This window comes from Aptenodytes patagonicus, chromosome 14 (genome assembly GCF_965638725.1).
Source record: "Aptenodytes patagonicus chromosome 14, bAptPat1.pri.cur, whole genome shotgun sequence".
Taxonomy (NCBI): Eukaryota; Metazoa; Chordata; class Aves; order Sphenisciformes; family Spheniscidae; genus Aptenodytes; species Aptenodytes patagonicus.
In genome coordinates this window covers 12,161,284-12,231,085 of record NC_134962.1, presented here as the reverse complement: position 1 = coordinate 12,231,085, position 69,802 = coordinate 12,161,284, and the positions used below count along the sequence as shown (strand labels likewise).

At 51.5% G+C, this 69,802-nt stretch overlaps 2 protein-coding genes across 2 annotated transcripts; one reads left to right on the top strand and one right to left on the bottom strand.

Moving 5' to 3' along the window:
• The first annotated feature begins 41,482 nt into the window (after positions 1 to 41,482).
• RPN2 (ribophorin II) lies at positions 41,483 to 61,769 on the top strand. The gene is given in 19 exon segments (XM_076351675.1): positions 41,483 to 41,542; positions 41,544 to 41,565; positions 41,661 to 41,866; positions 43,706 to 43,801; positions 44,509 to 44,684; positions 45,571 to 45,646; positions 46,037 to 46,171; positions 48,247 to 48,423; positions 48,820 to 48,938; positions 49,363 to 49,468; positions 51,879 to 51,970; positions 52,872 to 52,986; positions 53,668 to 53,862; positions 54,392 to 54,478; positions 55,045 to 55,140; positions 56,318 to 56,393; positions 57,304 to 57,433; positions 59,225 to 59,310; positions 61,401 to 61,769. Coding segments are annotated over 18 exon segments (2,016 nt in total). The 3' UTR covers positions 59,277 to 59,310; positions 61,401 to 61,769.
• Positions 61,770 to 65,989: 4,220 nt separating this feature from the next.
• On the bottom strand, positions 65,990 to 69,177 carry GHRH (growth hormone releasing hormone). Its single transcript, XM_076351867.1, has 5 exons — positions 69,098 to 69,177; positions 68,119 to 68,250; positions 67,133 to 67,237; positions 66,393 to 66,530; positions 65,990 to 66,053 (listed from the first exon to the last, which is right to left on the bottom strand). Exons 1-5 carry the CDS (start codon positions 69,175 to 69,177, stop codon positions 65,990 to 65,992), a joined length of 519 nt encoding a protein of 172 aa, XP_076207982.1.
• Between the last annotated feature and the right edge of the window lie 625 nt (positions 69,178 to 69,802).

Genomic DNA, 69,802 nt, shown 5'->3' with positions numbered 1-69,802 from the left:
CTGCCAGCTTTGGTGACCAGAATAAATGAACCTATGTTTCAATTTCCTCAGATTTTGGTTAACCCAAAACTTCTTGTCCAGGTAATTTTGAAAATGCTTCAGCAAGATCCATCTCTGTGCCCCGAGCTTTGTTAACCTGCTCTGCAATGGGCCCAGAGGGATGCTGGTGCTCTCGTTTTCACTGAATTGTATTTCACTCACCAACCAAAAAACCCCATCCTCTCTCAGCTAAGGCCTTAGACTAGAAGTACTTCACGGCCACACATTTCCCCAGCACACCACACCCCATCTCCTCTCTCCCTCGTCTTGACTGAGAGCCCCAACTGGTTTTCGTCGTCACTTGTAATCTTTGCGTCATCCCTAGATGTCCCTGTAAGTCCCCTCCTTACACCACTCACTCTACGCCTTAGTAGTCTAAGTGCTGAGCTCCTGCAACCTCCACCTCTCTGTTTTGCTGACGTTCTCTTGAGTCTCTGCTGTGCCAGCCCTTGCAAGCACAGGCGCTACTGCCCATCGTCCTGGCCGAGCAGTCAGTCTCCAGGCCATGTCTTTCTCTCCCTCAGGTTCCATTAGCTCCTTATTGCAAATCAGACTCACTGCCCTTGTGGGCATGGTGCAATCTGTCCATGGACCTTCCCCAGGTCTCATCTCTGCTCCTGATGCTCATCAGCTACCAACTCCCCTCTCCTTCCCCAAGTCATGACAATGATGGGATCGAGGCTTTCCTGCCAGCTGTTGTTTTCCACCCCTTTGCAGATTGCATCTCCAAACACATCTCCTTCCTCTCCATCTGGTGGCTACAACAGGATGGTCTTTATCCATGGACCCTCTGGACATCTTGCCTTATTTCTCCTGAAGGATCCACCCTGGCCACGAGCTCACCAGTGCCGAGCGGACCAGGCCATGGCAAGCCTAGTAAGTGCTCATCCGGGAGAAGCAGAGGAAATCTTGAGCTGGCGGTGACTCAGTTGGTAGGTGCCATGCTCCTGGAGCCGGCTCAGCAGCAACACTCTGGAAAGGACCTGAAAGGTCATTTGGGCACATGCATTTGGTGCTAAACATTGAAGTGTGGTTGCTAATGAGACCTTGGTGCTCCCGGCCAGGGCGAGGGGCTAACTCGGGTGCTGCGGCCAAGCATCTACCTGTTGCTTGCATCTACCAGTTGTTCCTTCCATAGGTTTTTAATGGTGCAATTTTCTCTAGCGTCACGGCTGCGATCCCAGCTCCCCCGAAGCTCCTCAGCCAGTCCAGGCCATATGCTGACCACCTGCAGATCCCAGCCCAGAGCTGGCCCTGCAGCCGAGGAGGTTTTGCCTGATGCTAACAGACCCCAGGCAGCAGCAGCAGCAGCAGCAGCAGCAGCAGCAGCAAAGGAGGGGTTTGGCTACCCAGACACAAATAATCAGTTTCCTCTGCAGGTCAGAGTTGGACCAGCACACAAATAATGGAAACTCCCTTCCTTGCTGTTGATCTATCTGCAAGAAAGTGAGCGACTTTTTTAAATGAAGGGTAGAGCTGGATCAGGATGGATCCCAGCTGCTGGAGTCGGGACACCCACATAAGACAGGGTATTTCGTTGCTGCATCGAGATGCCAGTCCTGAGGACCCCCAGTGAACGTGCTGGGGGTGTGCTCTGTGCTCCTCTCTCGACAGCATGGCTGGCCAAGCCCTGGCACAAGGAGAAATGAGACATCTGACCCACCAGCCGAACGCTCCCACCCTCCTGAGCCCCTTCCCTGGGGCCTGGCAAGGTTGCGCTTTTTGCATTATGCAGCCCCTGCCCCATCCTCTGTGGGGGGCACCCATGGAGGGACGGGGTGCCTGGTGCCCATGCAGCACTGCCCATCCTCGTGCCCTGGGCACACTGGGGTGCACACCAGCGCAGAGACCATCAGCTGCTTTCCACGCTCCAAGACATCAGGAGAGAGAGCAGCGCCGCGGGAAAACCCCCGGTGTGAACCCGCTGCAGCCTGAGACCCCATCACAGCAAGGTCCGGCTCCTCACAGCCAGCGAGGCCATGTCACTGGTCCCACCAGCAGCTGTGCTGGGGCTTGCTGGGCAGGCAGGAGGCAGAGCCAGGCCAGCCCCGGCCCCAGCCACTCTTGGCCGGTGGGTGATCCTTGGCCTTCATTCCCTGCTCAGCCAGCCTCATCCCAAACTCCGTGCCTGTTGCTGCCTTTTGATGCTGAGACAATCTCCATCTCCAGCGTGGCCACAGCTCCCCAGCTAGCATCTGGCTCCAGCCACATCTGCTGCCTGGCAGATCCTCACCCGCTGGAAGAAAAGCTTTGGGGTTTCCACGCCAGCCCCAAGCACATCGAGAAAAACCTCCTCCTTCCCCCACACGGAGAGCAGCCGAGCGGGGAGCCCTGGACCGGGGCCGGGTCCTTACATCTCCCCCGGCCCCGCACTGACAGCGAGGCAGCCAGGCATGGGAGCAGGGTTTTAGACGACACCTGGACACGTCTGAAACACAAATCCACGTGAGGCCACGTGATAAAAGCTCTTCTGGCAAGTAATAAAAGAGCAGAGTGACTGACTATCGCAAACACTTTCTTTAAAGCTTTTGGCAGGAGAGGACACTGCTGCCCTTGGGACAGCCCGGGTACGTGGCGCTGGGTCCCGGCTGCTCCCCGTGATGTCAGCTGGGCTCGTTCCTGGCGTGTAATTCCCCAGAGGGGGAGAGCAAGGAGAAAGAAAGCAGATCCCCTTTCTGGACTAGAAGGGTAAATTTCTGTGTGGATTTTAGCAATTGTGTTGCCACATCGCAGTGGAAGCTCTGCTTTCTGTACAGGAGTTGGGGCTCAGCGTTAACCCCTTCAGTGCCTCAGAGCAAGGCTGCACCATTTCCTTTCACATCGGGCTACAAAAGACATGAATTTAAAACCAGCCTCTCCTTTTTTCTGCCATATGTACCAGCCAGACCGCAGTTTTGCAGAGGTTATAACCAGGGTAGCTTTTCATCTCATCACCAGCAGGCACATCTTTGGGCGAAGCGCATGTCCCTGCCAGAGCGGAAGGCTGCTAGAGCTCTGGTGCAGAAAATGCTTTCCTTTTTCCTTAACGCCGTCCTTGCAAATGATGGTGCTATTTTGGCTAATCTGCAGCCAGCCTAGAGAAGTTCAGGCCAAGTGGTTAGAGTTTGACAAAGTTAAAGTAAATGAAATCAGAGCCCTGTAACTGGAAATAGCAGACTACTTTCATTACAGGTGGGGTTACCAGTTGCACCTATGATAAAAACTGCTGGAAATTTGTAAGAATGCTTTTTGGTTTTTTCTTTCTTTTTTGTGGAGACTCTCTCCCACTCTGCACTCTCTGGCTAAAATCAAAGCAGCCCTAATACCATCTGCAATTAAGTCCCTCCTGTATCCTGTAAGCATCCCAACTGGGCAATACACAGCCAGCTTCTGACAAGCTGAGGGCAAGAGGAGGAAGGGACAGCGAGAGACGAGACAAGGACACCGGCTCCAGAGCACTGCTCCAGGCTGACATGAAGCTGGTGCCTGTGTTTGGTTTCATCTTTGCAGCCATCATCTTGGGAGATGTTGTCCAGCTGCTTCAAGCCTTGAGAAAAAAAGGTCTTTATTTTCCATCTCTTTCTTTTTTTAATGTGCAGATTCAAACACTGGATATTAATGGGAAAGTCCTGCATGGAAGGAGCAGCAAATGGAGGCTGCTGAGAGACAGGCTCTCGAACTGAGTGCAGTTACTTTGTTCATGCCTCTTAGATGGCCCCTCTGCATCGCACTCTTTGCTGGAGCTGCCTTCTCTCTCTGGCGCTCTTTCTGTCCCTCCCTTTGCATTTGGAAGGCAGTGTATGTTGCCTCTGATTTTCTACCAATTTTATCAAAGAAAGACTGTGAATAAATACAGCAATCTGGAGGAAAAACAGAGGCTTGGATTAGCTTCAGTTTACATTTGCCTTGCTCTTTCCCACTGGTGCTGTCCTCGGCCACAGCCTGTGGATGTCATTCCTCTAGTTGGAGAAGTAGCAAAGTTGCTGGATCTGGTGCTTTTCTGTGCTTCTGGCAGACAGTTCCTCCCCGGTCACCCGTGTCTCTGGGGAGCAGCTCCTGGGACCGGGGCGAGGGAAAAAGAGCTATTTCTGCAAGTGCCGGGCGCTCCTGTGGGTGATGGGGTCAGGGGCAGAGGCTGATCCCCAGACGTGCTCCAGGGGGAATCAGGGATCATTAATTGCTCATCACACCCGGGAGTGTCCCCAGCTCCCCCGGGTACCTTCCACCCTCCTGTCTCAGGTCTGTCCCCCACGAGGCACGGAGGTGGGGGGGGAGGACAGGAGGAGCCCCCACGTCCCCCAGCCCCAGGGATGGCATTGTGTTCTCCGAAGGCGCAACCGCTGGCTGCCACACTCCTCCTGCTCTGCTTGGCCCCACAGGGAAACGCTCCTGGACCGATCGCAGCGGGACCCCCTCGCACCCAGCTCCCTCTTGGATGTTCCTGCATCCTCTGCTGCAACTCCCGGGCTGCAGATCAGCCTGGGCTTTCCATCTCAGAGAGCTGCAGGAGGTGCCTTGGACAGGGCTGCCTGACCCATGGTACATGGCCAGATGCCCCCCAGGAGGTCGCACCCCACACACCTCTCCCGAAACCGCCTGGTGCCCCTCTGCCATGTCATAGGCACGTACTGCTTGGTCCCATTGCAAGGAAGGTGCTGGCGGGCTGCCTCAGCCCTGTCCAGAAACACAGGTGTTTGGCCTCAAAGTGCTGGAGCATGAGGAATCTACCAAGAAGAGTAAAAAGTTAAGACACTGATTTTCAGATACTGTTATGAACCAAAGCCCAGAGCTCTGCTCATTGTAATATCTGACATAATCGAGGTCATTATTTATACATTATCTGCATGAATATTTGACACTGGGAAAATACTTGCAGTTCCTGAAAGACTGGCAAACTCTAGCACGAGTGTTTATTCATGCCAGAATCTAATCCAGAAACTCATTTTTCTTTCTCATTGGATATTTTATCTTATGAGAGCACGGGCTGTGGTGAGCAGGCAGAGCCCAGTCTTCACCGGGCTGAGCTGCTCTCGGACAGCCTACCCGCTGGAGGCGCCTGCATGGGTGATGGAAAAGGCAACACATTCAGAAACTCATTTGGGAATGAATTCCTAATGAGCCCATGGCCAGCTCCGGACCTACCCTCGAGACACCTCCTGGTTTGTCCCTGCATCTCCCAGCTGATGCCCCTCAGCAGCAATGGGCCGCTCAGGAGATGCTCCCTGATGTGCGCTGGGCAGCCTCACTGAGATGGAGGTCACAGTGCCTCTGGGGACTTCCACCAAGGTCATTTTCCTGAAGCCCACCCTGTTTTACTGAGGCACGTTGGATGGTTTTGCACTCTGGGGCTGCACCACCTGGACCAGGCACCACTTTCAGGACTGGGCTGGGGGGTGAGTCACAGCTGCGCCCCAGGAACCTGGAGAAATACGGGTTTCTCAGGGTCTTCTCTACAGCAAACTGCTCTTGCAGGGCAGATCTGACCTGAAATCAACCCTTTGAGAGCCCCGTTGTAGGCACTGTAGGAGAGCCTGTTTGCATGGAGCATCTTTGCCTCCTCTCCTCCCCAGTCCCAGCGGTGCGGGGAGTGTTCCCCTCTTGGGTTATGTCCGTCCCCGCACACTCTGCTGCCTGTGCACCTCTGCCCATTGCCTTTGCGGTTGTGAATAGAAGAATTCAAAAAGGAGGGCAGAAAATCAGAGAAAACACGAAAACCAGAATCACCGTTAAGGTGAAGCTGGAGCTGGGAAGGAGACTCCATCCATCAGCTCCCGTGTGGGGTGCACACCCGGGGCACGGGGGTACATCCTGACAGAGGGTGACAGTGCCGAGGAGCCGGGAAGGAGAGTGGGCTGGGGGGGCACTGGCGCTGCAGGGGGGGTGGGAGAAGGCATGAACCCCCCTCTCCCCCAGCACTCTCTCACGCAAGGGATCAGGGATGCCATTTCCAGCCGCAGACCCAGCAGCCAGACCCTGGGTTACATCTCATCCCTTGCTGAAGCCGTCAGGAAACACAGTCCTGGCAGCTGCCGCTGAGGGAGCAGCGATGGGAAAAGCCCTGCTTGTTTTGGCGCTGCAAAGGGCTGGAAGTAATATTTTATTAATTGGAAAGCAAGCCCCGGGTCAAAATGGCTTCCTCGGGGAGCATGAAGGAGCCCTGAGATGACACCGGGCAAGGAGGGGCTGCCCCACCCGGTGCAATCGTACTTTCATGGCAGGCAGTGGATTAAATGCCCGGGAAGTGAAAGGTAGAGGAAAGAGGATGGCTTTCCAGGTTTTGTCCAAATTGCCTCAAAGCGCCCTGTTCCAGGGAAATAGCATCCAGAGATCCCAGTGCTTTTCCTTCTTTGGAGGATTAATCCAGCCCCTGTAAGGAGAAGGAGAGGTGCTCCTGCCGATCACAGCCAAAATCCCAGCGGGCAGCTGAATCCCGTCACCCCCGGAGCAGCCTGGCCAGCAGTGATTTACTGCAGGGAAGATCCTCAAGGAAATAAATAAAGAGCAGGAGATGGCCTGAGGGCGAGGAGGGCTGCGCAGGGGGACCTGGCTGCCGCATGCCGACATCCCCGCCGGAACCCTGAGCTTTAGATAAATATTTGAAGTCCCTGTAAATAAAGATCTCACTTGGGAACGGGGAGAAGCACTTTCGCTTCTCTCCCAGCTGTCTGGGAAAGGCGAACGCGCTGGCCATCAGCCAGGCAGGGAAGTGCCCCGTGGGATGTGCACGGGCAGGGGATGGAGGTGGCAGCGGGTAGGGCTCACCAGCAAACCCCACTCAGACCCTCCTGTGGGTCACCCGTGGGGCCTGGGGTGGCTTTGGGGTAATGGGACCCTCCCAGGTCTCCTCTTCCAGCATGGGAGATGGCACTCGCTCCAGATGCATCATCACCTTCAGCCTCAGACAGGATGGACTGAAGGAAAACCATGCCCAATGTGGAGCAGAGCGCTGGGTTTTTAGCTCCTTGCCCCTATGAGCCTCCACACCCCAGTGAGAAGAGCCCCGTTTTCCTTCCCCTCCCGCACCCCTGTGCCTTTGGCCCCTTCCCACTGCAAGGGAGTTTCCATTGCTCCTCTCAAACCGCAGCCCCATGCTCGGGAACCTGAAACCTGTATTTGCTGGAGAGAAGAAAATCAAATTGTAGGAAATGCAGCACATGAAAAAAAAGAGGGGGAGCGGAGAGGGGGGAAAAAAAAAAAGAAGCCGTTCTTTATTGCTCCCAGAATCTCTCACCGCGGTTCAAAATGTGCTCCTCGTGCCAGCACACAGCAGGACAGCACGCCTCCCAGAGCAGCCTCTTCCCTACGGCGTCGCAGGGGCTTCGGGGCGGTGTGTAGGGGCGCTGGGTCTGGAAGAGGGTGGCAGGGTGGGGGGTGGGTTTTGCTCTGGGATCTTCCCCCCACCTCCACTCCCTCATTTATTTATTTATTTACATCCCGGCATGTTACCTAATCCCTCCCATTTTCCATGGCTGTCACATCCTCACTTCCACTGCCAAGACACGACGGAAAATATGTTTGATTTTTTTTTTTTCCTGGCAGGTACCCGATTTCTGGTTTTTTAACAAAAAAAGCCACCATCCCTTCCCCCCAGAAATGCAGCAGCGGTCCCGGTCCTCCCCGTGTTCATCCCGGGATGCCTCCCTGCCTCAGTGGCAGCGGCGTTGGCACCGCATGGCTCCTTCGAGGAGCCAAAGGCTGGGCGAGAGCTGGGGTCTGTAGGAAGGAAGGCGAGCGCTTCTTGTTTCTTGAGGGATGCAGCAGGACCTGGTGGGTCAAGAGGGGGCTCCCAGCCAGAACCACTGCCTTTCCCCCCCTCCCCTCTTTAAAGAGATCATCCCAGATAATTAATTTTATCTCGTTCTGTCTATTTGACGGGAGCAACCACGGTGTCAGCGTCATGACACCCAGTCCCAGCCCAGCTTGGGAGCAGGGCAGAGCTCTCAGGAGGATAAAACTCCTGCATGCCTTCGGCGGGGTAAAAAACAGAGAGATCAAAACCTGTGCTCCCACTGATGAAAAACCTTGCAACCCCATGGGGGGACACTGAGACCCCCCGAAGGTGAGAGCCATGGGGAACCAGCCCCACGGCTCCCCCCGCCCCTGGACCTACGTGTCCACCTGCGGCACCAGTGCCGCCGCCTCTGCTTTGCGTTCTCATTTTCCTGCTGCCAAATGATTCGATACCCTAATTACAGCACTTCAGCGGGCTGTATAATTACCAGGCATCCCCACAGCACTTGATTGCAGAGGCTGGGGGAAGAGGGGCCCAATCCTGTCTCTGCCGAGATGCCCTGCTCACAAGGGACAGTCTTTGCTCAGCCCCCTGCCTCGGCTGCAAGGAGGGGAAGGGTCTTCATGCCAAAAAGGCGGGTGGGCAACATGGACACCCCAAGAGCCCTATGCATGCCAGAGCAGGACTCTGGGCAAGGTGGGTGCACTGGGGGCTCCCTCTATCCCCCAAGGACCCAAGGGATCAAACTGGATGACCATGACCCTGCTCAGACCCAGCCAAAGGGCACTGAATTGTCAGCGCCGCACTTGCTGCAGGGTGTGAAGCTCCGCCGAGCAGTGTGGCTCTCCCTGGGAAGGACCGAGAGCATCCCAGCCGGGGCCACTACCAGGTAGCCGCACACAGATGGGTCCAAGGCACGGCCATGAGCATGGGCTGGATCTGCACCCAGCGAGGAGACAGACTCGTCCCACCAAAGGCCCAAATTAGAAGAGACAAGCGGCGGAAAATAGCCTTTGAGGAGCCCGGAGCAGAGACAGCAATATCAGATATCAGTCGAGCAGGAGGGGCCGGGACAGGGGAGGCAGCGGGACCCGAGGTCCGAGGTTGGACCAGCCCCGCCAGCATCTGCCTTCTGGTAAGGAGCTTGATAAAAGCAGAGAGGACACAGGCGCATCCTGCGATGGGCAGAATCGACACCCAGGGAGGAGTAAGTCTGGGAAAGGGTAAAAAAATGGGAATTGTTGAGTTGGAAAGGATGAGGTTAGAGAGCTGAAGCTGGGAGCTGTGTCCTGGGCAGAACAGTAAAGGCAAACAGCTCTGGCACCACCACTACAGGTCTTTGCAGAATGCAGAGCACCTGCCGATGTCACAGCTCCTCAGTGACCCCAACGAGGCCGCTTCTCTGGGGCCCTCCTTTCCAAGCAACCCAGGAGGAGATGGCAGGGCAGGGCTCATCCACCGAGACCTTCCCAGGAAGACGTGAAGGTGCCCTGACCTGCAGAGACACAAGGAGGGATTTGGAGATTGTCCCAAACTCAAAAACTTCAGCTGCAACTTTTTAAGAAAAACTTAATATTCTTCATGGAAAGCAGCTGGATTTCTGTTAATTTAAGCCAATCCCCCCTCATGTGTGGGGATAGCTGGTGTGGCCAGTCCTACTGATGCTCAGAGACAAACAGAAGAAGGAAGAAGATGAAGGTAAAAGCAAAGTAACAGATTTTAAGTTTGGGGTTATCTTCTTGTTTTACTTTATTCCCTTTGATTTCCATTTCATAAACTTCTGAGAGCTGCTGAAGCTGGAACCTGCCCCCATCCCTGGATATAAGCACAGACATGATGATGTTTCGGCCTCTGGGTTTAGTAAGGGGGAATGACAGAGCTGCTCATCTCTTTTGCTGCTTGGTTGCATTTTGGAGGAGCACGTGTAAGCGGGGAGTGTCTGCAGGCAGAGCAGAGCATTGCCAGACAAGCAAGCAAACAGCTCATCTGCTGCGCAGCTGCAGGGAAGGGCTGTGTTTGCACACCTAAAGCTTGGAAACACTGGAGCGGGAAAACCTGGGGGGGCTGGAGGGCATTTTCAGGCTGCAGCCCACACTGGCCACGCTCTGCAGCAGGGAACCCTACACAGGCACAAGGACACCCGTGTCTGCTCGTGCTTGAAGTGTCTCTGCTGAGCTCTGTGTCAGCAGTGCCTGTGTGTGCAAAACACACTGGTTCTTGCTCTCAGTGGGATGAAAACCCCGTTGCTTGTGCAGCCCTTGCTGCAGCTGCCCTTCTCCCTCCTGCCCCTCCGCACTAGCCCCTCTCCATCCTGCCCCAGCCTTCAAAGCTGCCGGCTGCCTGTTATCCTCCCCATCCTCTCTGGAAATGGCAGCGATGCTTATGCAAACTAGGAAGCTAAAAGCTTTACTGTGCTTTTCCATCGTGCGCAAATGGCTGGGGGTTATGCGGAGCCGATGCAAGGCTTGCGCCAAGATCCAGCTTTGCAGCCCCGCTCCCAATCGGCCGGCCGACCAGATGAGCCGGTTTAGAGTTTCAACCGCAAGCCACGCAAAGGAAGAAACAAAACCAAGGGGCAGTGAGACCGTGACCTGAGTTCAACTTTGGGGGGGCTGGTGTCTCTCCATTCCTGCATTCCCTTCTTTGCTTTTTGAGAGGTCATTCCTCTCCATTCCTGCTGAACAACCCACGGGGGATGTTCAGCCAAGCCCAAGCGGTCGTACAGGAGGGTCTGTGGGCCTCCACGTTTTTGGTGTCTCTGTAAAAACCCTCCCCATCCCGCTCCCGCAGGCACGCTGGGCTGATGGCCCAGGAAATGCTTTCATTTTAAATACAGAGCTTGGCCCCCTCTGAGGCAGCTTCCTTCCCAGCTCCCACACTGCAGAAAGGTTTCGATCGATCTAATCTTCGAATAAAACCTCCTGCAATTCTTGCAGGCTTTCTTTCTGTTTCCTTTCCCGTTTGAGCTGACAGCATCAGATCTGTATCTCACCAGTAAGACACAGTCTCGCTTCCACCCCTGCCGCTTTGCTTGGGATTTGGAGGTTGCCCCAGAGCTCCCCAGCAGCAAAGGGATGCGGGGAAGCAGCGCTGGTCCCTTCCTCTGCCCTTGCCCATTACCTGGGGCTGCTCTAGCGCTGGGGAGCAGAAGGAAATACCTGACATTCCTGCTCCATGCTCTCATTTCTCAGGCAGGCCCCGCACTGCCGAGCTCACTGAGCTCCTGTTTGATTATTCAGGGAGACTTTCTCTTTCCAGTAATGCCACAGTCTCTGCTGGTTCCCCTCGCTGAGCCAGGCAGGTGGCTCTGCCCAGGGGGGACCTCGCAGGCACAGCCCAGCCTTGGGAGATAGGGGGAAGGACCGAGGAGGATGGAGGGGGCATGGGAATGTCCTGCTGCTGCGCTGGGGTCAGGCAGCGCCACGGAGAGCTGGGAGAGAGGGATGGTGCTGGCAAGGGGAGCCTGGACTTGGGCACCGCTTTTCCTTTCTGTCCTGAGTTGGAAAGGAAAAGGAAAATGAAAGGGAAAGGAAAGGGTGTCAATTCTTTATTTCTTTATTTCCCCCTCTGCTGCTGCTGGCCGGCAGCTGTGCACAGCTCCTCCAACATCTGGAGTCTCCTGGCCACCGGCTGGGGCTCTTGGAGGATGTGTGCGCTCGTGCACACACTCGCTGAACTGCGGCACATCGGGTTAAGGGAGGAATGTGACTCCGGGCAGAGGAGCGGGGAGGCTGTGCCGCCCGTGCACAGCCAGCCGCCGGCTCAGCAGGAGTTCCAGCTCCATCGCTCCCTTTCCTGCCCGCGCCCAGCGGGATGGCAGACCCTGCCCAGGTATGGGTGGCCTGAGTTGCCTCCGACAAGGGGAGGGGGGCCAAGGTCTGCTGGGGGTTTTGTGCAGCCCCCGAGTCGGGTGCAGGGCTGAGATAGGTGAGCCAGTGGAGCCAAGCCCAAATTTCCATGCTGGGCCCCATTGCTCCACTCATGGTTCCCAGATGTGGGAGGCAGTGGCTGGCGTGAGGAGCGTTCTTGCAGCAAGGCTTGAGAGAAGCCCGAAGCTTGGGGAGATGCACAGCAGGGAGAGGGGCTGCTGCTAGCATTGCCCTGGTGCTGCGGGGCTGGCACGGTCCCTCTGCCATCCCCAGTCACCTCAGCACCCTCCCAATCCCAGCAGCCGCCGCTCTCAGGGCTGTCAGGAGGCAGAAGGCGTCCAATTGCATGTACCGAGCCCAGCATGGAGACTCCTGGGAAAATGGGAAAAATCCTCTAGGCCTGTGTAACAGCCAATACAAGGGCTGGGAGGCAGCTGGGCGCTGAAATTTGGGGCGTGCATGCTTGTGGGACCCTTTCTGCCATCCCGGCTACGGCACCAACCATGCCCACCTTCGGGGTGAGATGTTTTGTGGCCCGTGGGTTGCTCAGCTGTAAGCAGCAAAATAAAATTTCACCTTGAGTTTTGGAGGGATTTCACACCACCTGAGCCACGCTGCCATTCACTGCACCACAGGGCTCTTGGCTGCTATGCCTGTGGGAGGGGGACATGGTCCATCCGTCCGTGGGCACTGGAGCAGGGCAGGAGCAGCTGGGAAACTGCTGCTCCCCTCCCGTGCTGGCGCTGACCAAGCAAACCCTGGCTGTGCTCGCCTTGGCTGGGGCCGCAGCCTATTTTTGGAAGCTCTCGAGACTTCCAGGGAGGGACCCGCCTTTTCTTTCCCTTCATTCACAGACAGGGTCATTTTGATTTGTTACGTGTTTGTGCGGGGATTTTTTTATTATTATTTATTTATGTCCTGCCTTTTATTTGTGGCATGAGAGAAACAGAGCTGAAACACAGCAGAGGTGGAGGGGAAGCTTTGGGCTCGCCTGTTTGGGGGAGCGAAAGCAGCCAGGCTGCAAACATGGTGGGGATGTGAGTGTCTCTCTGCCACGAAATGTCTGTTCTTTGTATCTCGCCGGTGGCACTTGCCAGATTTGGGAATGCAGAGGGAAGGAGAGGAGCCAGCAGGCTTCCACCTGGGCCACAGCCTGGTTCCCCACTGCCTGGCAGGGACGCTGCGAAAACTGTGGTTTTTCAAGAAACTGAGCTCCCAAAAAAGGACCAGCCTGCCTCTTATTGGGACCACTGGACTACTTATTCCCTCTGTCGCCTGCTCCACGGTTTCCCAGCCCAGCCTCTTCCTTGCTGGGGGGCTGCCTTCTCCCTGCTCCAGGTGTCCTATGTGACACCCAGGTCACGTTTCTGGGAAGACCCTAATTCTTCAGGAATCCCCCCAAAATGCAAGTGCAGCTGTTCTGCCTGGGATGCAGCAAAGGACCCAGAAAGAGACGGGTCACAACAGACCTCTTAGGAGAATTTGATCCTCTGCTATGGTGTGGGTTAGACCTTGACCTCTCTGGTGACAGTGGGAGAGTGCCTGATTTGTGATCCGCTGCAGGTGGTGACACTAATTTGGATGTCCCAGGAGAGCCAAACCCCCAGCTTGCTCCGGAGGACAGCTAATCGCACTGGGGATCAGTGGGATGCTCCCGTGGGCGCAATGCCCTGCGCAGCCTTGGTCACAGCTCCCATGTCTCTGCTGGGGTCTGCAGCCTTCCCCAGGGACCCTTGCCTCCCCCAAGCACAAGTGGGGAAGGCAGGAGGGTCAGGACCTTCCCCATGGGATCAGGGCTGGATCTGGGCTGTGCTGATGTAAATCATCGTGGCAGAGGGGCTGGGGAGGCCAATGCAAGCCCCAGCCCCCTCCTGGGCTCTCCCCGTGGAAGGGGTTAATGCAGGTGGTGGCATCACCCTGGCTGGTGAGCACCTCCTGACCCACGTCAGGAGAGGGGACACCAGGAGAGCACATCAGATTTTCCTCTTCCTGGGCTGGCTTGCCCTTCCTCTGTACTGCCCGCGTCCTGTGATGCTCAGAGGGGCTCGCAGTTCCCCCGGGGGGTCGGATCCCCCCCAGTGCAGTCAGCTCGGCGGGGGTCCCGGCCGGTGCAGTGCCTCAGTGCTGGGCTGTCCCGGGGCTGCCTGGGAGCAGAGGCAGGAAACATAAAAGCAGGCTGGGCTGTGCTTGCCAGTGCTGGAGCTGCAGCACGCGCAGGGACTGCCACGTCTGTGAGCAGAAACAACGGGGCCTAAATATGCTCCCTCCCCCTTAGCCCCCTCTCCTCCTTCCCTATATGGCCCCCGGGCTTGCAGGAAAGGGGAGGGGGGGGTCTTGGGAAAAGGTCTGGGTGAATCCCAGGGGCACGAAGCCTTGAGCTTGGCCAAGGAGCCGGGTGGACGGTTGGGGTCCCACAGTGAGAGGAGTGGGGAGTCCCGGGGGTGTCCCTGCAAGGGTCCTCTCCTCCTGCTGTGCTTGGGCTCCTCGTGTCCCCCCCCCACTGCTCCAGCCGGGCATCAGGCTCACCTGTGCTCCCAGCCATGCATGGCAGGGATGGTCCTGCACCATGTCCCACAGCCACCAGGTTTTGTCCCTCCAGGGAAACAGTGTCTTTGGGGGGAAAAGTGCCACCAGAGTCCCTGGGAGGAGAGCACTGAGGTCCTGCTCAGCTAAGGGGGTTGGAGGTGGCACTCGAGTGGCACTCGAGCGAGTCGGGCTGGTGCAGAGGCCAGTGGGGGCAGCCACTCCACAAGGATGTGGAAAGCAAAAGCAAAGCTCCTAAGCTCCATCCACGGGACTTTGCAACATGTGAAAGTGTTTATTTCATTGGATGGAGATGGAAAAACAAAGCCCCAGCAGAGGCGGTGGAACAAAACCCCCCGCAACAACCCCTGGCTGGGAGCTGCCAGCTCCCATTCCTGCAGCGCTCTTCTGCTTGGGACCCGGCACGCATGAGGTCCGCAGCTCCCAGCCTCTCCGAGGAAACAACAAAGACCGGGAAGGGCAGTAATGAGTTTGCGAACAATTAACACACACGGGGCCAGGCTCTGCTCTGTTAACCTTGGCGTAAAGCTGCAACTGGCGGTGTTTCTCCAGCTCGACACCAGGGAGGCTGTGAGCAGGCTTTGGTCCTGAGAAGCAAATGCAATAAAATAATTGAAATCTCTCTAAAATAGTGGGATGGAGTGGACCACCGGGCAGAGGGGAGCAGCAGGTAAATCCCACAAAGTGGTGTAAACGTGAATGTGCCTGCTGAAGTCTTGATGGCTGATGCAAGACTACACGGAGCATCTCTGCACCTTTCCCTTCTGGACATGGCTGACAGAGGACCACTGGCGTAGGACACCTATATTCCCATCATGGGACGTCAGACCATGGGGCATTTGCAAGGCCTTTTCCATCGGAAGAGCTCAAGGCGCTTGGCATGTGCTCAGAGGTGAAGCCTTGGAGAAGGGTGGCCAACTGGGACCCGCGGGGATGGGACTCACGCCGCCCCAGCAGTCAGCTGCTCTGGCTAGGAATAGTTACGTGACTTTCCCAAGCTTCCCAAGTGACCCATAGACAAGGCTGAACCAGATGTCAGAGTCCTGACTCTGGGACTGACTGGTCTTGGGACCTCCCAACTCTTTGAAAGAGCAGATGTGATGAGAACCGGACTTGGCCTAAGTGTCCAGGCTTTGGAGCAAAGCGAGGAGGGAGGTAAAACAGAGATAATGTCAACTGCTTTGAGGTGGTGAAAGGGCCCGTCCAAAGTTCAGAGGTTAGGTGCGTTTCTGTTTTGCCTTTTGCACATGAAAGCAGTCAGACGGAGAAGCTCTGACGCCGGGGGAGATGTGCAGTGATGCTCGTTCCAGCCCTCCTCACATGATCCCACCACTCCAGCCCAGTGAAAAACTCCTGGAGAGGTGGGGGAGCAGTCTGAGAAGACATCAAGCACCTTCACTGCCTATTGAATTCCTGGCTTCTCCTCTGATACGCGCTAAGAACGGGTCCAGTGAATGCCAGCAAGGGGGAGTGCGGGTAATGTGCAGAAAGGGAACAAGGCTGAGAACAGCCTTCATTTCCCACGGGCTGCAAAACACTCCACCAGGCACTTTACAGAGGGAGCTCTGCACTGTAACACCGTGTGGGGTGAGATGGTGGCTCCCAGGCTGAAAAACACCTTTCGGCCCTCACTGGGCTCCCAGTCACTCCCACCAAGGACCTGCCCATGCCAAAGCAGGCAGCTGATCTCCCAGGCCCAGCTCCTGCACAGGCAGGTGAAGCTCAGATCTGCCCTCCCTGCCCGCTGTGCAGCAGGGACCCTGCAATGTCGCTCCGATGATGCGCCCAGCAGAACTACGGCTGGGATAGTCAAGTCTGGCCTCAGTGGTTACTGGGCTGGCAGTCCCTTAGGTGGGGAGGCTACAGAAACCAGGACAGAAGGTGGAGAGAGGACAGAGGGTGATTAACGGAGCTGATAAAATGAGTATACAGCATTGGTTTTGCTTTCCGATGCCTGCTTGGAGCAAATCCATCAAGACTGCCAGATCTATTGGCGTGCAGTGTCTCAGCTGCAGCCCACGAGGCTTGGCACTGGCACAGAAGTAGTTCATCCTTCTCTGTATTGCACCCACGGAGCAGAACACGCTTTGACTCTTTTTATTTCATGAGTTAACACAGTCCCCCTCCCGCACCTGGAGCGCATGGTCTGCTCAGCTTGAGATGTTTCCGACGGATGGGAAAGGTTGGTAGCTCGGTTTCCCTCTTGACGTTTTGGCTGTGAATCCTCTCGGCTCCCCCGAGGCCGCAGGGCTGGGCAGGGGAAGGTGGAGTCCTGGAAACATCCTGGGGATGGACAGAAAGCCAAGAAAGTTTCCAAGGTGGAAGCCATCCAGCAAAAATACAAGGGTTGGGCATGTGTGTGGTCTCCATAAATTAAAGCTATTAATTGGCTTTAAAGTGTCGTTAAAAAGAATATGGTAAGGCCTCATAACCAAAGCTAGCACACGTGAGCTAGGTCCAAGGGAAGCCGGTTCCTTGGTGCCCACCGCTCACTGTAGGGTGAGCAGCCGAGAAAAATCCTTCCTGACACGTTCTCCGGAGATTTCCCTCCTGCTCCTTCCTCAACACCCTCCAGTGATATCTGCCCCTGTCAACACACACACGCTTGTTTGAAAGCTCACTAGCAAAAGAGAAAAATCTCCGAAAGTAGCAGGTGTCCTTAAGTCCTGTCAAAATACATCAGCGCTGTCTTTGGAGCGTGGCTGGCCCTCGGAGCCTGGCCTGACCCCGGGATCCAGCCGCGCCAGGCTGGTCCCTGCAGCACCGCCGTAATTAGGGCTTGGGAATGAGCGGCGCTGGCAGAGAGGAATTTGCAAGGCCGCTTGGTCGTGCTGCCTGCCCTGCCCTCGCCAGCTCGTACCAGCTCCTGCACCCGGCGGTGGGTCACCGCTGCAGGCAGGGGAGGACAGCAGCAGGGCACCCACCTCCTAAAAGAGCATCCCAGGGATACGCCGGCTGCTGGCACGGCTCGTGGGGACCAGTGAGTATCTGAGCGCCGGGTGTTTGGCGGACAGGCATCCCTGGTGCCGCGGCAGGGCCCTGAGGTGTCGGCGGGGCTGCGGAGGCGGTGGGGACTGACGGCAAGGAAGGGGCCACGCATCCCACGGGGAGGGGAATGGGACGGTCAGACGGGTGTCTGCAGGGCGGCTGTTAGTTTTCTCACCCATAATTAAAGGAGCAGGACATGTTAAGGAAGATCCCTCATTCAAACAGAGTCCGCTATAAATCTTCAAGGGCTGGACTGCCAAAGAGATTGAAAAGGGGTTAAGCACTCATTTCTCCAAGGCTGATGGAGTTCAGTGCATGTAGCCTGGAGGTTCTCCAAGGGGCCTGGTGTTTTATGTCTTTGGGATGTTTTTGTCTTCCTTCAGTTGTATTCAGTACTGGTATTGTGTTTATATCAGCAAAATTCTGGATTATTGCCTTTTTTTTTTTTTTTTTAAACAAACATCTGCTGCTTCTGCTTGTAGATTGTCGCACCACCGCGTCCTGCCAGTGCGGAGAAGCTCCAAGCAGGACATGGGTGGCAAACGTGATGCTACATGGTAGGCGGTGGAGCTTGGCAGAGAGCTCAGCCTGCCACTGTTCTGGGTGACACACAGCAAAGTGGCTCCGTCTCAGCTGCTCCGTAAGAAAAGGCACCGCTGGCTTCATTTAGGGAACTAGGTGAAGCTCCCTCCTGTGATGGATAGCAAAGCCGCAGGTTAGAGAGCCTGAGTGGAAATAGCCCATGAAGTGTATTCTGGCGGGGTCCCAGAGCACCCCACAGCTGGAAACTTGGTGGGACCACAGCCCAGAGGAGAGGGGCTGGGTGCAGCTGGGCTGGTGGGCGGCCGTGTGCCATGTTGTCCCTCCTGGATGCTCATCTGCTTGGAACCAGGCACGTGTGGGGCGGAGGACCCATCGCATTAGTGTGCCCACAGGATTTCAGCGAGAGCAGTGCTTCCTCGTGCTCCCCGTGGACCTGGTGCCTTGCCAGGAGATGGCACAGCCTCATCTGCTGGTGCTCCCATCCCTGCCCAGCTTCCAGTGTCAGCCCCAGCCCTCCCAGCTCACCCGCCTGGTCCTCCGCACTACAAAACCCTGCCCCTGCACTCTATTCCCCATCACCTGTGCAGCATCTCCTCCCCCTCCCAGACCAGCTACCAGGGCATGAAGCCACCAGAAGCCAAGGGAGCCCGTCGCTCCTCCCGGCCACACACACCGCCCCACCGCCGTCCCCTGCTTTGCACCAGCATCCCAAAACTGGCACACGAAGAGGAATGTGAGCAAACACGGACCCCACCTGGCCCCCTCCCGCCCCAAATTCCACCAAGCGCCGAAGAGGGGCTGCTGGCAAGCAGAAGCAGTTTCAGTCAACTCTGTATTTACTTATGAATTCCAGCCAAAGAGGCGACAAAGGTGCCGGAAACCTCCCACCCCCTGGGCTTTTCACCCCTCGCACCTCAGCATCTCCCCCCACTGCCCGGGGGGGAGAAGCTCCCTGTGTCCCAGGCACACTTGCTTCTGCTCAGTCATTTTTCCTTCCCTCCTCACCGCCAGTGCCTCTATTTGCCTGCCTGCCTATCTCTCTCTATTCCTTTCTCTCTGCATTTACTGGAAAAAAATGTTTCTACAGAAGAAAATGCAATCAAATCAAAAGAGAAATGGAAAGAAGCACCTCAAAACTTGCTAGACAGGCGTTTTCTGTGCAATATCAAGGGCCAAATTCTGCTTTCATCGCACTGAAGAAAAATTTGGACTATCTCCCCTTGAACTAATGGCATTCCTTTGTAAGGGGAACAGAATTTCATTCATTCGCGCCTTGTACAGCAGCAGAGGGGCCATTAATCCTTACGGCTTCCAGTCACGTCTCCCCCGGTTCGCAGCTCCAGCAAGTCCTGCATGGGAAGTCCCAGATCATTTTCTTGCATCCTTCCTTGACTTGTCAGCTCATGATAAACAGTATCTCATCCTGATCCCAAACGTACAAGCACACTGAGTGATTACATCACCTCCAGACCCACTCCAGTAAGATAAAATGTAGCTCGCATCCAATTTGAATAACTCTGTATTCCCCAGTGGGCTCTCTCCCCTTGTGCGTAGCGCTCAGGGGCCAAATCCTGGTGTCTGCTGCAAGGCATTCAACCCACAGTCCCTCCCTTGAATTCAGGGATCGCTGGTCCAGGTTCCTGCCAGAATCGCTGCTGGGGGAACCCTGGCCTGCTGCGGCGGATGCTCGGCGTTGCTGCCGGGGAGCGAGGCTGGCCTTGCTCCCTGCCGACAGCCGAGCTGTGAAACCACCTTCCCCACACCAGTTCACAGCCCTGAGAAGAAGCTGGGCGAATGCTGGAAACTCTGATTTTCTTCTGTGCTATCGACAGGGAGGGGGAGAGGGACCTTCAAATACCTGGCACCTCTAGACATCTGGGCTAGCCTCCCCTCAGTACCGCAGTATTGCACCCGTGTCTGCCAGCTGCCCTGAAGCACCTTCAGGTGCACCTTAATGCACATCAATTGCCCCGACCAGCCTCACCTGAGACCCCACCCACACCCCTGCCCGTGGACCCTGGGCTCTATTTAAGCTCAGCCCCAGGGGACTCCTCTCCTGCCTGGGCTGGAGGTGTGCCTCTTGCTCTGGCTTCTGGGTGGACCTTGGCCACGTGCTAAAGGTCATCTCCAGTCCTCTTTCTGGCTGCTTTTGCTCCTGACTGAGCTCCCTGGTATGGGCCTTGAACGTGGCTCATCACTCCCTGGGTCTCTCAGTGTGCCCTGTTACCAGCACCCAGCTCTACCTGCTGTGTTCGGTGCCTGCAGGGTTACACCCCATCAGTGCAGGTACTCCCTGTGCTGCCGTCACCCTTGGCTCCTCGCTCATCCTCTGCCCCAGTCCTTCTCTTGTTACTCCCTGGCAACAGTGCGGCTTCTTCCCTGATCACTCGTCTTGCTCCTGGACTTCCATTCCTGGTAGGACAAGAGCTAATATTTTTTCTACTGTTGTGTCTTTTTGCTGAAAACTGTAATGTAAGTACAAATGAGTAACAGTATTAAAGATAAATAAGGTGGTACCCTTTAACATTAAGGTTCCTGTCTACTTAAAGACTGGTTCAGATGTAGGACCAAGCTCCTTTAAAGCTCAAGTTGGCATCTGAGGTTTGGAATCTTATCTTTGTTAGTGCAGCAGGTCTTCTCCTGCTTCCCAAAGGGAAGCTCCAAAATGGACAGCAGACAAGTACCACACTGGTTGGGATTATGTGTTGGAGTGTGTCCTGGTTTTGGCTGGGATAGAGTTAATTTTCTTCGTCGTAGCTAGTGTGGGGCTGTGTTTTGGATTTGTGCTGGAAACAGTGTTGATAACACAGGGATGTTTTTGTTATTGCTGAGCAGTGCTGACACAGAGTCAAGGCCTTTTCTGCTCCTCACCCCACCAGCGAGCAGGCTGGGGGGGCACAAGAAGCTGGGAGGGGATATAGCCAAAGGGATATTCCCCACCATATGGTGTCATGCTCAGCATAGAAAGCTGGGGGAAGAAGGAAGGGGGGGACGTGTGGAGTGATGGTGTTTGTCTTCCCAAGTCACCGTTAGGCATGATGGAGCCCTGCTTTCCTGGAGATGGCTGAACACCTGCCTGCCGATGGGGAGGAGTGAATGAATTCCTTGGTTTGCTTTGCTTGTGTGCGTGGCTTTTGCTTTACCTGTTAAACTGTCTTGATCTCAACCCACAAGTTTTCTCACTTTTTTTACCCTTCGGACTCGGGGGGAGTGAGCGAGCAGCTGTGTGGTGCTTAGTCACCAGCTGGGGTTAAACCATGATGGAGTGATACCACTGACATGAGAAGTAAGCTATGCCTGTGCATTAAGGCATATGCTGGACTTGCTGGGCAGGTGCTGCAAGGCCACAGGAGACTTGGTCTTGTGCTCTCAGGAGGTGTCTGACTCCTTGTGTTGTGCCTTCAGCACGTGGCCAAGATGGCTGGGAACACCAGACCCTCAGCAATGTTGATCCCTTCACCCCAGCAGCATCCCCAGGAATATAAAGGCCATATCTTGGGAAACACGGCCATGGGACAACCCGGTGTTTGTGGGAATGAGCCCCGCACCCAGCACAGAGGGTCACTGCAGGAAGCCCTTCCAAAACCCTGCTCCAAGCCTGCCCAGGGCATGTGGGAGGGAGCCAGCCTGGCACAACCAGCACCCAAAGTCCCGCTTGATTACCCACCAAACCCCTCTGAGATGGGCACTGTTACTTATTCAGATTAAGGGGCAGCAAATCAATGATGGATTTTCTTATGTGGACAAACACTTAAATCTCAGTGCTTCTGCACTGAAGGGTCAGCAAGATGCTGCCAGGGAGAGAGGAATTCCCTCTTAACACCTCTGAAGCGCCTAGCAGGGAAGGCAGAGGGCCAAGAGAGCTTCCCAGCAGTACTGTAGGATGATGATGACTGCCAAAGTGATGGCCTGGCTGCCTTCTAGGACCTCCCTTCCCAAGGCGTGGAAGGGAGCATGCATCAAAGTACCTTAGCCCTTGGGAGCGGGTGTGGGATTAAAACAAGGGCAGGAGGATCTGGCAGGCTGAGATTAGTCTAGGAAAGCCAGTGGCTTTCTGGGTACTAAAATGAGCTGTGAAAGGAGAGCTGCCTGCCAGCCTTTGGGAAGGACTGGGGTGCAGATGGGGAACAGGCAAGCAGGAGTGCTTCCTTGCATTACACCTCTGGGGCTGCTGCGAGCCCCTGGGTAAACAAACAGCTCCAGCTTCCTGCCAGGTCTTAAACCTTTGCAATAAGAAACTTTTTAAAATAAGCAAATACAGGGAATTCCTGCTGTTTGCTGTCTTACTGCGGGAAACGCTTGGCATAGGAAGGAGCAGGAACTGGTGCCAGGCCAAACGCTGCTGCAGCACGCATCCGGAGCGGCTCTGTTGAAAGGGCTGATGTTACTGCGGGGCAATGAAGCTCACCACCTGGCTGCTATGCTCTGCTCTGTTTGTGCACAAGGTTTTAGACCCCAGGATTTCTCTGTTTTGCAAGCAGGAGGCCAGGGAGCAGAGGAGCAGAAGTACCTTATGCCAGCAGCCATCCAGCTGAACCTGCAGAGGTGGGTTCCTGTGCTGGGACAGGAAGGAGCTTAAATGGGCTTTGGCCCAGCACCTCGCATCAGTTCTCCCATTTGGAGCAATTTGATGTTGACCCACCACTGAAGATATGCTATAAAATTAGAGCGAGGGTGGAGGACAGCATCCCCTGAGCCCCACACCATTTTTCTTCCAGAGCACAAACTCAGTTTGCCTTATTAGATCTGGGGCTCTGTGAAAAATCAGTGGGAATAAGCCTGACCGACCTGCTGAGAGCCCGGCACCACACTTGGGGAGCAGGAGCCAGCTCTCGGGGCTGCGGGAACCTCTGTCCTGAGGTTAGTCTGATGGGGCACGGTGATTTTTCTGCCCTTCAGAAACAGTCACCGCTTAGGGCAACAGCCCGTTAAATGTCTCTTCTCACAGAAGCCCCTCAGGGCACTGGCAGATTTGGATGGGGAAGGGGGGTCCTTAGGTTCTTGCTGGTTTTCATTGAGCTTGATCAACTCACACATGAGACAAGCAGCCTTGCGCAGCTGGAGTAACCCCTGTTGATTTACACGAATTCCACCAGACACACACTGGGGTTTATGCTCTACTAGCATTTGCATTTCTACAGTCTGGACTCGGGCTGGGAACTTTTATTGGGTGAATTCTAGCAAAACAGAAGGCAAGGAATAAAAATAACTTTTTCTGGGCTGGGTTGATTGCTCTTACACCGGCATAAATCCAGGCCAGCTCTATTGATTTTTAAGGAGTAACTGGGTTTATGCTGGTGTAACTATGTCCCCAGAGCTGCATGAAATGTTCACAACAAAACCTGAAATTATGTGAAACTAGCAGAGCTTCACTGTTTTGGGGTTTCATTACAAATTTGAATCTCGGACAGAGCTTGTCAAAAGATTCCTTAAGGTTCATGAACCTTTCAGTCAAGCCTTGGCCTAGAGTCAAGCCAAGCCTGAGCTGATTTATAGCTTTGCATGGAAATAATGTGAAATCAGTGGGTTTTGTTTGGTCTTGAAGCTGAAGCTCGATGCTCACAGCCGAGCTTGGCTTTCGAGAGGTCAATTCTCTTTGAAAGTCGAGCTCAACCCCGAATCTGCAGTGGGAGCTGTAGGAGATGCCGTCTAGATTAAAAACACAGGATGGATTTGCAAGGGTAATAAGGGTGGTGATTTCTTGCACAGCCCTCTGAGTATGAGAGCAGCAAGGTCTGAGCTGTGCTGCTGCTCCATGCTCGAGGAGCTGGGCAAAAAATCAGATGCGATTCATTAGGACATAAGGGCATGTAAGGATCATTTGAGTCAGCTGGCTGCTGAAGTGAGCTAAGTACTATTAGTCCTAGTCTCTGACAGTCCCTGCGACTGCCTCTTGGAGAGGCAGAGATAGCAGCGTTCCTCTGATATTCCACTTTGCACTTCAAAGATGGTGTAGTTCCTGCTGGTTATATATTGCCTGCAGGATTAAGATTCACAGGCAGCAGCGAAGCAGTTGACAGTGTGGTTTGGCAGCGCTGAGCCGGCAGCACATGCCTTTTCCCCGGCCAGCGCCAAATGCAAAGCACTCGCGGCAGCCCCGGGAGGAGAGGGATGTAAAGCTCCCTTAGCTGTGTGGGGCCATGCTCGGAGCTAGCCCCGTCTGCCTGGTCTGTTTCTTTTCGTGGCCAACTGGGGTGAAGAAGGCCAGGAATGGTACCTTCCCCATCGTCCATAGCATTGATGTAGAAATGGCCATGGTTTGGTAGTATCTGGCTCCGTGAAGTGCAGTGTGAGCCATTGCATGGGCCAAATCCTGCTGTGGCATGGCTCCACAGGACCAAGGGCTTTGCCTGGCCTTGTGTTTGACCATCTGCATGAGAAGACCTGTGGTCTCTCGGTTGCAAGTGAAAGAGCCTGGTGTGGGGCAGAGGAAGGAGGCATTTCTGCACCAGAAGGAGGACAACAGCAGCCCTGGACTCCATGCCACCATGCAGCCCTTTCCTCAAAGGCTTGTGGGATGAGGAACACAGCCTCTCCTCTGAGAAGCTCCCAGCCAGGTGTTTGGGTTTTTCAGTGTGGTGTGGCTGTTATTTTAATGCTCTGGTGATGCCTGGAGCACCCAGATGCAATCAGAGCCTTGCATGTCCCAGCCCTTGCCAGAAAGAGCTGGCCTGGCTGTGTCCCTGAGCTTGCCACCATGGAGGCACTTCTCGAACTGACAATAAATCAGGAGCTGAGCTCTGCTGGGAGGCCCCGCAAAAGCTACTGCAATACCCCAGGCATGGTCCGAGGACCCCCCCCAGACAAGGGGCTGTAGTTGCAGAGCTGGCCCATCCTTGCCTGCTCATGGACCTATGTTTTCAGCAACTGTCCTGCAGTGATGGAGAAGATCCCCAGAAATGGGACCCAACCTTAGGGGACTAAACCCAAACCCTCCAATTCCCCAATCTTGTTTGAGCAGCATCACTAGCCTTGTTCCTGTGGGACTATTTAGTTGAACTTCTTGGATAAGTGCTCAGTAACAGCTTGTTGAGCTCTTTCTTTGAATAATGTGATCACCGTGTCCTGGCTGCTTAACGGCAGTCTTGTTCGAGCATTTTGGGGACTGAGATTCACTGGCAAAACTGTGCTTATCTAATCTGAGACTAGAGAGCAACATGTAATCTTCCTGGGCAATCACAGCTAATGAGTGCAGTTCAAATGTTAACTTTTGGCCAGCCATGCACAGAGTAAACCAGCCAAAATGAGATTAATTGAAAATCAATTGAAGGGACTTGACATGTGCTCACAGAGATGGCCCAAGCAAAACTAGACACTAAATTCAATGGATAAATAACTCATTGTGAGTTATTTGCTCAGCTCTACTTAAGTGGTTGATTATGTGGGTCTTTGGTTAATTGACTTATTGAGTGGCTGGCGTGGGTTTTTGGCTGCTCACTCACTCCCCGCACGTTTTTGCTATTAACTCAGCTGTTTGATGGAACAAGTAGTCTATTGTCTGTTTTTTGCTGGCTAGGTTGGTGTTTGGTTGGATATTGGCTCTTGGGCTAATTGAACACATCTGCTGCTGGCTGTACGGTGGCTTGCCGGGTTCATCACTGGCTCTTTGTTTCATTGCCTGTCTGATGTGTCGGTGGCCCACTTTGTCACAGATCGGATGCTTGCCTACCTAATTGTCTACCTAATTTCCTGCTCCTTTGCACTTGCAAACCAGGTTCTCGCTTTTCCCGCTTGCGATGGCTTGGGGTTGCCATTGCTTCTTCCATGATGCTTGGGCTCCCAAGCTGCAGTGAGGACTCCTCCTCCTTGGCAAGCTGCATTCAGTGTATCATCTCTAGGACATCTGAGGATTGTCACCGGGAAGGATGGACATTTTCTGGAAGTCCATTCCCAGCTGTAGCTGTGTTCTGCAGCCCTGGCATGGCTCCATCCTGACCTTCTACTTTTTCCATTGAATTCCTCATCACTTCTGCTGGGAAATGTGGCACAGGAGCTTTTGGGTTAGAAACAGGTGGGAGGCTCAGCTCAAGCGGGGAAAGGGGAGGGAAACAAGGGGAGCAGGGGAGAAGAGACCTGGGCAGGAAACGATCTCTGGAAGTCTATTAAAAAGCTCAGTTGATTTTGACAGGCGCTCTTCATGCTCTTTTGTTTGCTTTTGGCCCTGATCTAATCTTTAATTTTGGGTTGAAAGAATATTTTTCCACTGTAGGAAGAACCATTCCTTAGAAATGCATGCTGGGTAGCCTAGAAATCACCACCACGCAGTGAAATGTATGCTCGAGAACGGAGCCAGGAGCCAGCTGAGGGGACTTCATGAGGGACAAGGGTGGGAAGGAGGGAGAGCCTTCCCTGTGCTCTTCCTCCATGCCTTGCTGGAGCACCTGAAAGCCATTAGCACACTGGTCCCTCAGGGCAGCCTGGTGGGGCTGGGCTCTGGCTGATGTGAGAGGTGTTGACTGGAGCTGAAGCTGACTTGACAAGGCCCCAGGGAGACACTCAAATCAGCTTGTTTACAGCTCTCCTGCTCTTTCATTTCATCTGCCATGCTTGTAAAACAGTCTCACAGAGGAGATGGCAGTGTGTGTGTGTCCTGCTGTGCTTCCTGCTTGTCTGGGGGAGCCCAGCAGAGTGCTTGGCGGTGCTGGGCAGCTGTGGCACGTGCAGGCAATGCAGGTGTCCCCCAAAGCCCCCTGAGTGGCTTTGAGCGACCCTTTTATAGTGTACCCTGTCCCTCAGGCTGAGCACAGGGAATGAACTGGCTCCTGCTGTACGAGCCCTCCAGGTCAAGGTTAAAGTCATGGCCAGGGTGGGAATGCAATGAAATCTGTTCCGCGAGCATCCATCCCTCAGATGGCCCTGCCCTGGCCTTTGCACCCCTCGGAGACCTCATCCCCAGACAGACCAGCCACGACTCAGTGGGCCATCCTGAGGGATGCTTGTTGCTCCTCTCAGACACATCATGAAATCCATGGTGTCTGGGCAAAAGCAGGCTGCTTCCCTGGCTAGAGACTTGGAGGAAGAGCATCCTCCATGTCTGGGCAGTTTCTGTTGCCCCGGCCTCCTTCTGCAATGCCACACGCAAGATATCCCTTAACTTTTTTTTATCCCCTGCTCCAAATACTGGATTTTCCTGGTGAGCTGCAGCAGTAGGTTTGGCTATCAGCCCTGGTGCTGCAGAAGGAGCAGTTCCCTCTCCGCAGCACTGCTCTCTGGCTCAGTGACAGGAGACAAGTTTTTTGTCCTGTGATATCCAGGCCTGGTTCCCTGCAGGGAAGAAGGATGTCTGCGCCCTTGGGCAATTCCTTGGCAATGGGATGGAGGAAAGGGCTGGGATAACGAGGTACCACTGAGGTCAGTCCTTTCTGTTTCAGACCTTATCTTGGATTTCTCCAGCTGTACGGTGGCCAAAACCTCCTAGGTGAATACAGTGATTGCAAACCTAGAACTTAGGAATCCCCTTGAGCAGCCAGACTCCCTCAGCAGCTGTGCATGCCCAAAGAGCAACAACTTGTGGCCCTGGAGAGTGTGAGGCTTCTGGCTCCCACCACAGACTTGTCAGTAATGCCCGTCTTGGTGCATCTCACAAGGGCCCATGCGGAGCCCTGGGCCAGGTGGGGTGGGAGCGGGGATGAGGAGCACACCTTGCACTAAAAGATCTTGCTCCAGCTATTTGGTTGCACAAGGAATGTGCATGGAAATAATTCTCACATTAGCAGTCAACTCACCTTTTTCTCCCCACCTGTCTCATTCTTTCTCTTTTTCCATTTCTGTGGCTTGCTCCTCAGCAGGCAGCCTGGGCTGGGCTGGCAGGAGCTGGTCTGGGGCACGCCAGGGAGCGAGGGAAGACACTGCCTGACTAAAGCTCCCTGGAGGTCACCAAAAGGTAAGGGAACAGAATAGGCCAAATTCTACACATTTTTGTTGCTGTCTGAAGTTTCTCCTGTCTTGGAAAACGCCTGCAGGGCCATCTTGCTGGAATCCTGCAGAAAAACACGGGGCTTTGGGAGGGCAGATGAAATGAAGGTGGCTCAGGGGGTTTGGATTTGGGTGTTTAGCTTCTTGGAGAGGCAGTGAAGAAAAAGATGCGTGATGGGGTGATTCCTACTTAATGTCAGCTAAAAAGAAGGAGAAAAAGACAGAAAGAAGGAGTAGAGAAAATGTGACTAGACTAGACCAGCAAGGGATTTTGTGCCCCCAGTCCTTGGACTTCAGTGGGCCAGAGATGCCTCCTGCAGACCTGGTCCTTGGCTTCCACTTGTGACCTTGAGATGCACCAGTACAGCATCCCCATAGGCTGCCCCATCGCTGTGATGTGAGAATCAAGCCTGGGGGCGATGCTCTTAGAAAAAAGCCCAGCCTGGGACTCGGGCCAATGCATGCCCATACCCTGTGGGATATCCAGCAGCTGCAGCAGGTTCTCCCTGCCCTTGCTGTGTGCCCTGGTCCTGCTGAGTTTGATGCAAACGCAGTCCCTGCCATGTCTTGTCCCTTGCTGAGCTCACAGCTTGTTTTAGCCCCTCCATGGTAGCACTGGAAGAGGGGAAGGGAGTCTCTACCCATCTGTTTTCCAAGCCAGGGGAGAAATATTTCATCTGTCAGCAAGGCTGCTGGTGGATTTTTGTCTCTCAGCAGCATGGGCTGGGGTGGCAGGTGAGGGTGGCTGTGCAGGCGCTGAAAGGCGAGAGGGTTCATGTACCGGCACCATTAATAGTTTAGATACTGAGGCAGTAAAACAGTGATGCTTGTCATGGATGCTGCGCCTGCACTGGCCATGATGTGTCTGTATTTATGCAGCCATTTTCCTGGGGAGTACGTGGGTAACACGGAGCCTTGTGAAATGCTGCTGCCAGGGCTGGCTTAGCTCCTCCTGAGCAGGCTTACTGTGATAGTTTGTGCGGATCAAGTGATCAGTGATTAAAATCAGACAGGACCTGCCCAAAGAAAGGGCTTGAATTCACATCACCAAGCCAGCACCCCAACCACTGGGCCAGCTGAGATACAGCAGCTGGATCAGCTCTACCATGTTTCTGCAAGCTGGTGGCACCCAAGTTCCTCTGATGCCGCCACCTCTGTCCTCCCCGGCTCCCGTCAGCCCCTGCCGGGATGGTTGTTTCCCCAGCACAGCCAGCAGCATGTGGCTCTGCTCTACTGCAGCCTGGCTGGACCGGTCTGAATTAAGCAGTGAGCTTCTTTACAAAGCTAAGAGCCATCCAGAAAGATACTGTAAGGATGGGGATACAGGGGGAGACCAAAGGAGCTACGAGGTGTCCTGGAGCCGGCAGGGTTTGTGAGTGCTCAGCCCGGCACAAATATCAGTTACCCTGGGCCTCCAAACTGAGTTTTTTAGCCCCAGTGAAGTGAGGACAAGTATTAATGTATGGATTCTTGTTCTATAGCAAGGAAGAATTTTCTGGATGAAAGCTTTAATTAGATTTGTTTGGACCATGTTCACATGCCTCCTGGGTTCACTTTCTGTGAATACTTTAAATAACAGTTTTATTGGCAGGAACATTTGTGCAAACTGCAAATTTGGGGTCAGCATCTCAGCTGATATAAATCAGTGCAGGCCTCTCCAAGGCAGTGGAGGTACACCAATTTACACCCACAGAAAGGCAGACTCCCTAAATGAACATTGAGAAATTAGTCTTGGAACATAAACTTGGAGTGAAAACCTCCAAGTGTTTGTACTGGAAACCTTATCCTGAGGCTGCAGCAGCTTTCAAATTGCAGCAGGGAGCATCAACCACCGGTCGGCAGGGATCCTGGCATCCTCCAGCATCTCCTCACCTCCTCTGTCTCCCCGGATTGCAGTGCTCTGTTCCCAGCCAGCCCTTCCCATACCGCTTACCCTCTTGTTACCACCATCCAGAATGAGCTCCACGGTCTGGACCGGCTGCCCCGGGTGCATGCAGAGCCCTCACCCTTCTGGGGCTTGATCCAGCCCAGCTCCTGGTGGGTGTTTTGGGGGTGTTGAGTTTGGAGGCTTTGAGGGATGGAAACTAGGGGGGATGGGGCTGAGCCTGGGGATGGCAGGAGAAAAAGGAGGTGAGGGGCCCTCTGATTGCTGTCTCCTGGAGGAACTGGAGCATGCCCAGAAACAATAAATGTCCAGCGATGATTTGATGCGAGTTAGGATGGAAAAGCATCACAGAGGGTGCATCTGAGACAAGCTCTCACTTTAAACTTCAGTGAACTCTTGAACAAATTCTTGTGCATTTGCAAAGCTGTGCTCCATATGGGCCAGGGCCCCCTGGAGAGGGGATTGTTCCCTCCCTGGGGATGCAGAACCTGCTCAGGACACCTTTGGCCAGTGCTGCAGATGGGGAGAGGTGAGGTCAGGGATGGCTAGGCTGATGCAGGAGCACAGGAGAGAGCAGAGGTGCTGGATGCTGTGCAGAGAGGATGTGCTGCCTCAGCTCCCCCTTGTTCCGGGGGGCACTCAGGACCACACCTGGCAGGGAGCAGGTCCAGGCCTGGCATTTCTGGCAGGATGCTTCACTGAGTGCAACAGTCTTTGCATCCAAAAATGTTCCCCAGAACATGTGTCTTGAATGATGAAGGCTGCAATATATTGTAAGAATGAGCTTTAAACCTAGAGGAAGAGGCAAAAGCTACTCCCAGGTTACCACAGGTAAAATCGGAGACACCAACCATGTTCCAGGTCTCTGTGGACTCGCCGTCCATGACCTCTCTGGTCCCAGGCAGTGATGGGGACAGAGGTCCCTGTCCCAGCTGGCACAGCACAGGCTATGAGCAGGACTGGAAGGGAGCTCGGTTGGGATTTGGGGCACCTCCTGGGAGCATCAGCACTTGCAGCCTTTCAAAGCCCCCATTTGATTTCAGCACCCTTGGCTTGGCTGTGGGGCTGAGCTCTCCTGGGAAGCCCCAGCTCCCTCATGGCCAGGCAGCAGGGCAGCTATCCCTGTGCAGAAGCAGACAGAGCAGCGGGGCCAGCCGGGACCGGAGCCTCTCAGTGCTGTGCCTCTGTCACAGGGGCATCACGGCTCACCAGCTCTCACAGCCCTTTCTAGGCAAATTCTGTACGGCTGGATAGAGCCCCTGGCTCCAAAACCCCCTTTGTGGGGCTGCAGGTGGACAGCTCAAAAGACCAAGAGAAGGTTTTAATCCTTCACTGACCTAAGCAGATTATTCTTGCTTCCCAGACCAAGCATCTCAGAAAGGAAGGTTGACATCAAGTGTGCAAAGCAGGCTGCGCCTGGCAGCGGGGCTCACAGCGCACGGGTGGACGGCGGCTCCTCGGCAGCGAGAGGAGCAGGAGGTGAGGAGTGAAAGAATAACAGCAAAGCAGGAAAAACCTCCTAAGAAAATACATTTCCTGATGTCTGCATGGGGTCAGACCTGGCGATTCCCTGCCTTGTGTGGCCCACTGAAGGCAGTGGTGGGGAAGGGGTTGGGGAGATGTTCTGACTTCCCATTCCCGGATCCACTGGACATCCCAAATACTTTCCATCCCAGCAAGTCTCACTCAGGCAAGTCATTTCTTGGGGGCTAGAGACTACTGGTCCCGAGGTGGTGGTGCGATAGGGCAAGGTGGGTGGGGCATGCCTGGAGAACACAGGTCTTTGTGGAGGTGTTTGCACTGCTGGGGAGCCTCTGCCCCATCACAGATGTGACAGCATGCAAAAAGCACCAGGGAGAATCACTGGCATCGCAGAGCCTGACTTCCCCTGTGTTGAGCCACCGGCACCACCCGGGGATTTTCCATCTTGGCACGAAGGTGCGGGGCTAAGCTGGGAGCCCTGATCCCACCTGGTCTCAGAAAATGGCACTGGTGGCAGCCAGCCCTGGGCATGGAGCAGTGCTAAAATCAGCACAACATCAGTGAAATTACCCCCATGCCCATAAATACCACCCCAACCAATTAATTATCTTGCTGATCTGCATGTGCGGCCAAGGGGAGCTGCTCCCTGCCTCCCCTGGGCATCCAGAAACATGGGGAGTTATTTGGAGAAAGGAAATCCCCATTTTGCTGTGGGGCTGGGGTGTGGGGGGACGAGGGGGGCTGAGGAGGGCACTGGGAATCCAGGCCGGGACTTGTCTGTTGCTGTCCGTCCCCAGAGCACGGGAGCTGAGCTCTGGGGTCAGGCAGGTAAAGGGCTCTGGGGTCTGCGCAGTCACCTGGAATAAGAGGGGGAGGAATGTGCCGGGACTGCGGCCTCGCTGAGGGGTTTTGGAGTGATGGGGGTTAAGAGAGGAGGGTGCAAGCACCTCCCAGGGGCTTTATGGAGGAGCAGTGCTCCTCTGGGGACGGGGTGTCAGTCCTCAAAATAACGATGCAGCGGAGGGAAGAAGCAGCATCCCCCTACTCTAAGGCTTGCCCAGCCCCGGGGCCCGGCGGGCAGCCCCAAAAGCCACCTCACGGGTCAATTTTGCTGTTTCTCCCATGGTTTCCATGCGAGACCGCCACAGCTCGGGCCGGGGGGAGCCTGCACACAAGTTCCTGTGTGCGGATGGTCCCTGCATGTGCAGCAAAAAGTATCCTAAACAAACAGCCCAAGCCCTCCAAATCCACTCCGGCATCATTTTGGGGAGGGAGCAGAGGAAGGCCGGATGCGGGTAGCCCTGCCCTCACACCCAATAAAACGTAGCTGTGTCTGGTTTGTATCTAAAGGGGAAAAGAGAGAGAGAAAGAAAAAGCCTCTCTGAAATGAGATTCCTTACATGACAGCGTGCTGACATGCTCTGGAGTGATTTTGGCAAGAAACGGGAAAGCTAAGCAGGAGCTGGGGTTTGCAGGATTGCATGGGCTGAGGGGGGGCTGTGGGGCTGCTGTGCACCCTGGCTCCGCACCCTCCTGCCACCCCTCGCCCCGAAGCTGCTGCCTGTCCTCGGTGCTGACCTCACCGGGGCATTGACCTGCCGAAAAGGGAACTCTCTCCCATCTTTCTTCCATCGCTGTCCCTCCATCCCTGGCTAAGCCATCAGTGAGGGGGTGTCCAGCAGCCTGGAGCTTTGCAGATTTGGCGCATGCTGGCAGTGCAGGTGTGCGTCCCCAGCCGGCGACAGGTCAAGTGGGCACACGGGATCTGTAATTCTGCCTCTATCTGTGGGGGAAAGGGAGCAGGGAAACATCAGGCTCCCCTGCAAAAAGCCTCGCTCTAACCCCATCACCCGCTGGGCTCCGGGGAACCCCTTGGGTTTTGCCCTTGGACAGCAGGCTGGGAGGGAGCAGGCAGTGCATAGCATCCCAGCGTGCTCGGCGCAGCAAGCACACATGAAACCCCAATTCCCATGGAGCAGCTGCATCCCCATCACTCTCCGGAGCCACCCCTGTGGTTTAGGGCATCGGTTCCTGGCCCGCACCCCCCTTAAGCTGTTTTGCATCACGCGCCTGGTACCCGCACACTGGGGGAGCACGTTTTGGTGCGGGGCTTGTTTATGAGCTGTTGGCTTTGGCCATGGGCTCTCTCCCGTGTGTTAGCCATGGGGACGGATCCTGGCGGGATGGGGCCGCGGGCGCTGCTCCCACTGACGTGCTGGGGGGTGGATTCACAGGCGCTTTTTCAAGCGTCTGGAGGTTGAATATTTATGAAGTAGGAGAGCAAACCAAACGCCAGGAATCAAAGGAAACCAAACCCGATACTTGCAGTTGCTAAAAGAGTCAGGAACTGGTTTCTTCCCCCCGGCTGCAGGGCAGGAGCAGCATGTCCCCTGGGACAGCAGGGTGGGAGGCAGCAGAGAAACTCATCAGCCACCTCCATCCCAGCAGGGCCAAGTCAGGCTGGTGTAACCTGGAGCCATGCTGGTTTTACGCCCCTGCTGCTGCTCCGGCCCCAAAATATTCATCTTCTTCAGCAGGATCCCGCTCCTAAGGTCTTTTTGGAAAACTCAATGCTGTCTCTGCATGGGTCTGGTGCAAAGAAGTAGCTGTTGCTTCCCTGCCTGCAGGCGGCTGGGGCTCAGGGAGAGCTGCAGCTGCTGCCACCAGGGGTGTAGGTAAATCCCTGCCACCCAGATCCAGCCGGGAAAGGAAGAAACCTTCAGGCAACTGTTCCCAAATGGGCTCAGCGTTTCAGAAACGCTGGGAGGTGGGAGCTCCGTGCCCCAGCCGGTGACTGCCTCGCCAGCAGCATCGGCACAGGCAGCACAGGAGGCCGGGGCTCGTGCAGCCGGGGTTTACTTCTTCAATCTCTCCGCATTTATTTATTTTGTTTTATTTTAATGATTTTTAATAGTTTCTCTGAGTGCTCCCTGGGGCTTTTTTTTCTTGTTTAGGGACTCGAGGAAAGCTGGAGCAGAAGGGAAATATTATCAGCCAAGCTGGGATTTCTACCACATGGAGGAGTTTCATGGCAGGTCCTCCCCTGTGCCCGTCACCAGCCTTCACCCACACTCATATGCTGCCGAAGCCGAGAAAAGGGGTTTCTCCGGTCACTCAGCCCTGGGGAGCACAGCAGCCCGTCCTTTCCCTGGCCCAACTGCTACCTCTGCGTGACCACTAAAGCTTTGCCAGTGACTTGCCCCTGTCCCTGCTCTGGGGCCACCAAGAGGACACTGGTAAGGACCTGCCCACCCATCGCAGGAGGCAGTACAATGGGTAGTGCTGACTTTATTCTTTTCTACAACAGAGAGAGGACCTCAAGCTCAAATATCCCATACTTACTGGTGCTGCCGTGTCCTCCAGGCTTCTCCATGCTGGTGATTTCAGACCCACCCTGGTAATGCCCTGATATCCCCAAGGTTGACAAGCCTCACCCCCCAGTGATACAGCATCACTGTTGCCTTCAGACACGGAGCCCGTGCTAAACCATCGCTGTCCCCCAAGGCTACCGGTCCACCTCCCCTGCTTGCCGAGACGGGCCTTCCAAAAGGCTTTCGGAGTCACTTAGGGATGTGCCAGAAAATCTCACCCTTGTGGATTTCATTACTGAAAAGTGCTGTAAGAGCAGGGAGTATCTATTAACGCTCCTTGTCTCTGGCAGCGAGGAGGATGGAGAGAAGCCCAGAGCCGCTCGGCAGTGGTACCCACGGCGCCGGCAGGGGCTGGGCGCTGGGCTCGGCCAGGATGCCGCATGTCAGCAGCTGCCGCTCCCAGAGTTTCAGTGGATCCAGCACAAACCCCAGCATTATCTCTTGGTGGGCTTTCCAGCTCCAAAGCCTCAAGATTTCCATCCCATCTGGGGAGCGGTTTGCTGGGACGAGGGAGCAGGTCTGGGACAAGTTTCCAACTGCACTCATGAGCCTGCCCCGCCGCTGGTCCCGCGGGACGTTGGGCAAATCTTCCCCGCGCCGGGGGCACGGCTTTGGGCTGCTTGCATCATCCCCAAAGGAGGCAATACCAAGAGTTTTATGCGGCTTATCGTACCAAACATATGGGAAACATCTTCAGGGCTGGGAGGTGGGATACATTCCCAGGCGGTTGCCGGGGGCTGCCTGGGAGGAGCGTGCAGGCAGGCGCTGCGGGGGCAAGCTGGAGGTGCTGCTTTTGGGGTGAGCAGCTCCCAGCAGCTTTTCTCCCATGGGTTTGCACAGGCAAGACTCACCATTCCCTTTGCCGAGCGCTTTCCCCCCGCTTTCTGTCTAAACGAGCTGTCAAGGGTTCAGCAGCCGCCTCTGCACGGGGCCAGTCCCATGCGGGCTGCATGAGAGAAGCGAGTCCCCCCTTCCTGGGGGTGAGGTAGGGCAGGGCCACCCCGACCCTCAGCCCCGTGGATGAGGGTGCCTCCAGAGCCACCCGGAGAGATGAGCCCCAGATAACCAGGAGCAGTTCACAGACACAGCACCCTGGACCAAGGCGGTGTGGGGACCTGTGCCACCCCACATGGCACCCCCCACAGTTGGAGTCCCCCCACTCCCTCCAGCACTACCTGGGGACCTCCAAAAGGCAGGGCTCCAATATAACCCAAGGGAGATGCCATGCTGGTGTATGCTGAGGGGCCCTCCGTATCTACATGCACTCCTCCATCCCCCCACAAAGCCTGTGCCCCCCCCCAACCTCCAAGGCAAAGCCCAGCCATCCTGGGGTCCCCAAGCTGACCACCATGGGAGCTGGGCCTTGCACAGCCCCCCTCCCCGAGGCTGCAATGGGCCGAAGCGACACAGAGCAGGGGGTGAAGAGGGGGGTCTGCCAGCTCCCCGGGGTGGCTCAGCCCCTCCAGCGCAGCTCAAAGCCCAGGTGACGTTAAGGGGTAAAACACCCTGGTCCAAGTGGCCGCCGTGCTGCCAGTGGGGCTGGGCACAGGCTAAGGCTGGGCAAATACAGGGGAAAACCTAGGGGGGCATCTCCCAGGCAGGCAGGGTCCCCCGCCGCCCCCTCCCAGCCACCTCCACCCACTCAGTGCCTCTGGATGGATCAGGACATGTTTTCCCTTTGATCACTCCAGACCCCCAGTTAGGTGGGTTTCACTGCCGGCTCCTTCTGCTGGGTTTTTACATGAGCCCCCTGCCCCAGCGGGGTCTGCAGGGGGGCAAAGCTGCCAAGAAAACTCCTGGTCTTAGCACACTGGAGCCAACAAGAGCCAAGAAAAGCAGTGGGTCGAGCCAGTGGCATTTCACCTGTCTGCCTCATCCCATCTCTCATGTGATGGAGAGGGAGGTGTACGACCCCGCTGGGTGTTCCAGCCAGGTCCCTCCCTTTCCCCATGGCCTCCGCTCCCGCTCCCACCTCCTCCACTACCTCTCCCTCCCTGCGGCAGAGGGAATCTGGCCAAGGAGCCCAGATCTGACATCATCCCACGAAAACCAGAGTTTCAACATGTATGATGGGAATGGTGCAAACGCAACCCATCTGTTGGAGCCTTTCAATGAGTTCCCATCCCACTCCCAGCTCCCCATCCATCCTCCTGCCCGGGGCTGGGCGGCACCGGGATGCGGGTCGCATCACTGGGGCGGCACGGAGGGGGGGTGTCGGTAAATCACTTTGCTAACAGGAGGTGATGCCGCGGGGGCTCACGTGGGGGCCATGCCCTGGGGATGCCGTCAGGAGGATGTGGGATGCTGGAGGCCCTGCCAGCCCCAGCCCCTGCCAGCTGCCTGCCAGTGTAGGGACTGGGCTAACTGGGAGAGCCCCTGGGGCTCCTGGGGACGGGGTGCCTGGGGAGCCCGTGGTTGTGACACCCAGGGGGAAGGGCCGGGTTTGGGCCCAGGCAGCCTGGCAGCCCTTCTTCCCCTCCTGCCGGGGGTGGCCGGCGGGGCACGGAGCAGGACGGGGAGGGGAGGACAAACAGTACTGCAGAAAAATACATATCAACAATTTAATAAGACCCCCCCCCAAAAATGTCTCCCAGCTGGGATTCATCAGGGAGAGCTTTCCAGGAGTAATAATAAGGAAAGCAGACCCCAGCCAGCACAACAATACCTTCGTGCTGGCCGGGGTGAGGTGTGCTCCCGGGAAAGCAGGCTGAGCAGCCGAGCTCCCGCAGAGCGGGGACCAGCGGTGCCTCTCCAGCGAGGCAGGAGCTACCAGGGCAGGGAGCGCACTGAGGAAGGGCTGTCTTGAAAAGCCATTTGCAGGCAGCCGGTGCACGGGCTGTAGCCCTGCGGGCGGCCCCTCCGCTCAGAGCCGCCCCAGTGGGGCTGGGGGCTGGGGAACAGGCTCCCGTTCCTTCCCAGGACTGGTGGTATTGAGCCTAAAAAGGGAATTGTTGGAGTCTTTACCAAAGAAGGAAGGCCGCCTGTGCCGCCGGCAGGCAGAGCTGGGGGGGAGGGATGCCGCAGCACAGCCCACAGGTTTGGGACTCACTCTCCTGCTTGTCCCCAGCTCCCCTTGGATGCACGGGGGCCAGATCCAGCCCAGAGGTGCTGCAGAGGCTGGTGCCGTGCACTGCCCTTCTCGGGGCTGCTGCAGGGCTGAGCCGCCCGGATCCTGTGCATCCCGTGCAGGGGAGGCAAGGGGGGGATGAGACCTGCAGTCTCCTCCATAAATTCATCCCGTTCCTTCCCTGCCTGCACCTGCACGTGTTTAAGCAAGGCTCCCACGGGGGGAGGAGAAGGACCCATACCCCAGCTTCCCGCTCCTCCCAGGGCTTTCCTCCACCCTCCGTCCTCCACCCTCCATCTTCTATCAGGTTGCCCAGAGAGGTGGTGGATGCCCCATCCCTGGAAACATTCCAGGTCAGGTTGGACGGGGCTCTGAGCAACCTGATCTAGTTGAAGATGTCCCTGCCCACGGCAGGGGGGTTGGACTAGATGGCCTTTAGAGGTCCCTTCCAGCCCAAACCATCCTATGATTCTATGATCTTCCATCCTTCATCCTCCATCCTCCACCCTCCGTGCTCCCTCCACCAAGGCCCTTTGCACCAGGTGGGGCAGCAGAGGAGAGCTCTGCCCTGGGGCAGGCACAGACCTTCCACTGCCCTGCACCTTATGGAGGGGTCCTGGCCCCTCTCCCCAAGCTGGCAGATTTATTTCACACCTCCCTATTCCTCTGTCCTTGTCACCATCACCAACCAACTGAAGCTCAGATAGAGACGGGCAAAGCAGAGAGAGCTGCGCCATGAGGCCAAGCCCTGCCCTGAACGGCAAGTGCTGCTGCGGTGCAAAGGTCCCAGCAAGGACCAGCCAAAGGCTCTGCCTGGGGCGAGGGCTCCCAAGGTATTTTATAATGAGGGACTGCAGTTCTTGATGGGCTACAGGTCAAATGCACAGTTATTAGAACTTGGTAAATGTGGTTTTTAACAACCATCTGGCACTTCTTTTATATGCAATAACCATCCCATTACATCGAAATAAAATCCACATTTAAGGCACTTAATTGCACAAGTGGCCTTTAGCTTTTTTTCTCTCATCTCATAAAAAAAATCCTTCCCATTTCCATCTGTCACAGCAGAAGAGCTTGGCTGCGGGTCTCCAGCCTCCTCTCGAGGCTGGGCTGGTGCACGTGGGGTGTTTCAGCCCCGGGGGAAGGCGCCAGAGCCGGCCGGGCTCCCCGCGGTCCCCAAGGGAGCCCGGCCAGCTCCAGCCCCTTCCCCCAGGACGGTGGTGGGGTCAGCCACCCTGCAGCCTCTCGGAGGGGTGCCCAGCATCCCTGGGGATTGCATGGTCATCTCCTGATATGGACTAGAGCAGGGCTAGAGCAAGGTCAGAGACTCATTTCATAGCTTGAACAGAAGAGGAATGCCATCTCACAAGGGATTTTGAGATCATTTTAGTTTGGCTTCACTCCAGTCCTGGGCAAAAAAATCTTCCCCTCACCCCAGTTTCTCTCCAGGAAGGGCAATGGGATGGGAAATGCCATCGCAGCTGGCCAAAACGTCTCTTTTGGTTACTGCAAGTTGTAAGGTGATGCAAACCCAACTCAGCAAAACAAAAGTCCTTTCTGGGACAGAATATCAAAATCAGACACTCTGATGCAGAACATTTTTCCCTTCCCCAGGGAAAGCTACGGTGACAGGATTTTGCAACTCACTTCAGAGGAGCTACATCTCCCAAGGGAAAATGGGAGAGGAATAGCCCAGTGCAAGGGGGCATCCTCAGCACAGGTGATGCTCACGGCGCAGTTGGGTGCCCGTATCCTCATCCCATCATGCCCATCCGTGATGGATGGGTGCCCGTATCCTCATCGCTTCATGCCATCCGTGACAGATGAGTGCCTGTATCCTCAAACGGGTACCCATCCATGCTGTGAGCATCTCCTGCATTGAGATGGTCAAACACGTTCAGGCTCAATAATTGGGGGATTTAGGTGAGATTGGTGGTTTGGCACTGTCAAAACAGAGCTGATGGGCAGCACGTCTCGGCTTTATAAAGCTACCAGCGAAGCCGTCCCAACCCCACCTCGGTGTCGCCCAGAGAGGAGCCGACATCACGTCACGGCTCCGGCGCAGAGGGAGAAGCAAGGGCAGCTAGGCAGAGCGGGGAGCAGGCTGCCTTCTCGGCAGTGGCTTTCCACATTAAGCAGCTCCGCGGCTCCTTGCTTTCCCCCAGCAAGGCCACGAGCCTTGTCCATGCTACACCAAATGCCCCAAAACCCAGAGGCAGAGGGGCGGCGGGACGGGTGTGTAAGCGGGAGCTGCACCGGCTCCAGGGGACCTTCCCCGGCAAGCAAAAAGCACAAGTTCCCAGTGCCCTCTGCAGGAGGAAGCACAGCCCTTTTCCCCAAATTTTGGGGCCTTCTGGGAGGGCAGTGAGCAGCGGGACGGGTGTCTGTCACACACGGCTTGCTGTGTCCCCCGTGGGACAGCCGAGCGTGGGACAGGGACACGGAGGCCCACCTGCCCGTCCCCAGGGGCTCGTGGGGAAGAAGCCATTTTGCACATTGATGTGTGCGTTGCTTCGCTGCAGGAACTTGGGGTCCCCGGTGGCGTGGCCATGGCCATTCCCAAGAGTCACCTGAAATAATCAACACGGGGTAAACAGACGGTGCTATTTATTCCCGGGGGAAATCCAGCTTGGTTAACTGAGGTTTGGTTTTTGCACAGCAGACCTGGGGCTTAACCTTACACTTGCTTTTTTGTCTCTTTTTTTATTTGGTACTTAGGGAAAAACAAGGGGGGGGAAATGAAAAGATGGAAAACAAGGCTCCCCTAAAGCAGGGGTCGCTGAAACAATCCCTTAAACCTCGCACGCCTCCATCGAGGAATCTGAGCGAGCAGCGTTGCACAGATTTACTTGTTCACTTGCAAACGCCCTTCCTGAAGCCTCGCCACTGCCCGGGGGAGCTCCCTCCCTCACCACGAACCCCACGCCAGGAACGAGGGCACCGCTCCCGGGGTCTCACCGATGAAGCTCGCGAGAAATGCCCACTCCAGGCTGCCGGAGGTCACCCACCCCCCACGGGGAAGCGTGCAGCGGGGCACTGCCCTTTCTGCCCCTGCTTTGCTGGGAAGAGAAAGCTTTTTGGCAAGCGGCAGCAGAGGAGCCGGTGGCCTTGCCAGAGGCTGGCTGTGGCGGTCAGCTGTGATTAAGAGCAGGAGGTTACTGCAGGGGGTGACGGGAGAGGCTGACACCCGCTGCCGGTCACTCGGGGGTGGCAGAGGTAACCGCATCCCGGGTCCCTCAGCAGCCCCGCATTGCTCGGTGGCTCTTCCGTTGAGTCCCAGGGCGTTTGGGGGTTTGCTGGTGCCCCGGGAGACCACTGCCCTTCCCTCGGGGGCGTAAGCCCCTTCCCACCGCGGCTGCAGGGAAGGGGCCGAGACACGTGGAGCTGGTGGGACAGCGGGTAATGGTGCACTGGGGCTCTGAGGCCCGCGGCGTGGGGAGCTCCCAAAGGCGTGGGCTGGCACGGCACGGCACGGCACGGCACGCGGCCCGTGGCACGGCAGGTGTGGCATGGCAGGGCACGGCGCAGCATGGCACGGCGCAGCGTGAAACAACATGGCAGGACGTCGCGTGGCACGCCGTGGTGTGGCGTGGCACAGCATCATACAGCGTGACATGGCGCGGCAGGGCTTGGCCTGGCAGTGTATGGCGTGATACAAAATGGCACGGCACGGCACGGCACGGCACGGCACGGCACGGCACGGCACGGCACGGCACGGCACGGGCAGGGGTACAGCACCCGGCCCGCCTTTACGCCGCTTCCCCTTTAAGGCGCCGCGGCTCGCTGAGGGCCGCGGGCCGCTCGGCCAATCAGCGCAGCCCACATCCTCGCCAGGGGCCGCCCCCGCCCGCCGCCGCCGCGGGCCGCCGGGAGGCCCGTACCACTCCCGCCGCCCGGGGGAGCCGCCGCTGCCGCTTCCCGGGCGGTCCCGCCGCCGCCCGGTCCCCGGCCGCCCCTCGCGGTCTGCTCTTTTTCACAGTTTCGCGGTGTCCGTAGCGGGCGCCCGCGAGGCTGAGGCCCCCTCACAAAATACGCCGTCCCTCCCGCCTCCCCCGTGGCGCGGGCGCGATGGTGCGGGCCGGGGCGGGGCGGGGCGCGGGGCGGAAGCGGCGCCGTGGCCCAGGCGGCGGGCGGCATCATGGCGGCGCCGGGTGAGCTGCCGTGGGGAGGGCGCTGGGGGAGGGCGGCGGCGGCGCGGCGGGCGCGGCCCTCGGTACCGCGGGGTAACTCTCTTGTCTCTCCGCAGGCCCGCGGCTGCGCCTGGCGGCGGCCCTCAACCTCCTCCTCCTCCTCCTCGCCGGTGCCCAGGCCCTGGCCCCCAGCCACCGCCTCACCGCCCGCGACCTGGCCCGGCTGAGGGCGGCGCTGGAGCGGCCCTTCGCCGACCTGCAGGCCGCCTTCTACTCCATCGTGGGCCTCGGCAGCCTGGGGGTGCGGGTGGCGGACGAAAAGGTGAGCGGTTGAGGGCCCGCCGGTGCTGCCGCTCCCCCGGCCCTCGCCCCGCGCTCCCCCGCCGCCGGCACCGGCTTTCCTGCGCGCCCGAGGCCGTGCGGCTCCCCGCAAGGGCGCTTTGCTGCGCTGAGGGCCTGCAGGCGCAGCGCAGCGGCAAAAGATGAGGCATAATGAGTTTCTCTGTCGTGCTCCGCTTTCACGGTACCGTCAGGAAAACGTGAAGCTCACGTGCGTTATGTTCTCAGCAACTAGCGGTGCCAATCACTGCTAATTACTGACAATCTTTCGGGTGCGCTGCTTGAACAAATTGCATCTTTGCCCGGGCAGATAGTGCCGCGGGCTCTCTTACGCTTGCTGCTCCGGCGTGGTGCTCTCAGGGCTCGCGCTGCCGCAGCCCCTTGTGATGTTACCGTAGCTATCAGTTCGCTTCGCTGCTCTGTGAAAAAGATTTCTGCCCCGTTTTTGCTTCGCTGTCCTGTTAAGTAGAACTGTCCTTATTTCGTTTCAGTTCCAACGCCGAATTCAGCCAGGTCGCTTGATCTTGGTATTTTTGTATATCAAATACGTTCCCTTGTGTGCCGACTAGAAGCAAAGGCTTGTGGTATCGGCATGATGCTTACTGCCCTTCCATGTATTTAAGCATTTCTAGTTTAAATGTTGCAGGTTGTCCTTATAACAGCCTGCTTTCGTAAGCGTACGTGCGCGTGCATGCTTACCTATGCACCTGAGCTGTAAACATAAGTTTATTTTTTTCCTCACAAATTCGGCTAGTTCAGTGGTTCTAAACCATTTGGACTTAGTTTCTCTTTGTGGTGCGAATGCAGAACGCCCAAACTCGTAACTGTGAGGCTCCTGAAGATGTTGCGGTTCACCACGCTGCACACCTCGCTGGCGTCGGTTACTGGTCATCTGCGGGCTAGTCTGGGAATTGCTGCTTTTGTTTATGTCAGCGTGGCTGGGGTTTTTAATAGTTCCTAGCTTTGGCAATGATAACACAGCCTTTGCTTCTGCAGGTAAACAGTAATTATTTATTTGTTCCTTGAGGTTTGTGATGAGACTTTTTTCCCTGGACAGCGTACCTCTTAACGGGGTGAGACTATTTAAAAGGTAGAGGTAGTAAAAATAATAGCTAGGCGTAACACCTGAACATATATCAGTATTCCTAGGTAACTGTAGCATTAAAATCCTGTCCTACTTGTAAAGGCCTGTTCTCCCCATACATAAATCACTGGTCTTTGAGTATGAGCAGTTAAATTCTTGCTTATTTTCTGGTTAAAATGGAATCTTAATGATCCATCTATCTGGTTGTCAGTTAATAATAAACTGGCTACAGATTAATGAGCAGTCTCATTGCTTGCCTTCATACTGCGGCTGCTTACCCGACTTCTTTCTGTATGCTTTGAAATTCTATATTCTGTATCCATTAATGATTGTGTGTGATATACAGCTGGGAAGGAAGCTCGCCCACAGAGTTTCTGCTCATCTGTTCTCTGTCCTGGGAGATTTTCCCTACTACATATACGCATGGGGCTTTTATTTTGATAGGTTTTATAATTATACTCAATTTAAATTTGAATTCTGGTTGCAGTTGAGTTTATGTGAAAATTGCTTATCTCTTTTAGCAGGAACCACCTTTGTTTCTGTGCAGCACTTAGTAGAGTAGGATCTGGGGGGTTCTAGGCTCTGCTGCATCGCAAATATTACTAGGGATATCATTTGCCTATTTTCAGTATAAAAACAGACGGCAATGTACGTGAAATTGTCTCAGAGTATCGTTTAAATCTCCTCTGTGGCTTAAGTCAAGACTGTTGCCATAAGTTAACTTCTGTTTCTTCACAGGCTGCGTGCAATTTCATCAAGTCTCATGTGGACTCCAGCAGTGTTGATTCCCTCTTTTACGCTGCACAGTCCATCCGGGTCCTGTCTGGCTGTGAGGTGAGTTTGGAGCCCTGAGCTCTGAAGACAGATGTTACCAAGGAAATACTTACCTTGATCTTTTTCTTGGTTTTATTTTATGCATAGTCTACTTTTCCTTTCTTCTAGTGGGTTGTACTCTTGTGTCTTAGGTAAATGACTCACAAAGTGTCCGGGAGTACCTTTACAAGGCAAAGTGTGAAGATATAAAGCAAGTATTTGGCCCAGGGTAATTCTGAGGGGATGTTCCTTGATTAAACATTGGTGGCTAAGAAAAAAGGAGCCAGCACATTTTAATAGAATTCACGGCAGCCGTGTCAGTTAAAACTTCTTTGGGCGGATGGTAAACTGCTTGGATGTAAACCTTGTGTTGAAACGCTGCAGTGACACAAATGCAGCCCACCCTTGCTGAGTTGTGGGTGGGTTATCCAAGCCCCGTTTTTCATCAGTACCACCGGCTGCTGCGCAGTGATGTGAAGCCAGATGAAAAGCAGTAGCAGGTTACCAGGATAAATCTGAATCGTGGATTATCCTGACTAACTGATAGTTGAGAGCAAAACTTAGGGATTTAATTAATTAAACTAAAAGGTAATGGATGATAAAGGGCTTTTTCCCAAACGCTTACAGTAGTTCACCAGTCAAGTGTGTTGCTCCAGGAAGAAATCAGTGGTGACTAGAAGGCTTTGTGTTTAAGTGTGAATCAACATGTTCCCTGTGCTCTTCCTCAGGTGACCATTTCAAATGAGACCAGGGAGCTGCTGCTTGCAGCTGTCAGTGAGGATTCCTCAATCACGCAGATCTTCCACGCCGTTGGGGCCCTGAGTGGCTTTGGCCTTCCTTTAGCATCTCAGGAAGCACTTAGTGCTCTTACTGCTCGTCTTAGCAAAGAAGAAAATGTGCTGGCGTAAGTCTTTGGGATGGAGATGATTCACTGTTGCATGTTTATCTTCTAAGCGGTTGGATTTTGGAGTAAAGGGTATTTTAACGCTTAAGTTTTGTAATATAGATGTAGTAGAGTAGGGGCTGTGTTTTCATTTGATGTATTTGTCCAGTTCATTATTGTCCCTCTGGGGGAATGAAAAATACGTTTTGAGGCTATTTTTTCTGTGTGATTTTTGCAAATGAGCGTATGTATTCAGTTTAGTTCAAGAATAAAGGTCAGTAAAGAGGACACATCCCAAAGAAGCCGCCTCTTTCAAAAAGATTCACAACAGATTTTTTTACTTAATACCCAGCCATGGTTCTGTGTCATTTATGGTTGCACTAGACTTGATGCTCTTCCTCAGCCCTGTCGTTTGTAGGTTGGGATGCCTGTACTCTGAGGTGGAAAAAAGGTGCCAGTAAGCAGAAGGGATCTTGGCATTTATCGCCAAAGAATTAAGTAATTTTATGCAAAAGGAGAGAATAGGGATTTCCCTGTTCTCTAGGGAGAGAGCTAGGGAAGAAAGGGAAACTTTAAAACTTGCTTTGTTGACCAAAAAAATGGATTCCTGGAAGCCTCAGTAGCAAGTCTGGGGGTCTGGGCTATGCAGGGATCAAAGTTTGGTTTCTTCTCTGCCTTTGAATCTGAGTTTATTGCAGCGCTGATGCAGCTAAAGTGGCGTTCCCTAATGAATTCTAAGTTTCCACTAAATCGCTTCAGATTCATTGCCTTGAGTCAACTGAATGCAGTAACAGCTGTTTTACACTTCATTCAGAATAGAAACTGTAGTTGCTTTGATTTGAATGATGCTTGGCTTTTAAGGAAGGAAAATCATACAATTGTTTGGGTTTGTTTGTTGTTGTTTAAGAACCATCCAGGCTTTGGAGACGGCATCTTACTTGTCCCAGCAGGCAGATCTAAGTGGCATTGTGGAGGAGATAGAGGTAGGAACACGCTACGCTCTCTAATTATTCGGTAATTTGTTAGACCTCTGGAGTACTAAAAGATGTATTAATGTGAAACACAAAATGAAAAACCAACCTGGCTAATTCCTTGCCTGCATGATGTGGGTTGGCTTGGCTCTTCCTTTCCAGCGGATATTTCTTCTGGAATTTTAACTGTTTCACAGTGGACTGAGACACAGAAAGTCATGACTTTTAAATATAATTAAATCCACCAAAGGCTGAAGGTTTCTTTTTCTTCCTGTTTCTAAATTACTATTACAAAATACCTCAGTGATCCCATACAGATAGGCTTGATTACAGGCCTAACAGCGGAGTTAACTTCTGTGGATCTACTAGAATGCAATTTAAATTTTAATAACTCTCTGTCAGGATCTTGTTGCTCGCCTGGATGACTTGGGTGGAGTTTATCTGCAGTTTGAAGAAGGAATTGAGACTACTGCACTGTTTGTTGCTGCTGCCTATAAGCTGTCAGACCACGTGGGTACGGAGCCAGCAATGAAGGAGGTCTGTATCTGCGTCTTCCTCCCTTGCACACCGTAGCTGACAAAAAGGATCTGCCTAGTCCCTGTTGCAAGACGCTGGTATAGCTGGGTAGAATTTCTGCTGGAAAAAATAATGAGCACACTCAGTGAAAAGGGACATCTCAGAGCGAATGCTAAGTAACGGCATCCAGGAGAAAATTCCACCTTCAAGATCACAGGCTGAATTTGGTTTGGTTTTTTTCTTTTTCAAACGTACAGAAGGAAATTGCAAGTGAGGCCTAGTTTTTCTTTGTTTATTGAGACAAGCTGTTGAAAAAAAACCCTCTTATTTCAGAGTTTGTTCTGGTATTTGGCACTCGTCTAGCACTTTCCAGCATTTCAAAGTGTTTTGCAAATGTTATTTACCTGTGAGGAAACACAGGCACCCTAGTTTGGGGTGCCCAAAAGGGAGACAACGTTAGTATCATACGCCTACAGGAATCCAGATGCAAAAACTTGTTGCCTAAAATGAAAGACTGGAAATTCCTTTAGAGCTTGGTTAAGCTAGAAATCATTACTGCAAGCTATCCACTTAGTGTATTTTTTTTTTCCACAACAAGTTAACTGAGTTAGATGTACTTTTGATTGAGAGTGGCAGCTCCCTAAAGCACAAGCCAAAGTGGCAGGGTTGAGACAGAAGCCAGTGTAAGACATCTGAGTTCATTCCTGGCTCTCTTCCATGCTGCTGCCAAACAGACTAATGCAAAGTAATTTTGATGTCATTTTTGAGGTGGTGATTCTGCTAGACACAATTCAAACTGTCAGCGTCCAAATGATGTTTAAAAAAAAGACCAATTAAGGAAAATTGTTTAGTGTTGTTTCAGAATTGTGCTGTCAGAAGTGCTATTGTTGGGGCTTAAAGCTTTATCTCCTGTGAATGGTGAGAGTGCCTCCAGAATGCCACAAAACTCTCTTTAAAAATTAACATGTAGTATTTGAAAAAATAGCTCCCTTTTTTTTTTTTTTCCCCCCTCACAATTTAAATGAGTGTCAGTTGCTGGTTAAGGTCTGGAGCTATGCCATGACCTCCATATAAATGAAAAACACTGCAGGATTTGTGCTGTGCGGGAGTTTTTTGTAGCTTCTGTTTGGATGCTTTCTCTAGTTATGTCATGTACGTTGGCGCTCATTAATACAAATACGAGGGTGGAAACTTGAGAGGCAGTGGATTTCATTTAAAAGTGTTCTTTGTAGGTTACTGAATTGTATGCCTATTGCTTTATTTGGGATTGTCTTTGATTATTCTCATTTCTGATTAGAATTTAGCCCACAATCCTTTGCTTGGATCAAAGTACAGGTAACCAAACCCCCTGTTTTCCAGACTAGCAGGGAGTAATGGAAGAATCTGAAAAATACGGCATACCCTGCGGAGTGTGGCGCAGACGCGCTAACCCTACAAAGTCAGACTGGAAAACCAGCTGGGGGACTCCGTCCCACTCCTACTTCAGAGAGAACAAATTAGCTTTGGCACATCCCAGAGCCAGAGCTGGCTCTGTGCTCCTGGTGGTACCGCTTTAAAGCTAATCCTCTTAGCTTGAGGACACTGCTGAGCCTAAGGGGATAAGCCCGCATGGGCCTAGTCTGGCTCCTTCCAGAGCCATTAGGATGCTTTGCATCACCTCTCCGTGGCCTTCCCAGCTTGGCAGGTAGCCAGGACATCTAGCCTAGTCCTTCTCCACTGTGTGAAGACAACTGTATGGCTCCTGGAGCCAAATTGTCTTTTTGCAGCTGCATGCAGTCGGGATAGTTGAGCTGATGGCATCTTCCATTCTGAAACACGTAGTTTGAAGAGGTAGAGCCAAATTCTGGTTTTGCAAGTTTTCAGCACAATTGCAGCGATTGTGGTTGGAACCTCCCAGCCCAGAATAAGTATGTTAATGTGACATTCAAAAGGTAGCTAATTTTGGGTTACCTCATAAATTGAGTTATTTTTAAAGCAAATGGGAAATTAAGCAGCCTTTGTGAATGATGTTTTTATTAATAACATTACACTGAGCCAGTTTGCAATGTTGTGATAAGCTGCTGGTGCTTATATGTGATTTGCTTTTCCTCTTTCAGGATCAAATTATCCAGTTGATGAATGCAATTTTTAGCAAGAAAAACTTTGAGACGCTCTCGGAGGCCTTCAGCGTTGCTTGTGCCGTGGGTTCTTTATCCCGGAACCGCTACCACTTGCCTGTCATTATTGTCCCCGATGGGCCTGCAGCTGTGTCTCACCATCAGCCCATACTCAGGGTGAGTCTTAGCCCCAAATCTTAGTTCATCTCTTGGCCCAGTCTTTAGTGCTGTAGGTCTGGGCTGACTGAATGTGTAAGGTGATGTCTTTCATTTTTAGCTCCAGGACTCGGGTTCCAGTAGATCTGGGGTTTTAGTGCTTTTATGGAGGGATTCTTGGGAACCTCTGCTTGCCCAGGGCTTACCAGACGCCACCTCGAGAAGGCACTGTGTGGAAGTCAGCTCTGCTGATTACAAACTTCAGCTTTCCCGGTTATGTTAGAAAGAACTAGGTGAATCTGGGGTGCTGGGCAGGGGAGAATTCTGGGTATATAATGCAGAGGGGTAGTGAGTCTGTGCTCCTGCATTCCTTCTGGCACAACGGGTTTCACAGAAGTTCTTGTTTTTCTCTTGTAGCTACAAGTGACCGATGTTATGTCCCAGCCACTGACTCAAGCTTCTGTAAAGCTTGACTACGCCAAGTCTGCATCTAGCAAAGCCACTGTCCTTCAACAGACAGCATTTGCTCTGTCAGGGTAAGAATATAATCTTATTTTTACAGTTTGTAAAGCAAACAGGTGTTATTTAAACAGTGTTGGACTTATTTTCCTTATGTGTTCTTCCACCGGAGAAATGTTTGTATGATGGAAAACTCAAAATGCTGTAGTTGCATTTGGTTGGTAACAGGTGACTGAGCGCGTTTGGTAGCGATGGTGAATTTCTGTTGCTTTTTCTTTTGATTGGGAGTGGGGATTTGCAATGTTGTTCTGACTTTGGAGGCACTTTGGAGAATTCTTTTCCTGCTGCACTTAGCCATGTTAGTTTTGTGCTGCATTTGTCTGTTTGCTTGCTTAATCTAGCATATTTGGAGACTTCTTGGTAGCAAGAATAGATTACCTATTTGTAGGAGGCTGTTAGTGTCCTAGAGGATACTTAACACCTTGCTTTTTTTTTTTACAGAGATGTCTTTGAGCTGAACTTCATGAATGTGAAACCTGCAAGTGGATATTATGATTTCTCTATCAGTGTGGATGGAGATAAGCGATTTATTGCTAACAAAATTGAGGTGGGTATACTTTTTGATGGCATTTTAATTCTGTGCCTATTCACTGAAACAGCTTTTTATTTATACCTGTTAAGGATGTTGCCAGTTATATGGCATTTTTATCACATGTTTTTCTGTAATGCATTGGATTTTGACTCAGGATTATGACCAGCAACAGATTAATATATGATCAAAAGAGATTTGTGTAAATTTCAAAATTGACTTACCACTTAGATGCTGATCTGACAGCATATGAACAAAGGCTAACAGTGGGAGTGTTTATATAGCAGCCCAAAGTAGCTATGCAAAACCAATTACTAAGAATGTTAGTTCTTCAGAGCATTCAAGATTTGAGTCTGTAAATCTCAAGGCTTGGCTAGCAGTTGTCTGGTGATTGCCTGATGTATGGAAGCTCAGCATTTGTTGTTGTCTGTTTATATAAGCTCTAGAGCCCCAGAAAAGAATCAAGGGGTCTTCTGGCATCTCCTAACTATGTATATGGTGATGCTTTTGTAGTGGAGAAACAGTGACCAATGCAAATGAAGTCTTCATTTCATGTATACATACCCCCTTTTTGGTGGCAAAAGCTGTTATACCACACCTTTCTGAAGAAGAGTTTTATATAAACACTCTAGAGTTTTACTTTCCTCAAGTTTGTTACAGCGAGAAGAACGTGACCTCTGTGACTATTCATGTAGTCGCCCCAGTGTCAACAGCTGTGAATGCTCTTCTCCAGTGGTGTCTATTCCCAGGGTTAGTTTTTGCCCTCAATTGCCTATTTAAAGAAAAGACTAGTTTTTAAAGTCTTCCAGCATAGTCAGCTTGGAGTGGAGGAAGACACTTACTTACAACTGCTGACCTTTACTCTGTGTATCAAATTGATGTTGTCATTGTAGTAGTAATGGCACTTAGGAGTGTCAAAAGGGGATTGATTGGTCCTGCCTAAGCTCGCTGCTGGCACACAGAGGTACCGGTAGGAATGCATTAACGCTGGGGCAGCTTTGCGTGAACAGCTTCTAATAAGACACATTGTTATGGGGGAGGACTGCTGGGGGAACTGCTTTTTTTTCCTTACTGTTATTAGCATTAATTGTCCTTAATGCACCATCGTTTTGACAGTAATGAGCTAAACCAGTGGGTTATTACTCCAGGCAGAGACTACATTTCCTGGCATTAAAATATTTGAGGGATGTTTGTGTACTGTTCAGTTGGAGGGGCTGTGTGCAGCAGCTCTGAGTTGCCTTCACGTAACTTTTTTAAAATGAATATTTCATTAGTCCATCTTTCTTTGCTCCCATCTTGGAACAAACTAAGGCTTTTGCAAAGTTAGCCTGAATAGTCTACATGTTAATGGATCCATTTTCAGGGGTAACCTCTATCTTAAATTACACTTTTTGTTGTAAAGGAACTACCAAGATTGTTGTGTTTGAAGTCTGACCTGAATAGTTTGATTTATGTTTTTACATATTTTTCCCACAGGTTCCCTGTGAATTATTTTTCAGGGCGAGGGTGTGGGGCTGGTTCACATGAGCAAACCTGTAATAACAAATTGTAGTATATGATGAAAAATATCTTGGCAATGGAACTTTAATTCTCCAGGGGAGCATTTGTAAGCTGTGAGAACAAATGTGCTAATTAAAAACTACAGACTGCAGTAACTGCTTATGTTTGAGAGAAGGATTGAAATCAGTCAAACCCACCGAGGTTCGCTGCCTAGATGGGCTGTGGTTTGGGACTGGGGAGAGGGCAGGAAGTCATTTCTCTGCTTGGGGCTTACACTGCGCTTAGCACAAAGGAGAGTGATAAATGGCAGGGCCTTATTGGCTGCCCTGCACTAAGTGATAAATGCTGTGACTCCGAAGGAAGGCTTGCTGAACAAAGTGCAGGTCTTGCAGGAATGCTTTGGCTTTTGCTTGCTGGTAATAAAATCAGCAGAAACCTGTTAGGCTTTAGGAGCCAACAAAGGCATAACTGGTTGCTGTCCAGAGACCCCTCTCATCTCAAATTGCTATCCAGCAGAAGTACATATGCACATGCAGTTTTAAGTTGTATCGTATATGATGTAATCTTTAATAGCTAGTTTCTGCTAGTTCAAACGGAAAACTAGTTGGATCTGGATAGTTGGACTGTTTCATTAAAAACAGTTCTCCAAAGGGCAGCTAACTCCAGTGTGACTGAGAAGCTGGTGTCTTCAGAGCTGGCTGCTCGTGCAAGGAGGAAGGGGATGGGTTAGGGTTAGTGACTGATGCAGGAGCCTTGCCAGAAGGTAAATTGCTGTAGATCCTTCTGTTCCGGTTAGGTTCTGTCTCTGGCTTAGTGTAAGACCCTCTTTGAGGAAGGGAACAGAAGAGCTAAAGCTTCTGCAGTGAACTTGACCATAATTAGTACATGTAGAGTGCTCTGAATAATTTTCTATTGTGTTTTGTTGCAGCTGAAAGTAAAAGTTTCCACGGAAGTTGGGATTACTAATGTAGATCTTTCTACTGTGGATAAAGATCAGAGCATTGCACCAAAAACAACCAGGTAAAACGACTCAGTGTGTGTGATTCTTTAAGGGGCAACTCTGGCTCTATACTGGAGGTCTTCTGAGCTTTACCGACTTCAGCTTAACCAGAGGAATCTTGTGTAGGGATAACTACAGAGTTATACCCATGCTGTTTCTCTTAAACCTGTGAGTTCATTGGGAGAATACTGGTTATTTTTATAGGTGGTTTTCCTTAATACTGAAATAAGTACTAACAGAAGCCAGGCAACCTGAGTCTTCTGTTCCTTTGTTGGCACCTCTCCATAGTGAAAGCAAGCTGAAATAATTGTGTTAACATTTCTGGTATTATTTGGCTTCGGTAGAGATGCTCTAAAGCAACATGTACACTGTATTTGGCGGGGGTGGCTGTACCATTGCTAGGTGTACTTGAATTTAATGTAATCAGTGTTTTTAACTGACATCAGTTAGAATGTAATGTATGGAATTTAATTTAGGTTGCACAGCCCCACTGAGGCCCCTCTGTGTGTGTTGATGCAGCCTTCCTGTGCTGAAGTTTGAGTGTCTGTTTTTTCTGTTCTGCTGCCATCACACCTTTGGCTGTAGCATAGCCTTGGCTAAATGGAATGTGGGGTGTAGTATTAGCAAAACCTTCTTCTGGTGTTCCTTTGAACCTTACAACAAACAACTGTTTTACTTGAAAATGGGCAAGGTATGTAGTGCACAAAAATCCTACCAAAAAAATTCCATTCATTTCTTTTCATTAAATTTATGGTGGAAGAGAAAGACATGTTAGTTCACCTGACTTTTTGATAAAACAGCTCATCTGTGCCGAGTAGACTGCAGTACTGCTAGACAGGCTTTGCATGCCTCGGTTTCTTTGAACACCAGGCCTTCTCTTGGCAGATCACCTCAATTCTGTCTGGTTTTTTTTCCTCCTAGGGTAGCTTACCCAGCCAAAGCCAAGGGCTCATTCACTGCTGACAGCCATCAGAATTTTGCTTTATCCTTCCAGCTGATAGACGTGAACAGTGGAGCTGAACTCATCCCTCACCAGGTTAGGACAAATTCTTGTCATTGCTGTGTCACCAAGATGCTCCATCTTAAAGCGTCTGAGGTGACAGTTGCTCTTGAAAAGATTTGATAGGTTTTGAGAAGCCTTACGTTTCTGACATGGACTGTGAAGGATCACTGATCTTGGTAGATGGGAAGTGGATTCAGTTCATTTGTTTTGGCTGTATGTTAAATGAAGCCTCTTCTGGCTCTGGTACTGTGTCTTATTTAACTCAACAAAATGAGTGCAGGTAGCCTGCACTGTAAAGCACACTTCTGATTTTTTAATATAGATTGTTTGCTGAAAAAGTCCTTGAATGTTACACTTTCTTTAAAATTTTATTTTTTCTGTTTAAAATAGAAAAAAGGTGGGGGGGAACCCAACAAAAACCGTATCTGCATACATCTCTTTGTGCTGTTGCGTATACCCTGTCAAATAACATCCAATATATTGCCCTGTACTCCAAGTGGGCGACTGGACGGTCTTGGTCCTGTGTGAATGTAGTTGCTCAAAGAGACACAGAACTTTGCTGATTTGCAGGGATCTAGACACCTGGGCTCCCAGTTTATACTCCAACTTTTGTTAATGTTGTGCTTTTTGATTTGGGGGGGAAATCTCTCATTTCGCTGGCATTTGTGAACGCACTATGAGATATTCCAGAAATGTTACAATCTTTCCTTTCAGACTTTTGTCCGACTTCACAACCAAAAGACTGGCCAGGAGGTAGTGTTCGTTGCAGAACCAGATAGCAAGAACATATACAAGTTTGAACTGGATACCTCTGAAAGAAAGACTGAATTTGACTCTGCCTCTGGTACCTACACTCTTTACTTGATAATTGGAGATGCCACTCTGGAAAATCCAATCCTGTGGAATGTGGTATGTAGCTGGAAGTGTGGTGATGTGGTTTTGAGATTACTGGCAGTCTAACAGGAGGGCATGGTACAGGCTTGGAGGAAAAAAGCTCAAATGTTTTGTTCTTTGTAGTGAACCAGAATCCTTTTGGCCCATTTATGGGCTCTGAGGTTCGTTTGTTCACTTTAAGTTTTTAAGTGAGCATCAAAGCTAGACAGAAATGAACATATGTTTCATCATGTGGTGGAACAGAAACTTCAGAACATTTATGGGTTTGATTGTAAATTCACAGCAAGCACTTCAAGGTTTAGCCTTTCCTTGTTTGCTATGCTGGAAATAAGTCCAGTTCTTAGTGATGGGTGAATGGCATTATGCCTCTGTTTAGGAGAAATTGCTTCTTAAAAAATCTGGTGGCTTTTTCTTAGTTTCCTTTAAAAATCATGTTAATTGTAGATTGACAAATAAGGAAATAGGCCACAGTAACGGAATAGGTTTTATAAAACTTCTAATACATTAAGATCAAACTTCACAAAGCTGCACGATTTCATTTCAGGCTGATGTTGTGATCAAATTCCCAGAAGAGGATGCACCATCCACAGTCCAGTCCAAGAACCTCTTTGTTCCCAAACCTGAAATCCAGGTACAGTCAAAAATTATGTGTGGACATGGGGGGCTAGTCCTACTAGTATTGTTTGTTCTCTTCGTAATTTATTTTTGAAAAGTCATCTCTCATTAAAAAAAACGAATACTGTGTAAGTAATGTAATTAAAGGAAGACCAGAGTTACTGCTTAATGGGAAGAAATTTGTTGCAGTCCTCTGGAGTATGAATAAATAAGCTGTGTGTCCTACCTGTGAGAGAGCAAGTGGTGTCACTGAGAGGATTCAAACATGAGAATTTAACTAGGTAAGCACCACAGAAAGTTCTCTGCTTCTGAAGATTTATCTTGCTTCATTCCAGCCCTCTGTGCTGATGACAAGCTAACAACTGCTTCTGTGAGTGCAAGGAAATGTTAACTGTGCAAGAGATCAAATGTGCAGAGGCTGGAATAGACGCTACTTTAAAGAGTCAGTCTTTGCCTTAAGAGGAATGCTTATCATCCAAAGGAACGTCTGGGACCAGCACCAGGGCTGCAGCTGGCCCCCTGGGGAGCCGAGAAGCTGCTCTGTTGGAATACTCCTACTTACGAGTTGGTTTTTGTTTGCAGCACCTCTTCAGGGAACCTGAGAAGAGGCCTCCCACTGTGGTATCCAACACTTTCACAGCATTGATTCTTTCCCCCCTGCTTTTGCTGCTCATTCTGGTGAGTGAACTGGGCCACAGAAGAAAGTTTTTTCCCATCCAGTCCAAGGTCACTTAGGAGGTTGGCCAGCTAAACTTCTCATTAAAACTCTTGGTTAATCATGACTAGCACAGCAGTGCTGCAGTCGTAGCTAGCAAACGTCAGTGCAGAGCGTTGGTCTGGTATTGTCTCTTTCCTAAACTCATTTGGGTTTTTTTGTTGAGTTTATAGTCAAAACAGAAAAACTGCTGCCAAGTAGAAGTAGGTGGTATGAGTGTCTTCAGTGTGCTTCTGCTAGGGATGTTGAATAACACTGGGCAGATTAATTTATAACTAACATTAGACTTCCGCAGGAAAAAAAGCAGTGATTCTGCCTTGCACTTAAAATATCCATCACAACATCTGTGTTACTTAATCCTATCAGATTGATTCCCATTTATGGACATAATTGGTATTTGTGTGTCTGTAGTTGAAACATCTACTGCTACTCACTGTATCATCAGATCAGTGTTTTGAACTTAATGCAATACAAAATCTCATCTAGGCAAGCTAAATTACGTCTTATTTGGAGGATGAAACTGATCCCTTACTTGCTTGGCAGTAATTTCCCATTAGCTAGTCTCACTGCAAGCTGGCATTCAGATAGTCGCGTCCACTGGTCTCTGGAGTTCACAATATACATGTTGATGACACTTTTAATGAAAAATCTCATTGCTACTGCTCCTGTTTTCCATCCTTCATGCCTTTCTCTTTTGTACTCTAAAAACTGAAATTGTTTTTATGAGCACACATCTTGTAGCTCTAGCTGTTCTTCTGCTGAGTCCAAAGCTAGAACCTTACCTTTTTTGTCTTTTTAATTAAAATTAATTCAGCTGGATGGAAATAGCCATGTTTGGTTTTCTGGAAAATGTAGATTCGGAGCAATACCCTCTCGTCAGTTTAAGAAAGATAATTGAGGAACTGCCTTTGGTCAGTCAGAAACAGCAGGAGAAATTTTCTGCAAAGGAGCTCAACAGTGCTGTCTTCAGCAAAATTACTACTCTGTCCTCTTGTAGTAGGAAACAAGTGCTTCTGTAGAGAATACACTGTATTCATCGAGGAACTTAAAGCAAACAGGCTTGAAAGATACTAAAGTTTAAAATACAACGGCCTTGTAAATGCAAGCTTTTAACTCGGGTTTTGTTTCTTTTCCTTTTAGTGGATAAAGATAGGTGCCAACATCTCCAACTTCAGCTTTGCTCCCAGCACCATTGTTTTTCACATGGGACATGCTGGTAAGCGTCAGAGGCTTTCTGCTTTGTTTGACCTTCTCACGTGGGAGTTACGGATGAGAGCCCTGGTGGTTAATGGGCTTGCAGTCTATTAACTATAATGACATAATAGCATAACATTTTTTCTCTTGTTTTCATCTGCCTTCCTGCTTTTCATGATTGTTAATATGGTGATAAACCTGTTTGGGCCATCAGCTTATAACAGAGGTCATTATCTGGGCTCCTCTCACACACCATTTATCTGTACTTAATAGAACTTCTTATTTCCAGAGGTCACGCTTTCTTTATTGCATGTTTATCCTTTGTAAGCAGGGAGTTTCTGTGGGGATTGAAACCTGCAGGGCTGCCATCTACATCTTTTCTTTAAGGCTCTTCCTGTGAAAGCTGCTCTTGTTCTTTGGCTGGACCAATTTTTTCCATCAATTTTATTGTGCCGTTGGTTGCACAGTTCTTTACTGTCTTGACAGAATTTCAAAAACATAGCAGGTTGGGAGAACGTTGGATCTGCTGTTTCCCAGATGACAATGTGTTGCGTAATCCAAGGCAGCTTCCTTGGAAGCTTTATAAAGCTGGAAGCTCCTACAGATGTGCAAAGGTTAATATCCTCTATTGAAATCCAGAGTATCCTCCTCCTTTTAATAGCCCTTAATGTCTATAATATGTCCATAATTCTGCCACAAGAGGGTTGATTGCAAGCTGTCAGTGTCATGTTTTTCTCCACTATGGAGACCCAGACACCTTCTTCCACTGGCAATAACATATAGTCTTTAGATCTGCCATTTCAGAGCTTCAGAGATGAGATAGAAACCCAATGCCTAGGCCTGGCAGTACAACATAGTAATTGTTCTGAGGGTAACGAATGGTTGGTCTTTGAAATGCAGTTTCAGCCATGGGCTCTGTCTTTTTTTCACAGCAATGTTGGGACTCATGTATGTCTACTGGACTCAGCTCAACATGTTCCAGACTCTGAAGTACTTGGCCATTTTGGGTGGTGTCACATTCCTGGCAGGCAACAGGATGCTGGCTCAGAAAGCAGTAAAACGGTAAGCCGGGGATGGATGCGTTGGTGGGCGCTGCTTTTAAAATCAGTGGGGAGGAGGTCACGTTGATGCTATCGTGTGTCAGTAACTGATACAGTAATGAACACTGCTTTTGGTTCTTGGATCTTGTGCGGGGGGGTGGGCTGCTCGGTCCCACTTTCTTGCCTGCTGACTAGGGCAATGGGCTGCTCTCACTGAGATACAGCTAACGGCTCCTTCAGAGAGAATGGTCCACGTGGCCACATGCTGAAGCCATCAGGCACACAGAGAAAGCAAAGGGTGGAAGTATGTGCACTTTGACTTGGAGAAACCCACATTTGGCGAGATGTATTCACTGACAGATTTGTTCTACTACATGATATATCAAGCTGTTACAATATCGTCAGGTAATGAAAGCTGCTATAAATGCAGAAGAGGTCCAACTCTTCTGTAGCTGTGCTTGTGAGAAGTTTTAAGAGGAGGAAGGTAAGGCGGGGGTATCTTACTGCTGTCTTCCCCAAACTAAAGGGGGATTATAGAGAAAAGGGAAGCAGGTGCTTATCGGAGGTGTGCAGCAACAGACAAAGTGCAACACACGCAAGCAAAAACAGGGAAAATTCTGATAAATGTTAGGGGTACAACATTCATTTCTGTACTGGCATTGGACTGATTCTTCACACTTGTGTCTTCTGCCACGCAGTGTCTCGTGAATGTGCTGTGGCTTAGGCAGCCTGCAGGCAGTTTGCTGACCCAAGGTTCCAATACAGTGCATTAATTAGAGGTCGAACCGTTCCCTTTCCTTCACTTCTGCCACACAGGGTTTCCATGTGAGACTAAAGTTTTAGCCCTCTTGTACTAATGCAGAGTTTGGCTTTGAAGAGGATCTTACTGACCTGCTTTGCCATCAACCTGTGATTTTCTTACTTTCCCCTTTTTGAGCCACTAGGAGTTGTTTATCTTTGCATACCTATTTGCATAGATATCCCTGGGTTCTCACTTTTTTGATTACACTGTATTAAGACCAGGACAAGAGCGGTTTAAAAAAAAAAAAAAAAAACCACCCCAAACAAAACCACAAGAATATAATTTTCAGGGGTTTTGCATTGATTTGTTGTGTTTAAAACATCTCTACTTGCATGGCTGTAGCAGGGAGGATGATTATTGTAATCAACCCTTTCATACCATCCTCCCAGCTTTCTCAGCCTTGCTCTCTTGGATGTCCAGCCCTCTCCACTCTGGCACTTTCTCCCCTTTTAATTTAAAGAGTAATGATAAAATCATCATTAATTACAGATTGCCTAGGATACAGATTTGGGGAAAAAGAATACAATGAAGCTTACTTCTAAGTGTCTTCGCTCAACCAGGGCTTCTGTTAGCACATAAATGCGGGTGGTTGGTTCCTACTTCAAAACACTGCAGGGGGTGTCCGTGCTTTTTCACTGTAAATGACATGAAGCTGCAACTACAATGGCAAATTTGAAAGTAAAACTTCTACCTTAGGCTAAAGTTAAACCCTTTGTACATGACTTTAAAGTTCAAAAAGACATCTTTTTGTTAACGTCCTGCTAGCCTGCCTCAGATGTTGAAGTGCAGTGATAATTAACTAGATTGCACTTTGAGGCAAAGCTGCTGTTCCACTATGGAGACCGCTGGCGGGGGTGGGAAGGGGGACTGTATAAACCATCTTTTTACAGAAGTTACCAGAAGGCCTGGTTTTGCTTTTTGCATTTCTGTTGCTGGCTCTGGTTCCTGGAGCAGGGCTGCTTTCCTCCTTCCTATCTTCTCTGAACCTTTCTTCCTTTCTCCTTTTGGCAGGATCGCTGCAGAGCAGAGCAGTAGGTTGGCAAAGTATAGAACACTGCGGTAAAAGGGGGTTTTGCTAGTGACCAGCTCTTCTAGAAGTAAGGGCCTTTTTGGAATTTGCCTTTCCTGGGCATGCTGCCTGTTTCATTTCACATCATCACTCACTCCTTGTACAAAAAGATATCTGAGCTGAAGCTGCTTCCTTCCAACATCGTTTATTGGACTTTAAATCAGTCCTTGGGTGTCCTTGGCTACGGCTGGGTTTGCATACTAGCAGTACGTGTCCTCTGAGACGAAATTGCCTTTGTGTGATTTCCTTAATCATCTGAAGTCTGTATGGTAATATGTGCACATGTGAATATGTTGTCTTGGGCACCAAGCAGCTATCAGGTGATGAAATAAACCTAGTTTAAGCATTATTGTTCCTGTAAATAAATTATTAGTAATGTTGGCTGGAGGAGAACATGATGAAAATGGCTGATACCTGGGCTGTTCCCATCCTGCCGTTGGTATTCCCTGTCCCCATCTGCAGTATTCTGGTTATTCAGCTGCCAGGCACTCCGACTGCTGAATTACATCCCCGCTTGGGGCGGCGAGAGCTCTGTGTGCAGCAGAGCCAGGTCAGCACCACCTCGTTCGGTTGAGAACACGACCCAATCCAGGGTTGACCCTCCTATGAGACTGAACTGGCCACGATGGCTCAGTCAGCGGCAGCAGCCAACCCCCTCCATTCAATACAGTCATCTGATAGGTCTCCATTATTGTTTACCAGTGCAAAGCCCTTCGCTTCCTTTCGTTCCGAGCAGGTAAGGCCCCAGTTTGCTATATCCAGAGTGGCGTAGGAGGCAGGACTGCCTGCCAGTCTGCATGCTGCCCAATTCTGATGTGTGTGTGTGGCTTCATTTCTCGGTCAGCGCACCGTTTTATTTTGGGGAAGGGAGAGAGCATCTGGGACAAGTCCTGTGATGGGACTGAAATCACAACGTGCTGCACTGGTACATCCCATGAGCATCTGCTTTCTCTCACGTTCATAGTCAGTGCTCCAGGCACACACACACACAGAGTGTGTTGAGGAGAGCTCAGTTTTGTGGTGCAAGACAAAACCAGCGTGGGTGGCTGTGTCGCAGAAACAATGTGCGCTGTGGTATAAGCTCCTGTCTGCAGATCAGATAGTATGGAGGATGGTTTCGTGAAAATTACCTGTGGAGAATTTGGCATCGTGTCCCATAGAACAGCGCCCTGTTACTATCTCTTCCCTCCCTGGAGTGTTTTGAGGTATTTGAGCACCGAACGAGCTATGACAAGTAACTGGAGAGGAAATGGAGATGGCTGTCGCTTGTTCTGGTAGATGAACGCTGGCTGCACCCTGGCTGCGTGTGCTGGTGCTGTTCTGGTCCCTGGACGCTTCTTTTTACCATAGCTTTGGGCCAGTGGTTTTCAGCTTTTTAGTGGCCTGTTAACAAACACCTCACAGTTGTGTTCTCCACAGCTTGCATGTTTTCTGTTTCTCAGCCTGGTATTTTAACTCCTTAATTTCCCGTGGGCTGTGAGTAACCCTGGAAGATCTTGCTTATTATCCACGACCCGTAAGTTAGGTTTTGCTGCCATGTGCAGTCACAAGCATTTTTCCTTATTGCTGGGTTTTCTGATGCCCCAGATAGGTCAGTTGAAGCTGGTAACAATACAGTCTTTAGGGCTGGACTGTCATGTGCTCAGCATCCATAGCTGTGCCTGTGTCTGGCATCTGGAAGGGAAAAGGACCCCAAAAAGATGGGTCTGCTGTGCCCACATTAGATTACTTCATCTTGAGGACATGGAGATCTTTTCTTTGTGTTTACGTGGACCAACTGATTCCAAGTGGATAGATTGGCCCTGTTTAAAGTAGAAGAGCAGTTAAGGTACCCCCAGGCTTTGCGTTCAGCCCTGCTTTTTTTGTTCAGTTCTGTATTTTACAAGGCTCGTTCATCCCTTTTGCACCAGAAATTAACCTTCATTTTGTCTGACCATTTCCATCCTCCTTGAATTCAGTCCTCCGTTCCATTGCAGTACTGGTTTTATGACTCCAAAAAGTTTCCTTTGAGAAGCTTATCTGACAAGCTTCCTTTGAGAGAGAATGAGGGGTCTGGGGACACTTTTACTGTGTGCTTTGTTGCCTGGAAGAGTTAATTTTTTGGGTTTTTCTTTCTAGGACACACTAGTACCAGAAGAATGGAAGAAATGGGGAAAAACAAGGCAAATGCCTTCAGAACAGAAGTGAATAAATAACTGAAAGACCAGAAGAAGGAAGGCAAAAGCAGATTTTTTTTTTTATATTAAGTCAAGAGGGTACCAGTTACACTTTTTTAAAAATTTGATTTTCATCGTTGTGTTCATGCTACTTGAGTGCTTTTCATATGAATCCCAAAAATCCTTTGTTCCCTGGATCCTCCCCCCTTTTTCTCCCAGGCTTGAATTTCTCTTAGAAAAAGGGGGGGGGGGGATACAATTCTGCCTTTCCCCAGATGCCCTCTCCTCATCCTAAATGATTTGTGAATAAAGAGGAAAGAATGGTCCTGAATTTTGTTTTTTGGCTGTCTCGGGCTGTGATTGGAAGTGGGGCTCACATGAGAATGAAAAGAGCTTTTTCTGGTGGGTAATTTTGTGTATGAGTCATTGCTGTGTGAAGCTTCCTGTTCTTTCATGTCCTTTCCCAGAGGGACATGTTTATTGGGGGGGACTTCCCACTCCTGCCTGTCCCTTGCCGTGACGCTGTCATCTGCGTTTCTCCGCTGATGGCTGTTCCCTCTGACTTCAGGATGGCGCCAGGCTGGGCTGTGCTGAGTTGCTGTGGGCCCTCGAGGCTCAGGCAGGAGTAGTTCTCGGGGCCTGGCCCTTGGGGGAGCCAGCTGCGGTGCTGGCGTGCCTGGCTGTGTCTGACCCTGGCAGGTTTGGTGGGTCCCTTGAGTGGGTTCGCTTTCTTTCCAGCCTCTGGAAGTAACCTTTTCACTCCAAATACGAGTTTGATTGAGGTTATCGTCTCTGTTCCTCTGTGAAGCTGAATGCCGGGAATCTGCTGGTTGCCGTGTGGCCACGTTTGAGTTATTTGAGCTCTAACTTCTCAATTAATCACCGCCTTCCAGACCACTAAGCAGTGTTGAGGCAGCAGACTTGGGCTTTATTGAAGGATGCACTGATAGTAGTAACCAAAGGCCAAAATCTCCTCCTGATGAGCAACTTCCACATGGGAAACTTAACAGTTGCTCCCTCCCCTGCATCTCTGTGTTGGCTTCTGTTTGTCCCGTGTCAGACTGGTTTCTCTAAAGGCCTTTTAGCAAAGGAACTTTATCAAGTGTCTTTTGGAGATCTCAGAAAATGATATCAACCAGCAGGCATGTGGATAAAGGGTGTGGAGCCAAATCCTCCAAAGAACTTCACATGTGTGAGACATGACTCCACTTTATAAAAGCCATCTTGCCTCTTCCCCGCTGCCATTGTTCACACTTAGCTCACTGTTTCTGTTCTTTGTAATAGTTCCTACCCATTTGTTCATTGTGAATGTTTTACTGGGTGCCATAGAGGTTTAATGAATTCTGTTAACCTCCTTCTGCACTCCTTCAAAAACCTGATCTCGTGCTGCATTAAAGTCCTCTGGGACTAGAGAAGTTTTAAGCAAGAAATAGTTAAGTTACTATTTGTAGTATTTTACTGTGGAATTTCTTTTCACCCTGGTGAGTTCTTTTTGAGCCTCATATTTTGTTCCTGCTCACTTACCAGCTTTGTTTTATAACTTACTTTTCTACTGATGCCTCATGCTGGGACAGATCCTCCACTACTTTCTCTGTAGAGCTCTGGCACGTTACCGAAGGAGAGCACAGATGCAAAAAGAAAATCATGGAGTGCTACTGTGATGTATCTTCTCTAAGCTGTGCGTGTTGCTATTGATTTTTCTACCTCCTTGGCTATGCCTTAGGAAAGGTGGGTTTTATTCTTTTGGCCTTTTATTCCTCAGACACTTTCTGGTTTGCTTTATGCGTTTTTATATTTAATCTCCCAGAGTTTGAGCATTTGTTTCCTCATTTTGATGCAAACTGAACTTTCCAGGGAGTCCCTTTTATTCCAAATAGCTGCACTCACCTAGCTGTTTAATCATACAGACTTAGTCTTTCCAAAGTGTTTTTGATAGGTCTTTTGATTTTAGCTGGAGTATCCAATCTAATGTTTGCATATAGGTTTTATGCCACTTACCAGAATTTTAAATTTTTTGCCACCATGTTTACTTACTACTTTAGGAAGCTGCTGCTTTTTTATAATTCCTTTCCTTGGAGCAAGTAAGTCCTAATGGCTTCAAGTGTGCTAGTTGTTACAGAACAGGTTTACAGATACATTTTGAACGAGGCCTACTCGGGTTGTTTTTTCTTTTGTGGGTTCTCTGTCCGGCTGTACTGTGAAGCGGAAGGATGGTTTATGTCTGACTGTGCCAGCTGCCTGCCTGTGGAAGGGTAACGGATAACCCATTAGTGCTGCTGTCACAGCTTCACTGATCTCCCTCAACATCGTCTCGTTGCTTCCCATCCTGCCGGGCAGTTAGTAATATTTTCATAGTGCTGGAATTGTAAAACCTGAACAGGGAAGGATGTAATCTGTAGGGATTTGGTGCAAGTATGAATTCATTTCCGTGCATGCTGGAGCCTGCTGTCCTAAAACACGGTCACCTGTGGAAAAAATGACATGGTATCTACTGCAGACTGTCAAGGAATTGTTCGGGCGCAAGGAGGGATGATTTCAGAGGCATTAATATATGTTTGCATGCCACCGTATTTCCGACCTGGTGCCTTCGTTAGCACGGCTCTGAGTCGTCCTCGGTGCAGTTGAGCACTATCTTTGAGCGACATCTTCCATTCTGGGCCCAGAATCAAGAAACTAACGTCTCAACAGACAAAGAGCCATCTTGACCTGCTGTTGGACAGGTTTATTTAGAACAATTTTTATTCCCCGCTAATAATGGGAAAGCAGACCCCAGCCTGACATTATTTACATTTCTGAAGACATAATTATTACACAAACAATAGGAGAATTGGGGTGACAAGGAAGGAAGTAGCTGTGTGAGATCATTGGGTTAATAACTTAATTCTTTGAAAACATGTAGGGTTGTAACCCTAGCTACGGTGGAGTTCAGAGCCACTGGATGGCACGTTGAATTAAAACATAGCGACAGCCCAGTCTGATGCACAGGGATCTCCTTTAACTCTTGCAGAGCAGAGCTGTAGCTTCAGCTTGAACACCCCAAGGCTGAGCAGTAACTGTAGCTGAGCTTTTTAGAGTTCGGTTTTGCTGCCGGGGCTCTGTATCAAGGAGCTAGACAGCAGCAGCCCACAGCGGCGTTTCTAATGGGTGGTAGACGTGTGGATTCATGTCTTACCTCGCCCTGATCTGAGCTGCGTGTGTGCTTGTGCCATCAGCATCTATTTAGAGGAGGCTGTAATCAATTTATTAAGTTGCCTAAAGGTGCCTTTTGGTGGCCTCATGTTTATTAATCAGGCCCGCAAACAGAATGATGACTTGGCAGAAATTTTGCTACGCTTTATGATTTGAAAGCCTTAATTAGTAGACAATATGTCCCCAGGATTACAAGTGTACTGGCTGGTTTAGTCTTTGTACGTAAAGCAGCCTAAGGTTAAACCACGGAGGTATTTTTTTCTGCTCCAGTACACAGACCAGTATTTAGAGAGGGGAGTTAAATTGTAAAGACTGAAGTAAATTAAGTAGTGCATCATAACTGCATTCCTTTGAACAGATCTGAGGAGTGTATGCATCAGTTCCCAGCTGGTCACATCCAGGAATGTCTTCATTGCTGTGAAGGGCTTACTGTATAGTTAGATCCGTGAGCTCTGAATTATTCTAGACAGAAGCAGGAGGAAAAGAGAATTACGAGAAGACTTTGTGAGCACACACAGAAGTTTTTTCATTCTTCGGAGGCTTTTCCTGTCTGACCTTTGTGGAAAGGTAACCAAGTCAACATGGCAAGAGAGATGCTGAAATGCCATGCTCTCCCAGCTGAATCCATAGGCATGATTAACGTAAAGTTCTGATCTGCCCCCCCTCCCCAGCCCCCTCTTTGTTCAGTATGCACGCAGGTCTCTCCACACCCCTTTATATTGTGCTGGCTAGGGTTGGACAGGCTTAATTTCTGTGGGACAGAGGAGTAAGATGAGTTTGCTTCAAACAGGACAACTGACATTTGTACCAGTGAAGGTATTCCCAAGGATGGACTGTCTGCTGGCTCTCGGTCCCCCAGGGCTGACAAGATTTAGAGCGTAATTCAAGTTCCAGGTGACTACTTTCAGGAGTGAGGGGTACAGAAAACAGTAAGACTTCCTCTCCTATTCAGTGCAGGGAAAACCTGAAGTGTCCCAGGGACCTAGAGGCAGGTTCTGCTCCTCGGGGAAGACTTTTGTCTGCCTTTAGCCTAGCTTAGACACTCGGATACGCAGTCTCAGCTTTACAAGGCTGCTCTTGGTTGCTGCAAGCCTGTTCCCAGACATCCACATGCGGCTTCACAACACTCATGGTCTATCTGTTCAGACTAACAGGACTTTAGGTACTTGACAAAATTGACAGAGAGGTTTTTTTCCCTTAAATTGCAGCAAGCACCCTTTTTCATGGACAGCAGTGGGAGTTGGCTTTGCTGAAGGAGACCCTCTAAACTGCTTGAGCAGTGCAGAAGCAGTGTGTTATGTACAGAATTGGGCAGGGAATGGTACTCACCAGAGCATGGGGAGATGAAAAAGGGAGAAATATTTACATGAGCTTAGCCAGGGTGCTGGGAAAGCCTTCTAACTGACTGCTGTTGATGTCCTGAGGCCTGTGAAAGAAGAGAACAGGGCAGTGATGGCATAACTGGGATTGAGAAATTCTTTTTTCCACTGCTATTTTACTGAATTATGAGGGTGAGAAGACAGCACAGTGATGTGCTGGTGTGTGTGGTGTGGGCTGGCTCAGGACAGGCTGTTCCTTATCTGCACCCTACTTGCCCACGTAAGGGAAGGGCTGGGTTATGGGGTCAGGTAAGAGCTTTATTCTTTCTCTGAGTGTATCTGAAAGATGATACTTAATCCAGTAGCTTCACATCTGGAAGCCAGACAGCAATAAGGACCTTGTCTTATTCCTGCGGTGAGCAGGTAATGAACTGATTCCCACCTACCTTTGATTCTGCAGAATGGCTCCCAGGAAGTCCCTTAGTACCATCTGTTGGTGGTAGCGGCTGTCCATCAGGATGCTGTCAGACTGGCGCCTTGTCAGAAATTCATGCACCCCTTCTCCTGGGCTGCTCTCACTGCTTCTGTTATGCAAAGATGAGAAACATCTCCGTTTCAGTGATGCTTTTTCATCCCTCGCTCAAAGTTTGGCTTAGGCTGAGCAGCATGGCAAGGGAACCTGCTGGGTCTGAGCCTGGGGCCATTCTGCTTAATTTCAGTAAGAAATTGGTCAGCTGTATTTGCTCCTGAGTTAGGAGAGGGATTGGACCTGGCTCGCATTGGACTAGTTGGTCTTATTTAGTGGCAGCCACTGACCTAGCTAGCCAAAGCTACCCGAGTGGTAGTGGAGAGGCTGTTTTCTATGTTCAAACCAGGCCAGGGATAACTGTTTCCTACCAGTGAATGATCGTTGCAAATATTATTGCTTGTTGATATTATGGTAGAGGTCTCAGCTGATCTGCCACTTACAGCCATGGAGGAAAAGATTAATTAGGCTGCTTAATGATAGTTGTGATTAGGGGGATCCAAGACGTAGGGATGCAGGATGCCCTTCGGGGTGTGGAACAGCAGGAGAGCGTGCTTCTGTTGCAATGGAAGGCAGCTATTTCTGCTACATGCATGAAAGAAACTGTCCAGCGTAATAAGCAAAACATTAGCCCTAGGACAGCAAAGCGCTGTGGCTTACCCAAGCCGCTTGCCAATGATGGTCTGTAAGAATTTGCGGGCGGAAATCTGCCCCAGGAATTTCCGGTAGTTATCGGTGAATATGGCATCAGCATGGCGCTGCATCCTAGGGGTGAAAGACAAGCACAAGGTGTGCTTTCTGAGGTAGCAATGAACCTTCTAGGTGAGAAATGGGTGTTTCAGATGTCAAAATACACTAGATGTAGCACTGCTGAGATCAGGGGCAGGTAACCATAGAAAACACCTTTTGGTATTGGACTGCGTTAGTGTTGGAGGGTAAAAGGATTTGAGGGAGCTCAGTCCCGACAGGGAGGCAGCAGGCAAAATAAAATGTCTGTTAATCAGTGTCCACACTAAAACAAGAAAGGAGAAGTGCCTGCAAACCAAAGGTGAGGTCAGAGAACCAGTGGAAAGGAGAAGAACCATAGGCTGGGAGAGGGCAGAGCTGGGGCTGGGACATTCCTGTGCTCTACAGCAGCACTGTCACTTCCTGGGAGGGCTGTGTCTGGGACAGGGTGGCAGGAGCCTCCAGCAGGTCTCTAGCCGGTGGCTAGACCCAGGCTCCCGAAAATCCACAGGTAAGGGAAGCACAAGCCACTTGGCTGGTCCCCACTGTTGTAAGGATGAGTCCGCTGTGCTTCAGACAGAAATAACCATCCTTCATCTCCTGGCAGGGGTGGAAAGGAGAGGAGATGGATTCCCAGAGCTCGGTGGAAAATTATGTTCCCTGCAGGAGTGCTGGGCCTGTGACCCTGCCCTTGTCAGTACGTCCCTGCTGCTGGGGGACAGCAGGACGTGGCTCTGGACATGCTGGGGCACAGTCCCAGCCCTCTGCTCTGGTTGCAGAGCTCAGCTGGGTTCTCCCCCTGGAGCCTGGACTTTGTGGTGCTGGTGGGACTAAGTGACCTGCTGGCCTGTTCCCGGGCAGGGGGAAGACTGTAACCAGCGTACTCTTGCTGCAGTGGGGCTGAGAGGTGAGGTACAAACCTTTTCTCCGTGGGGTCTGTTAACAAACCCTCCTCCTCCTGTTCCTCCACCGAGGGGTTATGGCTCTGCAGTGGGCTGCTGTGCTGTAGCTGGAAGTTCACGGCCTTGCCAGCAACCGGCCCTGGACTGTACCTGCAAGGCAAACCCAAGGCATACTGCGAGACGTGCTCAATTGCCGGTCGGGGATCAGTCGTCTTCCCCACCACTCCCTGTTCTCTTGCTTTTTCTTTCTCCTTTTGCCATCCTCATCTCATCAGTAACACAAATGTTGTCCGACACTCCCCTCAGCTAGAAACTGCCCTGAATTCCTGCTGAATCCCCTATTTCAGCAGTGAAAAGATGGTTGATAGAGCTGCCCCAAACACACTTTCCCCCTTGCTGAGCTCCCAGCATCCTCGAGCAAAATTCCAGCGATTCTGGTATTGTTATGCCATGGCTTTGGCACAAGGCTAAAGCATTTTCTATGGGACATTGCAAATCTACGTTATAGAACCCAATGCTCAATTTTGCGTTTCCATCGATTTGTAGTGGTAGGAAGTAATATTACAACTTCTAACAGTCGACAAGGAAATACTTGAAATATTAATAGGCTGTTGAGTTCATGCACTAGAATATCCACAGTTCTGATTTCAATGCAGGTGGCCTGCAGGCACAAATTTTAATCAGTGATGGAGCTGGAGGTGCTGGCTGCTCTGAAGATTGGCAGATTTCCCTTTATAGGACCCAGCACTCAATTCCAAAACCAACTGCTTGGGCTGAAATATTCCATGTCGGGTACCTGCCTTTTTTGGAAACCGCCCCTAGGCTAGCAGTGTTCCCCAAAAATTAAGCCAGAGTAAAGAAATAGGTTTACCAATGCACATACAGTTCGTCTGGCTTTCAGAAGTGCTGGCAACCTTAATTTGGCATGTGCTTATTTTGCACAAGGTCAGAGATGAGGCAGGGAGTGACAGCGTGGATAAAACACTCGGCAGCTTACCTGAGAGCTGGGTGGAGAGGAGAGGAGATGGAGCATGCGACTAAATGCAGGAACAGGAGCAGTGTGGCCTTATCCAGCATCTTCCACCCTTGGGGGTCACCTGAAATGCAGAGCAGTCTGAGTCAGCGGCAGTGAGATGCTCAGGGCCAGGAGAGGAGGCCAAGTGCCACCTTTGTGTTCTCGGTCCCCCTGCTCACTTATTGGCACGAAGGGACTGGAAACATGCCTTCGTGTTTGTGGTTATGGTGTTTCCCAATGCGGAGATGTCTTGACGTGGCAAAGTCTTTGCTAAGGCATGCAATTCCTGGAGGCAGTGGCTGTGTGTGACCCCTCAGGGAGCTGGTGCCTCCCTTGGGTCGGGAGGCAGGGCTGATCAGCAGGGTTTCCTGCTGTGGGACCACCTTATTGACCCGTCCCCCCAGTGTGGTTGAAGGAGAGCGCTCAGGCTGGGGCGAGCCCTGGGGACCACCGTACGGGCTGTAAATACCAGTGTAAGAGCACCTGGAAGCTGGAGGGCAGCAGTTAGCAGGGGCTGCCAAAAGCAACAGGACCATCTGCGACCAGCCCCTGGGACCTCTCCTGCCCTCTGCTCTCCTGGCGACGTCTGTCTGCTCACATGGCTGTACGGCACGAGTCCGTGCATAACAGCCAACTGGGCTGCCTTGCTGGCTGTTGAGATCGGGGAGAAACAGGGAAATCCAAATA

Bases quoted from the DNA above. Each gene is read 5' to 3' on its own strand.
- GHRH (XM_076351867.1), bottom strand. From the start codon at position 69,177: ATGCTGGATAAGGCCACACTGCTCCTGTTCCTGCATTTAGTCGCATGC. The intron at 68,251-69,097 runs GTAAGCTGCCGA...TTTGCCTTGCAG, and splicing joins CCTCTCCACCCAGCTCTCAG to GTACAGTCCAGGGCCGGTTG. The intron at 67,238-68,118 runs GTTTGTACCTCA...TTTCACCCCTAG, and splicing joins ACAGACCCCACGGAGAAAAG to GATGCAGCGCCATGCTGATG.